The 63,259-nt window shown below is 37.1% G+C and overlaps 2 protein-coding genes across 2 annotated transcripts; one reads left to right on the forward strand and one right to left on the reverse strand.

Annotated features, from left to right (window-relative positions):
* Positions 1-1,063: 1,063 nt before the first annotated feature.
* Positions 1,064-58,840, reverse strand: FBXL13 (F-box and leucine rich repeat protein 13; the record flags this gene model as incomplete). The annotated part of the gene is given in 15 exon segments (XM_084206489.1): positions 1,064-1,217; positions 8,917-9,010; positions 9,013-9,100; positions 12,796-12,898; positions 12,900-12,925; positions 25,257-25,410; positions 26,476-26,549; positions 26,553-26,638; positions 26,793-26,840; positions 26,843-26,909; positions 27,531-27,619; positions 35,215-35,326; positions 35,330-35,345; positions 57,061-57,117; positions 58,770-58,840. Coding segments are annotated over 15 exon segments (1,239 nt in total).
* LRRC17 (leucine rich repeat containing 17) lies at positions 42,618-48,628 on the forward strand (the record flags this gene model as incomplete). The annotated part of the gene is made up of 3 exons (XM_084205408.1): positions 42,618-43,374; positions 46,839-46,994; positions 48,225-48,628. 3 exons carry the CDS (start codon positions 42,618-42,620, stop codon positions 48,626-48,628), a joined length of 1,317 nt encoding a protein of 438 aa, XP_084061534.1.
* Positions 58,841-63,259: the final 4,419 nt, after the last annotated feature.

The raw sequence follows: 63,259 nt of genomic DNA on the forward strand, positions 1-63,259 counted from the left end.
AGACTTTGAATTCATTCATTTTCTAAATCTAGCAGGAATTAAACATCAGACTTAGTTACTTGCTTAAAAAAGTTTAAATCAGCCAGCAGAAAAATTGTGCTACTACTAAAGCTACTGATTATATTCATTCCAAGCTAAAACATGTTGAGACCAGCTAGAATGTTAATATAAAGGTCAAGAATGAGTTGAAGGAGGGCAAGCCCTGCCTTATGAGTTTCCCCAAAGGCATTGAACAATGTCTTGTTCTGCTCTAATGAGGTGAAACTGTATTTATCTCTAGACAAGGGAAGATTAGTAGGTTATCAGCAATTAGAATTTGAATGGCAAATCCCTCGTGTGCCCATATATCTTTTTTTGTCTATTTGATAAGGAGACTTTCTTGTAACTGGAGCAAATTTATACTTTAACACTTTTTTCATTTGGGCTCCCTTTAATTTGGTTCTCCTGCTCTCTCAGCTGCCAGCCAGCCCACAGTTCAGACCTGCAGACATGAACATCATCTTGTTCAGAGAGCTGGCTCAGCCCACGAGGCTTTGATGAGAATGAGGGCTCAGGGTGCTCAAGTGACTCTTGAGAAGGGGAGAGCTGTGCTTAAATGCATGGCTGTAGTTGGGTATTGAAGAATCTGCAGTCACTGCCTGCTCACTGCTCTCCACTCCTCAAGAAGGCTGGACTTGATGAGTACCAGCCACACCAAGTGTGAAGTTCTCTGGGGAGTCAGAGTGTTTATGTCCTGGAGAGGACCCTCATGGCAAACAAATCCTCCAGCACATGCAGATTTATTCATTGCTTACTCTGCACGGGACTACAAAAACTTTCATTATTGAAAGATGAAGACAGCTTGAATCAACATCTGAGAGTTTGCAGTGCTGGCTGAGTGCAGCTGTCTTGCTTGAAGGCATTCATACTCCTGTGAGAAAGATTTGCTATGCTTCCTTACTAATGCAACAAATGGCCTTTTATTAAAGTGTGATTAGTTTTAAGAAAAAATAACACAGTGGTCTTTTCATGCTCTAGAGAAAAACCCTTGAAGTGTAGAGATGCTGCACAATTTCTTCATTTTTCATTTTGAAGAATTTGTTTTTTCAGGCTCTGATCTGTGTTTTTGGGTGAAGGTGGTTATGTGACCATCCCAGTCATATCCAAGCCAGGAAGGAGGCTCAGCATCATTATGTTCCTGTTTCTCCAGTTCAGCTGTGCATTTCAAGACAGCCTGTCTGCAACAAGAGTTTAAAAATAATAATGATCAAACTTTTCAGAGGTTTTTACAAAGAACACTAAAAACAGTTTAATGAGGAAAAGTTCCTTGCTTTAACCAAAGCTATCAATATTATAAGGGTGTTGTGGAAAGTAAACCAGAAGATAATTGGTTAGGTCATACAGTCATGGAATGAATTAGGTTGGAAGAGGCCTCTGGAGAGTGTTTCAACCTGATATTGCTTTAAATGTATCCAGCTATTCCAGGTAAGTCATGGCTTTGCCAGATGAGTTCTGAATATCTTTAGGGATGAAGGTTGCAGAGTCTCTGGGATCCTCTTCAAGAGTTTGGCCAGCTTTCTGGTTAAAAAATTAAAGTTTCCTTGTAATCAGAATGTGATCAGAATTTTCCTTATGCCATTTGTCCTATCACTGCACATTTGGCACTGGTCTGGCTCCTCTGTATGCTCTGATGAGAGTTAGAGGCAGCAATGAGGTCTCCTCCATCTCAAATCTTCTCCTGGGACTTAGCAAAGCAATTCTCTGAAGGTTTTTCACACATCACATGCTCCAGCACTTTAATGGTCTTGGTGAGCTTCATCCACACTTGCTCTAGTGTGCCAGCATCTGCCTGAACACATCTGAGAGGGTGATGCCACTGAAATAATAACATTGTCTTTGGAAGAAAATATAAAACCAAACAATAAATAAGCCAGCTACATCTGAAGGTATTACAGCATCTCCAGGGTGTTTTCTCATGGCTCTGTAGGAAGGCTGTGGTAACTGTGCCAGTCCCTCTGTTTTTCTATTTGAACCAGTGTCTGTGGCACCTCCAAGTATTTTTACCCTTTCCTGATTCACCTTCTGCTTTATTTTCAGCAGTCTCTCTACTGTAGGTATCTTCTGTCACCCACCTCTTTTAACAGGTGTTGTTTCAGAGCTGGAACTGAGTACACAATGGGCAGTGCTACAGGAGCCTGGTGGTCACCTGCATTTACTGCCCCAAGGTTGTGTTTTGTTTTACAGCCTCTGTGAGAGCTGTAAAACCAGAAGAGAGTTGTCTGTGATGCCCAAACCTACCCATAACCCCTCAGATCCCCCTCAGCACTTTGTGGCCACTGCCCTTTTGCAGAATTAGAGCACAAAACTAATAAACTAGATCAAAATTTGAGAAAATCAGGCCTCCTGAGCGAGACACTCTAAAAAGAAGAAGAGCAACTCTCCTTTCTTTCTCGGCAGTGTCAATCCAGCAATTTCCAGTACCTTCCCGGGCTGAAGAAACAGAACCCACCACTTGCAGTCCTGTGAATGTCTCTTTCTTTCCATGCCTTGTGTGAGCTGGCTGCCAGCCTGGTCCTGCTGAGCTGAGCACCCTCCTGCCCAGCCTCCCCCTGTGCTGAGGTACTCCAGGGCTCCTGGGGAAGGGCCAACTCTGCAGCTCCCATCCTCTCCAGGAGATTCAACCTGATCTGGTGTGTCACAGCCACAGCAAGGCAGTCTGTCTTTCTGCTGGCCAACTCCTAAGCTCTGGAAAAATATAATATACAGCATCCAGACAATACTGGAAAAAAAATCCAAATTGAAGGGCTCTGTTATCTGTCAGTAATGCTGCTACAGTGGTTTTTGTGTTTGTTTCCCAAAGTGGAAATGCTGGAGATGGTTACAAGGGGCAGATGTGCCCAGCTGTAATGCTTGCACCGCTACAGCAGGAAAGGGGAAGTGGGCAGGAGTGGAAAAGGGACAGAATTAGTGAAGCAAGAAGGGCTTGTTTTCAAGCACTGCAGGATATTTTTTTTATAAAATGTCCAACACTGACACACTCTATGAACCACAGGAACACAAGGCTGCATCTGTTTTTATATTAGGGAGGTCTGTGCCATTGAGGAATGTGTGCACAATTTATATGAGCTATAAGCTCTGACCTATAAAAACTCAACTCATCCAAGTCCAAATTCCTGTTTTTCATGGAAACTGCAATGTATAGTGGCTGTCTGAAGCATGTATAAGGGGAGCTGTTACTACTTTTTTGGAAACTTATGATGTCCCATGCCTGGAGCTACAGTTGAGTGGTTTGCCAGAAACAGCCATTCATTCATTAATCATCAACACATGGTAAAAAGATTGTTTATTTAAGATATTCTGTACTGTGACAGAGCTTGATTATTTTATTTATTTATTTATTTATTTACTGTCTTAAATGAGCCAATTGATGAACAAAAGTATTTCAGCCAACAATTGCAGTTATCTTTGGCAAAATAACTATCTCTTGGTATAAGTCAGACAAAGCACTGGCCCAAACACAGGGCTTGAGCAGCACTGGAATACCTAATTGAATCCTTACCCAAAGTTTGAATCCATTTCACTGAGAGGGGGTAACTGGGAATTACAGTTCTGCAACATGGTCTGAATCCTGAGCCATTCCAAAATTCAACAATTTCTTCAGGATCACAGATTGTGCTGGGTGGGAAGGAACCCACCAGGATCATAAAGCCCAACTCCCAGCCCTGCACAGCACCATTCCCAAGAGTCACTCCATGTGCCTGAGAACATTGTCCAGACACTTGAACTCTGTCAGGCTGGTGCTGAGACCACTGCCCTGGGGACCTTGTTCCTGTTTGACTTGGTCCATCATAATAAAAAGCAGAGATTTTGAAAAAAGAAAACTTATTGAGCTGAGGTTACAGAAACCAATCAACAGTAAAAAGTAATGGAAAATAAAAACTCAAACATGGGAGAAATGTTTATAGTGCAAGTACAGGAGAAATTCAGCAAGTGGAGGCAGGGAGCTAATGGGAAAAGCAGGAAGCATTCTGCAGGCGTGCTCCAGGTTACAAAACGTGGTAAGAGTACGCAGGATCTGAAGCATTCTGGGGTCCATGTCAGCTGCAGTTGTTTTATCATTTTAGGGTATCCAGTTCATGTGCACTCAGTGGCTGAAACATGGCACTCCAGGAGCCTCTGTGTCACTTCCAAAAAGAGAATTACAGTCAGTGAGAAGACAGTACTGTTTTTTTGTTGCTTGTTAAACAGAAGACTTAGGAGTAATTGTTGTTGGTCTTTTACCAAATTGTGTGTAGGAGGTCTTAATTTTCAGTTCCATGTTTGTCTGAATATTTGGATAACACCTAAGAAATTCTGTGAGTTCTTGCAAATCTCCTTTCTAACCAACAGCAGCCATTTAAAAACGCAACAACAAAACCAAACAAAAATTAAAGTCTTCTCCAAATGTCAAATGTATAGTAACTATTAAGACCTATTGTAATTTTTGTTTAAAGGCAAAAATTGTAAGAGGAATTGTTGATGAGTTTCTTGTTAATAGCATAGGAAAATTGTAACCAGTTTTATTTTAGTGCAGACAAGAAAGAAGGAAGCACCTAATTTTGAATAATTTAAGAAGATCTTTTCGGGGAACCAAACTGTTACAGATGAGATGGAGTTTGGGGAAATGACAAGACTAGTTGGCTTCTCTGTCAATGACATGTTTCCTTTCTCATTTTGCATCTAGAAATGTTAACACAGAATGTTTTACAAGGAACAGAAGTGTTTCTCTAAAGATGCCAGTATGTGATTTCCTGTAGTCCTAAGGAGTAGTCTTAAGCAAATCAAACTGACACCACCTTTTCCTACATTTTAGAAAGCAGTGAGTTAGGTTGTTTTTCCTCCAGCAGAAGAAATCAGTTGTACCAGCACTGTGTCCTTCCAGTTTAGATTATCCATGATTCTTTCTGCCATTTAGAAACGGGATTTACTGAAAGGTCATTAACCTCTGGATACAGAAATATGCAGCAGGATACCAGGCCACAGACCTTTTTTTCCTTCTAACATTTATTAAACCTGGAAGCAGGGCAGTTTTTTGGCGAATGTAATCTCAAAATCTACCTGATACTGGAAAGAATGAATAATTGAAAATCAATAACTCTTTCCTATGAAGCTGCATTGGACTGAAACTTGAAGAACTTTGTGGCTCCACATGTTTTCTATTTTAATCTATCAAAACAGAAAAAAATTGAAAAATAATGTGCACAAAACAAGAGGTATGACTCAATCCTTGCAAGGTTTAGTCTATTAAGAAATGTCTGCTAGGACTGGTTAGTGTTTAACAATAAATAATGGGGAATTCCTTTGGAACAATGAAGTAATATATTATGCCACAGATATTTTAGGACAGCTTTAAACTAAAAACATATTTCTTCTATTGCTTATTTAGAACCTAAGCCACAAGCATGTTTAATTCTCCAGATGAATATGATTTTTACCTAGATGACCTCTTCCACTTCCTTAAACAGGGAATGAAATTTCTCTACAATGTAGGTTTCACACCATCAAAACATAAATTACACCTGAAACCAGCCCTTACCTTCTGAAAATCTAAGAACCTGAATATGGTTTTAAGAGTTAGTCTGAAAACAGAATTAGGGCCTGATTTAGTTTTTCTGACAATCTTTGGCTTGTCATTCTTTACTAAAAACATACAGGTTGTGAAAGAAGCCCATCGTTTTATAGAAATATGTGACAGTGACAATACAGTCATTGCTGTTGATGTTGTTGAAAAGCTACTGCAAGATAACTGGCTCTAGAATCATGCCATATTTTACTATGCTTTTGATGTAGGTATTGGCAGAAGAGAAAGTTTTTATCGTTGCCATATTGACCTTGAACTGCAATTAAAAAAAAAAACAAACAACAGTTTTCCTAAAGTGGGAAACATGCAGGATGTGGAACATATCAGAGTCTAGCTGTGAGCTCACTTTTATCTTCTGAATATCATTCCCAGTATATTCTGTGGCCTGGCAAAGTTAGAGTGGGATTTCTTTGGACTTGTTGGAAAGAACAAGGAAAGTATGTTTGGGACTGCATTATTCTGCATATCAATCCATGCAATCTGGTGTTGTCCCAGACTCAGATGGTGCAGGATAGGAGTTTCCTGTCATTCCTGAATATGTGGTGTGAAGGGTTAGAGACTTAGGCTGGCAAGGAAAAAAACCATCCACTGTCTAGAAAATGAGACTCAAGAAAATGAAATTGGCAAAGTTTACCTAGTTCTAAGCATCACAAAAAGGGCAAAGATAACACAGGGTGGAGATGTCTCATGGTTGCCTTTTTGTTTTGCAAAGATATGTAACTCTCCAGGGTTATCTTTAGAGTAAAAATAGCTGGTTGGGAAATTCCTTGGCTGGGTTAGAAGAGTTTAATCAAGATCTTTGGAGAACCCATTGCACATGGGACTCTTAGGCAGAGGCAAAATCCTGGGTCATCCCAGGTCAGAATAATGCAAATGGGTTTCTGAGAAGTCGTGTCAGCTCCTTGGTGATGGCTCACCCAACACAAATTGGAATTTGCACAAGTTTCTGTTCCCATTACATCTCACTTCTACAGGAAGATGGATCAGCAAGCAGAATCAGAAAGGGCTGGCACACTGTTGCTGCTCTAAACAGAGATATGAAGTCACAGAATAAACAAGTCAACAATAGTAATCTGGGCATAAAAGATAAACCCTTGAGGCTAAGATGAGAAAAACTGTAAATCTGAAAACTATGAAGAGATTAAATGAATTTGAATTAATTTCTTTTTTTTTTCAATTACTACTGCTGCCTACCAATCCTTCAAAGTACTTTCTGTATCTAACAAGTGTTTAATTAGAAGTAGAGATTTTAGGGAGAAAGTTCTGAGATGACGTTGAGAAAACTACATCTGAGAGAAGTGAAGAAAATAAGACCAATGACAGTAGAATTGTTTGTGGTAAGACAGAGGAATAGTAGAGGAGGATTTGGAAAGTGTGAAGCACACTGGAAATACCTTTTGAGTTATTAAGTATGTGTATTGGTCTTGTGGTCCCCAAAGCAGCTATTAAAGCCTGGAATGGCTTAGCAGGAAGTGCAGTACTTACAGAGGACCTGTTAGAGCACAGTTAGAGCTCTCCTAGTACAGGCTGTCTATATAGGATGGTATTTTATATTTCTTACTCTCATAAAGTTTTATTAAGTTACATCCCCAGACCTATCACCCATGTCTAAACTTCAGTTCCTTTCCAGTTTCAGGCCCTGTGGCATGTCTGGCCACTGTGCTGTTCTGGATGTACAGGGCCTGGTCTGTAATACTCTTAACCCCCATGGAAGGGTGGTAGACATTGAATTCACATCTTAACCCCCATGGAAGGGTGGTAGACATTGAATTCACATCTTTTGAGACTCACAGGACTCAACTCAGTTCTCCCAGTTTTTAAGCAGGGTAAAGAAGGAAGGCTTCAGCAATTATGGAAAATGTTATTCTGAGAGTAACTGAGAAATATTTGAGAGACAATGCAGTCACTGGGCACAGCCAGCATAGGTTCACAGGGGGGAAGTCCTGTTAAACCAACTTTATTTCCTTTTATGACAAGGCCATCTACCTAGCTGACCAAAGGAGGCCAGTAGATATGGTGGGTTTGGATTTTAGCAGAGCTCTTGATACTGTCTCCAAAAGTATCCTGGCTAAACTCCAGCACTCAGCTGGCCAGTCCATCATACACTGGGTGAGCAACTGGCTCAAGGTTGGGCTCAAAGGGTTACAGTAAATGAGGTTATATCAGGTTAGTGGCCAGACACCAGTGCTCAATTTGGAATGTTTTTATAAATTATTTGGATGCAGGAATTAAATGTAAAGTGTGCCAATGATACTAAACAAGACTCCCTGCAGGGTAGAAAGGAACTACAGAGATCAGGACAGACTGAAGAGCTGGGCAATTGCCAGCTGCATGAAACTGAACAAGAGCAAATACTCAATTCCTCACCTGGGATGGGGTAAACTTGGTTATACATACACACTGGGGGAGGAAAGGCTGGAGAAAAAGCCCTGCAGAAAGGGATCTGGGAGTCTGGGTCTGTGGAAAGTTGAACATGAGCCAGCAGTGCCCTGGCTGCCAGGAGGGCCACCTGTGTCCTGGTGACATCAGGCACAGCATCACCAGCTGGGCAAGGGAGGGGATGGTCCTGCTGTGCTCTGTACTGGGGCAGCCTCACCTCCAGTGCTGGGGGCAGTTCTGGGCACCACAATGTAAGAGAGACATTGAAATATTAGAGAGCATCCAGAGAAAGGTGACCAAGATGGTGAAATATCTTGAGGACAAGAATTACAAGGAGCAGTTTATGTCACTTGGCTTGCTCAGCTTGGAGAAGGGAAGGCTGTGGGGGAAGTGCTGACCAATGACAAGGCAGAAGCAATGTCAGGGGAAGTTCAGATTGAGCTTTAAGAGAAGGCTCTTAGAGGTTGGTCAGTAAAAACCAGCCTGGGAAGGTGGTCACAGCCCCATAGCTTGACTCCCTTTCTGTAACCGTGCTGTGTTTTGAGTCCAGGCACAAATCTACTGCCATATATTGACATTCAGTCATTGGGAAACAGCCCCCAGAGACCCTTGGAGTGAGCTCAAGGACAGTGAGATGGCTGAGAGCATTAATCCCAGATTGGTTTTCTCATTCATGTTCCCATGTGTCCTTGAGGTAGTGTCCTTTGCCAGCAGAAACGTCCCTGAGAGGGCTTTGTCTGCCATAAAGAGATGGAATCTGTATCTCTGCTCACTTCTGGGTGACACTGGGACATGCTGATAACCCTGCCAGACCACAGAGTCCTAGGGCATCAACAGGGACACCCCTAAATAAAGAAACTAGATGGGTTAAGCCAGATACCTAGCATGGCACTATGATGCCAGTGAAGAAAAGAACCTCATGTTTTGGGGTTTACAACCTCCTCTGAAGTAAGATTTTCTTGGTAATTTTTGTATAGTTCAGTGTCATGAGAATCTCGAGTTGCTCACAGCCTTTCCAAAGGTATTTCAGGTGTTGTCAGTAAGATGAATGCAACCTGAGATATCCAAGAAGGGGAGATAATGGCAGGCTGCAGCCAAGTGTTGGATACTTGTGTCAATCATCTGTAAATGAAGCAACAAGACATGCAGAATTTAGAAGATTATTGAATAGATGAAAAAAAAATGCCCAGAGCACAACTTTAGTGGCTGATTGGTAGGAAAACTAGGCTTTCAAATTGAAGTAAGGTTTCTGGCACTACAGAATTTTGACTCTCTGCAAGAGGCTCCACAGAAACTGTCACTTTCTAATATTAGATATTGGTTAACTGTGATTGCAGGCTAGTTTTAAAGATTGTGAGTTTTTTTCACCTACTGAGAATGGGCTAACTTTCCCACCCATATATGTGCATGCAGCACATAGAAGCCTTTAGTATTTGTGCTATTGCATTGCTCTCTCTAAATTATGACAATGCACTTGTATGACTTTTTAAACTCAGTTCTCTGTTACAAATGAGTGTGTCACACCAAGATTTTTGATTTTAGCTCTGAAGCACAGGTCCTTAGTTTCACCTCACAAGTCCATTTTTTCAGGAACTGATACTCATTGCCATTAATGATGGAAGTTGCATTTGAGAAAAACATGACACAGTCTTCAAGGTACATAAACAGCTGTGCAAGCTAATAATTGCTCCACTGACCTCAATGGGAACAGTCAAGAATACATTATGCACATACTTTAATTACCTTGTTCATTCAGGACCAAAAATCAAGAGGGACCATAGTAAAAACCTGTTAAAGGCATTTGATTAAAATCACTGGAGTGGGGTGGTAGAGAGATGAGGATTTTACTTGTACCAAACAGCCAATCTCATGAGAATCTATAAGGGACAAGGCAGCAAGATAAAGCTGGGGCCTGAGGTTGTGGAATAAAAAGTGAGCACACTAGGACAGTCCTCCTGGTATATGGAGCAATGTACATTGCTTTGCTTGGCCTATTCCAGATCTGTTTATATGCTCAATATTAAGATCTGCAATAGATTAATAAATAGATAAAAATATTTTTAAGTAGATTCATATTCTTATTTTAAAAAAGTTGCTGACTCTGAAGTCAGTAACTGGTATTAGATGCATTTAGAAAAATCTACATTTGTCATACACTGGATCCTATTCCCTTTAGAGGACTGAATGACAGAATTCACTGTTCATTCTATTGTATCTTCAGAACTTAGCTATTTAAAGGCCAATTCATTTAACCAGAGATTTATTTTCAGTTCTTGCTGTATATTTTCATGTGTAGAATATTTCCCACAGCAACTTCATTTTTTCCCTATGAAATAAGAATTACCCTTGAATCAGGCTCATTCCCTGAATAAGGCTCAGAACAGAACTGCTGAATATTTTATACAATCAGCATTTGCAAAATGACTTGTACCTGCCCCAGGCATACAGAACATGTCATAGAGACTCACAGCACCTCCACTGAAGTCACTGGAGCTTGTTGAAAGACAATAGATTTGCCTCAGAATATAGAATTAAAGTGATTAAACTATTCTAATTTTAGATTAACATGCATAGCACATTCAAAATATCCTTAATGTACATCTATTTCTATATTAATATAATATTTTAATATTGTGTATTAACATTACTGTATTAATTTAAAAATTATTTTTCTTAAAAATAAGATCCCTGATGTTGCAGGACACATTAACATGTATCCTTTGGAACAGGTTCATTCCGACTTTCATCTCCTGACCATTTTTAAACAGTTTCTGAGGGGGAAATATTTTTTTACTTAGCAGCTGGATACCCTCAATTTACACTACAGATTGCCAAAGGATTTGTGAGACCCATTAGCTTTAACATGCACAGGTGTACCTGTCTCATTTTACGGGGCTGCGAGCTGGATTCCAGTCAAAGTCTTGTAAACTTATGGGTAGGTTTATGTGGAAGAGTCTGAATGTTCTTTTCTGAAAATAGTAGGGTATTAGCATTTAACAGATTGGCTTTAAAAGTGTTTAAAGAAAAGATACCAAGTAGGAACAAAGTGTTGGAAGGGGATTACTGGGTCACTGAGTTGACTCATTTTTCCCATTTGCAGGAACTGCAAAATGTGACCAGTCCATTCCCTTACCTAGAGCCATACCAACATCCCTTAACATTTGCCCCCTTCCCAGAAAACTCTTTCATAATTCACTTCTGTGATAACCAAAAACTCTCCCAGCTGCCAGCCTAAATGTATTTACTGACATTTTATGGTGTTTGCTTTGTTGTGTTTTCCTGTGTTGGTATGTCATGTGCTGGGGAGACAGGACTGATGGCAGCAGTACATACTGCAACTGCTTTGGGAAGACCTCTGCACACAACTTCTATTATCACTGTCATTCTGGAAAAATAGCTGAATATCTATCTAAACCCAAAGGACACAGGAGATTAGGACCCATGTAAATAATAATTAATGGTGTACAGTAATATCTGTAAGATATAAACCAAGGGCTAGTGTAAGATAGGGAGTGGCCTCCCAGATCTGAAACACAGCCAGTGAGCTTTGGCCTGGAGGCTGAGAAATTTATGTACATTTGGAAGGCAAACAACTTGATCAGAGAATGTCTAAATTTAGGGCTGGCTAATTAGTTGGCCAAATAATCTCAAATTAGTTGAGCAGGGGCTGTGTCAGCCACTGCAGGGAATGAGGGGATGTGTGAAGGACTGAAAGAATAGTCAGGGGTCATGGAGATGGGTGTTTGTGAGGAGGAAGGCAGGGACAAGTGATGGCTGCAGACTTAATGTGGGAGGAAATAGGACATGGGCATTTCAATGGGGAAAAAAATGAGGAGAACTGGTTCATTGAGTGGCAACATTTTAAAGGATAGTTCAAGATAAACACTTCTAAAAGTAGTAATAAACTTGTTCATTGCCTTGTGATAGTGACAGAAGCAACATTATAACTTTTCCTGTAAAATTTAAACAAAAAATGAAATCAGCATTTTCAAAATTTTGTTTGTATGCTTATTTTCAAAATGAAGCCAGTATTTTGTTTTGCTGTTAAAAAAAGTTAAAACTGCATAAGTAATTAAACACACAAAAGCCAGAGCTATTAAGTCAGAAAGTACAGGGAAGGGATGTAGGCTTTCATAATTTCAAAAGGGAACACACATTCAGATACAGCAAAAAGATCATTGGGATGCCAGGCTTTAGTCCAAAAGAAATTATACAGAAAATACAAGAAGCAAAAATCCTGTAATAGAAGTTCATGGTAAAGAGGAGCTAAGTTTCACTGCAGATGTATCTTAATCTAAATAATTTCATTTCAACCCTGAGTGCTTGCTCTGCCTTTTAGGCACCTCTTTTATTTCAAAGTAGCCACTGCCTTGCCATGTTAAGACACAGGGATTAAGTTCTAATGCCCCAGTTTATGCTTTACCTGGGTTCAGAAAAATCACTGGGTAAAAAAAAAAGCATGACAATATAAAAACTAATTAAAACAGAGCCATGATCCTTTCAAAGCACCCAAAACAGCAGAACCTGGGAGAGTATTCAGAGGAAGTTATATATAATGTGAAAGCTCTTCTCTCTTCACCCTTGTTTAGACATCAACCCCTGGAGAGAAAAACTTTTACCTGGTACAGTGTGGACACCTTTATACTCTAACTGCAACCATCAGAAGAATGCCAAATACCCCCAAGAGCCCAGTCTCAAATCTTAAAACTCCCAGAAAAGCGGCTGAATGATGCCAGCAGGTCAAATTTCTGGATGAAATAGCAAGCAATTCTTTGCAATAGCAATCCCAGAAGTGTCACCCTATTTCTTGTCCGTGCCTTTGGGCAATCTCCCCTGCTGACAGATGTCAGTCTGTGGCAGTGAAATGTCATTGTTTTCACAGCTTCATCTGTCAGCTGAGGGCAGGAAGAGACATGGCAGTTCCAGGTATTCTGTGCCCTTGCAGAACTCAATCACAATGCTTGTACATCAATCCTTTGATCCACTTCAGTTCTCTAGGTACCCTCCATTAGTAGTGAAGTCATTCTGCCATTGACTGGGAATGTCACTAGAAAAAGAAGAAATGCATTTAAGGGGCTATTTTCAATTGTTTATGTATTATGCTGTGGGTTCATTAGACTAACATTTATGTAAGTTCCACTGTGTGTATTAAACCATGTTGAGTTTGGGCTCTTTAAATTGAGCACAACCCAGAAAGTAAAATGTTGAGCTTAAAGAACCTGGCCCAAATAAATTCATTCTACTGCTCTCTGCAAATGCCCAGTTTTGTGCATAACAGCTTCCTCTTTTTTAAATTAACAGAAAACTGTATCTGAATAAATCACTTTTTTTGGTTTTATTTTTTGGAAGGGAATGGGTAAGAACCTCAGGACTGTCACTCAAGAGTTCTGGGCTCTGATTTGCTCTGTGAAGCTCAGGCCAGTTACCTGTGATACTGGCTGACTACTACTATCCTAGTTTTTAGAGTGAATAAACATTTGCAGATACTACTGACTCCAATTCCAGCACCTTTATAACTCAAATACTAGGTTTTTCATGTATTTTGTAAAGCAGATAGTCTTGGAAAATAACAATGCAACTCCTGTGAAAGGTCACTTAGATTCTTAAAATACACTTTTCTCCTTTGTACTCTGAAACTTTTTTTACCTTTCAGCCTGAATCTTTTCCAAGCCTGAAAACCATCACTTCTAGGCTTACAAAGAGAAGTGAGACCTTCTACTGAAACATCATCTGGAAAGCTCTTGGAAAGAGATGCCTAAAATCACATTTCTTCACTTCCATGACATGAAGATCACAGGACAGCCTGCAGCTCTACCAGAGCTTTAGCTTCAGTCAGAATCTCTCCTCTCCTCTTCTGTCATGTCCAGCCTCAAACCCTGGTGACATGCCTTAAATGTGTCACTGAGCTGGGTTCCAGCCTGCTAATCTTGGCCTAAGGCCAGAGTAATTTGTCATTTACTGGAATAGCAATTTCACCTCTACAGGGAAAACAAGGAAGCACATTAAGTAAATTGAATAAAAACCACTGGTTACATGAAGCTTTTCAAAGCTTTCAAGAATTAGTCCTGAGGTAAAAAGACTAAGCACCACATGGAAAAATAAAATGTGTGCACACTCAGAGAAATGCAGGTATTTATTATACACAAATGTTATATATGTATAATTCTGAGAAAATTACCTCTGCAGTAATCAGCCACTAGTACACAGCTAATTTTTCCTTGTGTTACATAGGAACTCACACAATAACATAGGGTTGATCACTAGAAAATATTATTTTTATTATGACAAAAGATTATGTATTTCTGTGTGATTTTCATAAGTCTTACCTAAATACATGCAAAGAAACTTATCAGATCTGAAATTTGTTTCATAGACTGTACTTTTAAGATTTTTGTCTATATTTCACTCTGATTTAATTTTCTTTTTGTCTATAGGTACAGCTCCATCAAGGCAGTTTTTGTCGGCTTTGGGTCCTTGTTTTATTTTACAAAATATTAGAAATGTCAATGTTTGAATCTAGGATTGGTTAAAGTGGAAAATTCAGAATTTCTATTAAGTGGCTTCTCTACCCTTCCTATTTCAATTTTGGATTTATGGGCTGTTTTTCACCTGTAATACAGAAACATCCTACACCCAGCAACTAAATGTTTTTCATCCATGTGCAAGAGAAACTGCACTTCTTTCAGAATTAGGCCTCAGATGTGATGACTTAATCACTACATTCTCAGCTAGGGTATGTAACACAAGCTGAAGCCAAGATTTCAATGCCTGTTAGATATGTTTATCTTGTTTTTACTAGCTTAGCTTGTCTACAGCCTTATTTAAAATATCCTCCAAAGTTAGGTTCTGAATTTACTCTTAACTTTAAGTCTACCCCAACATGCTTTTGCAAATAGCATTCAAATTATATTTGCAATCAAAAGAGATGGAGCTTTGTTTGCTCACTTCATCTCTGTATCCCTGATTCTGTATCTATAGAGAAAATAACAGATGAGGTTGTGAGGATAAATTATGTTTGCAAGACATTTAGTTGCTATAAAAAGTCAAATGTCATATGAAGAAAATATAATTTTCTAACTTAATTGCACAGGTTTAGTTCTGCATAAATAAGGCCTGAGGACACACACAAACATCAACGAAAAGGTCAAATGCTGAATTGCTGTTCATTAAGTGAGCATCATATGACTTATGAATGAACAAGGATCCTGTTTTCAAAATATGGGATCTCATAAGGGTTTACATTCTGTTATAGTACCTAGGAACAGCAGTGGGATTACAATGGGATTACCCTCTGCAAATTTTCCATAAAATCATATCCTTTGATTCAATTTCCAAAAATGACTTATCATTTTGTTTTGAGTTACTCTGTGTCTCCTCTTCTTTCTCCTGCTTTCCCTAGATTCATGAAAACAGGGGTTCTGCAACTCCTACATGTGCTCCCTGCTGCTGCTTTTTTCCTCAAAAAGTTTAAATTCATTTGGCACAAGGGAAAGCAGAAACACTTCTTTTTAAGAGGCTTTTTTTTTTGGACTTCCTCTGTGTAATGAGACACCTGAAATAGCTTCTTGGCCATGAGCATGGCACAACACAGAAATGAATATTCTCCTCTGAAAGCAGCAGCACTGGCAGCACATGACTTTCCATGAGGGACACAAGATGTACATACTTGGTCATGAGTAAAAACATGGAACTTTACACAGAACATTCATGAAAGAAGAGTCAGAATTATTCCTAGAGAAGCACATGGCCTGGCGTGCATCTTGAGCAACAAGATTCAATCCAGATGTAGCTCTCGTGGTACAACAACTGACTCATTTTTACAATATATGGCTATAAAATGGTGGATGTTGAAGATTTGTAATGGAAAAAATGTAGGAGCTGAGGACTGGGATTATGTGACGGCATTGGCTGTACCTGCAGCCTTATGATCTGCAACTGTTTATGGGCATGAAGTTGATACCATTAAAAATATAATATTTAAGCATTTCTGTTATATAAAGTTAGGAACAATTCTCAGTTACAAAAAAAGTGGTCTTGTTTGGATGTCAATTCCTAGCAAGGTAGATGGTTCTTTCTACGACTGTAAAGGTACCTGCTAGTGTTTATTTCTCATATTGTTTGGAAATACACACTAAAATACAAAACCAAAGTAAATCTATGCAATCATATGGAGTTTGTCAAATCTCCAAAAGGATTTTGGTAAACTTCAAGCAACCTGTGATAAGGATGAGGAATTTCACAGTTTAACCATACATTGTGGAAACAGTAATTTCCTCTTCATTCTGAATTTTCAAACCAAGTTGATTTTATTCCCACTAGGTTCTGAATGGAAGTAAACAGCAAAAATTTGCCCCCTCTTCACCCTTTTCAAGGCAAAATTGAACAGATCTCAGGCATATGGAGCTGTAGGAATGAAAGGGGGGAATTTTCGATGTAGAATGGTGTTATGAAGAATTAAGGATGACATGCAGAATAAAAGAAGATCAGTTTTGGATATGGTTAATTTAATGAACTAGGGAGGCTTCCAGGGAACACCAAGAAAAAGGCAAAGTTTTACCTGAATCCCATTGTTGCTGAAGTTTTTGCATTATGATATAGAAAGTTCTAATATTTTTTCATGGTAGCCAAGGGCTTCTAAACCATAAAAATCTGGAAAAAATAGTAGAGAAAGGGAAAAAAATCTGTTTTCCTACCTCTTGAGAAACAAAGAAACTGAAGAAAGGTAATGTGTTGTGAAATACTTCCACCAGTAAAACACATTTACAGATCCCCAAAATTTGGGGCGGAAGAACTTTTCACAATTTTTTTTTTTGGGGGGGTGGGGGGGGGGTGTTTTTTGTTTGGTTTGGTTTATTTGGGTTTTTTTGTTGGAAGAACAAAATACTACATGCTAAGACCAAATGTCTTAAAATTACTGCCTTGCCATTAAGGGCTTTAAGGCTACAAGACAACATTTGAAATGGTGCTGTCACACTCAAAAGTGTATGAACTGCCCCCTTATTCAAGGCAATAAGGACTTTCATTAGGGCTGCAAAAGGATCTAGAGATGCTTTGTGATTTTTACTGTTTCTACACCAGGAAACTGGGCAATGTCCTGATCCTAAATGCTCTAATTTGAAGGAAAATTAAACGTTGATTTTGTACAACGAATTTTGATAATCACAGCAGAATATCTCTGCACTTCATATCAATAAAGTAAACTTTACTGGAAAAAAAAAGTTATCCCTTTATTCCATATGGTAATAAGTTATCTACAATTAGACTGTGAACAGCACTGCCTGATTGTAGGCAGAGAGGAAGTATCATCCTGAAAAAACAAGCACATGCAGATAGTGTCTGGAGCCCAGATGTGGACACTGTAATGATAATGCTGGAAGAGTGCGGCTGGAGTTCAAATTTTGCAGATTCCTGAAATCTCACAAGCTGAATAGATACAAAAAATGGAACAATGAAAGAAGTTTCCAATCCTGGCTACTTATGAAAACACAAAACTTTGCATTTTTCTCAGCAGACGCAGTTGTCTGGTGAAAACTACTTTCAACAGCTTTGTGAAAATCCACAGATTTCAAATTTTTATTGACCAGAGTACTCCTATTCAAGACAATAAAATAGTTATGTGCTTAAACCTAAAATGGCTTTATGCCAGAACTTGAATTTCTTACAGCAAAGACTCATGGTCTGATAGGTGTGATCTCAAGGACATAATTTGTTCTTGCATTTTTCTTTACTTAAAACTGGCACCCCTTTAATGCACTTGGTAATGAATTACTAAAGAATATAATAAATTCTTTTTTCTACGTGACAATGCTATCATTTCAAAGTTAATTTATAATCATTTTATCTTACTAAAGTGACATGACATCACAGAAAAATAATTTTATAAATAAAAATCAATACACTGAGGCTTTTTGTTAACAATTACAGATTTAAGAAAAAGAGTGAAGACTTGAAAGACAAGGAATGTCATTGGGACATTACATAAAAACTATGAAACTTTCATGTTTCCAAAAAGAAGCCTCTTCAAACAATCTCTATGCAGAAAGCTTAATCTAGATGAAATTTTTAAGTATTATTTTTGTATCTAACATACATACAAAGGCATCAATTAGCACTACTTCTATTAGACTTCCTGATTTATTCCCTGATAAATGTCAGGGATCGCCATTCAGGATATTGACCTATTTCTGGAAAATTTCATCTTCTATACTAAATCTCCTCACATTTATGGAACATATGTTTGGAGCCATCATATTGGAACTCCTGGAAAGAGATTCTGGCAAAACAAATACTGTGCAACACACAGACTAGGATCACCCACTCTAGGATCACCTGCTCTCCAAAAACCTATTTCTCCTTTAGTGGCAATAAATTACTCCTGTATCTTGGATGCATATTCCATTGCTATGGAGAAAGGGAAGACTTTTTCCAGCTCCTCTTCTGTAGCATATTGTCATTTCCATTTTGAAAACAATTTAAAAATAAACTTCTTAATCCTTTGTAACAGCTATTTTTTAAAGTAATTTTTACATTTTTGTTGTTTTCAGTTACTTTATATCATAAGGCCTGCAGATTTTTGCAGAACATCATTTATTATAATTTCACCATGGTTTCTGTGGGTAAGAAAATGTCTATTGACTGTACCAGTTGGTGAGGGTCTTCACTTGCTAGAGACAAAAGCCACCTGAGGCTATGACATACCAAAGAATAACTCTTCATTATTTATTCTCATTATTTATTCTTCATTGTTTATATTCTCATGCTGAAAGTCTCTGCCTTTCTACTGCAGACTGCAATGAATGTATTGTCTCTCACTAATAATAACTGTGTGCAACTTCTGAGGTTTCTGTCCACATATCTCTTTGCAGCCTTCAAGGTCAGCATCTGTAATGTATCTTTGTGTTCCAGAGATATACAGATGTTATTTCCTGTTCATACTCCAAACCAAACAGATTTACTCCAAAGTTACTCCAGTCCTTGGACAGCTCTTAAGAGGTGTCTCCCACCATCTCTGCCTGAGCCATTTAGTATTAAATTACTCAATTTATCCTCTAAAATGCTCAGATTTCTGCACAGATTAGCCACAGTCAGGCACAAGTGTCATGGATTGAACACTAGAAGAGAAAAAAGCAATTCCTACCATGCAGATTCATTTTGCTATTAAAAATACATTTGTGTCAGGACAAAGTTCAGATTCACGTAGTAAAAAGCTCCTGGGAAATGGGTAAGCAAATGTAGCTGTACTGTTTGTAATACCTGAGTGAATATGATGGTGGGCCAGAACTGTTTTCAGGAACTGTAGGGACATTTTTCTCTGGCAGTGCAGAAAGCCCCTGTATAATGCATGCCATAAAATTCAATTTCCATACCTAACACCATTTGTGGTTAGACCAGGTCACAATTTACAAACCACTATTGCCAATGTTTGAGACAGTCCAAATGACAGGGACTCCATTGTAACAAGATATCCTGTAAAAACATCAAGCCTGATTTTCAACATTGCTGAGTACTTTTAATTGCAGCTGATTTGCATTGGGGCTCCAGGTGCTGGCACACCTGGCATTGATCAAAATTACTCTGTTTTAGTATTTCCTATTTTTTATAGCATTAAGTTTCTAAGTCTCCAGATTAAATGCTCTCTTTCTCCAGTCTCCTAAACAAGTTGGAATTTAGAGCACATTTTAATTTACTTTAACTTTTTCTTTTCCCTGCCTTGGAAATGTGTGGGAGTTGTCACATCCTTTCCTTTGGAACTCAAATGCAACTAATTCATTTGCAGTCTGTAGCTGGTTATATCTATTAGACACAATGATATCTTTTTCTAAACTGTTACAAGGCTACTCCTCAGTCCTAATTATCTAACAGACCAAAAAGCAAAGCCAGACTATGGGTTAAGTCACTGCAGATTTAGAATCCCACTAAAAGTGCTAAAAAGTTCCTCTAGATTATTGTGGAAAGTCAAAATGCCATTTTTGTTTGGGCAGGGTTTTCTTCCCCCATTTAGAATCTTATCAGTAAATATTTACATTGCAGTCTGGACCAGTCAGGATCTGAAGATCATTAACACATAACAAATGAAAACATAGCCAAGTGTTTATTCATTCATATAACCTCTACTCTGGAGTACCCAGTGATTACAAAGTATTCTTAACTTCAAAGAGCAACTACACACACACCAGCAACTCATCCAGAAGAGAGAATGGGGCCTTAAATAATTACACAGAAAATTTAATGCACGACAGTGCCACAGCACACACTGCAGCTGAGGCAACCACAACACACAGAGCATCACCTTACAATATCAAAAAAGCTTCAAGCACCAGCCCACACAGAGCAACACTGCACCAAAAGGCTGCAAGCACCTGCTCTTTGTGTTCTGTATCCCAACCTTTTATCCCCCCATGCTGATGCCCTGCCCTGTGTGCCCTCTGCTCCCTGTGGTGGCTGCTCAGTGCCCCTGGGCACTGCAGGGCTCATTGCTGTCAGTGCTGCTCCCCTGCTGCTCACAGCTGTGCCCATGGGGATGGGCTCAGCCACAGCCCCATCCCAATCACCACACACTGTGTGCCTGCATGACAGTCACTGCAGAAGAAAGTGGAGAAACAGAGAATATTTCTCTTTGTACATCCTTTTATCCTTGATATCAGAAGCGATTCAGAATTGTACCTATTTTTAAAGTATTGTACCTATTTTTAAAGTATTGTACCTATTTTTAAAGTATTGTACCTATTTTTTATGTTTCAGGCTATTTTTTTTTTCTTTCTCATTATTACACTGCATATAACTCACCCCTGATATTAAGCTTTTGCCTGAGCCTATGTCAGGGTTGTTTTCGTTCCTGGATGCTTTATGTAACTCAGGAGTCAACTAAGCTTATTTTATTATACTTTGCTATGTTTTTCTGTCTAAATCCTGCTTGATTAAAGACATTTTCTTCAAATGTCCTAATACTTTTATACCAAATTACTTTCCTAATGTCCCAGGAATATGGGTGGTCCAGGCCATACACATCAGCAGCTTGTGCTGGAGTGAGGGAAGTGGGGCAGCTGCAGCCTCTCAGACTCACCCTTGGAGCAAAGCTGCCAGAACCTTGTCATGCAGACATTGGGGAGAAATCAAGACATTTTAACAAACATATGGAGAGTGTAAGAATAAAATTTGTGACTAGAACTGCTTCTCTAACTCATGCAAGCAGTTCCAGTGAGTCTTCTTCCCTAAGACAGACAGATTTTGGTCCTAAGTGCTAATGTACCACCACTGTAATAGAAGATCAGATCCCTTGCATATGTTGTAATAATTTTAGGGTGTTATCTAATTTTTTTTTACTGTTATCTCTGCATTCATGGATGCATTCACCATACTCACAATTTAAAATGCCATAGTCCCTATTGCAATGAGCTTAGAGTAGGAAAACAATGAGGGATGGAAGGATAGCTAGAATAAAGAGAATCTTCACAAGGATTTTAAAAGAACTCAAAACCTTTGCTCCATCATTGCATTGTTGCTTTATTTTTGTAAAGAAATGTCTCAAATATTTTCATTTCTAAGGTTCTTTACATTCTCTATAATTTTAAGAAACAAGTCTTGAGCACTTCAAGAATGACAAAACCAAATGTCCATCTACTATAAAAAAATATTATTGAGACTTAAAAAGTGTGTGTTGTTCAAAAAAAAAATTTGAATAAAGGAAATATTTTCTAAAATGTAAAAGGATGAATGCTAAAAGTAGAGTGAAAAAAATTAGTGTTGAAAATGTAATTGTGTGGGGTTTTAATTTAATGTTATGCATTTTCTGAGAGTAAGAGCAATATATTCAAAGCCCTAATAAAAAAAGTACAGAAACTTCATTATGCCACCAGTTCCTCATATGCTTGAAGTTCACTTCCTTTTCATTGAATATTTGGTTTTATTAATGAATGGTCTTATTTAGCAAGACACTTAAGCAACATGCAACTTAAACATGACATGAATTAATTCTCTTTTTCTAGCTCGTGTTCACAAGTTTCCCTAGGCATATTTTTTCATGCAAAATATACAGCTTTCTATGCAATATCAAAATCTGAACATATGCAGTGATCACTTTTATTCAGTTTCCAATTTTCAGTTGAGAAGTAGGCTCAGGAAAAGTATAATAAACTTCTCCAAACATTAGACTTTTAATGTCTATGTTTGAAGAAGCAACAGAAGAGAAAGGCACCAACACTGAGGGAAAAACTTCTATTTTGATTAAGTCAGTGATACCTGAGACACAAATATATCAGAAACTATGGCTCCATTGTATCTTCTCTCCATTATGTTTCCCTTAAGTATATGTCAATCCTTATTGCAAGAAATTCTGCTCTGCTTTGAAGGGCAGGATTCTGCTGTCATTTGAATAAACAAAAAGGAAAATTCTCTTTTGTAGTGCAAATCTAAGTTGCATCTTCTAAGTTTTAAACACTAAACAGCAAGACAGGAAAAGCAAGAGAGATCCACAGCACAGGCTGCTGGAAAGCTTTACAATTTTTTACAAGAGCTTTACAATTTTTCTTTATTTAACACAGCATATGGGTGTTGATTACTGTGCATGAAACACTGTGCTCTCTGTTGCATTTTCAAACCAATACTTATCCTGGAGTTGATAGAGATCATGGTGTGACTTCCTCTATATGCTAATAAAATGTATAATATAAAGCCAAAGCATACAAACAGTAGCTTGTTACAGAGCAGACTGATAGTTTCCTTTTATCAAGTAAATTTTTAAGACTAGGAAATGTATTTAATATTTAATGTATTCATTTTATATGGGCATGAATTTTACATGCTTAAATACAGCAAACAGCTAAAACCACACTTTTTTTCCTACTATAGCTCTCAGAAATTACAAAAATTAAAATGTCCAATTTATCTGTCTTGTGGGAGAGAGAAAACTGCAAGCCTTAGCAACACAGTGTAAGCAAAAAGGCTTGGTTTGTTGCCAAGGTCATGGGTTGTGCTATGTGAAAACTAGAGTAAGAAGAAACACAGCATTTTAAAAGGCTAGCTGTGGCAAGCAAAGAGGGAGAAAACATTTTTGGTTGTAACATTGTGGGACTAAATTCAAGGCAGCATAAATTTCATTCAGATATAATTTTGTGATATTTGAAATGAGCACATTAAGTGAAATCTTCTTGGATTCCCCAACCCACTTTATTTGGCTTAAGATTTTTATTAATTTCTGGCCTCCATAAAAGATACAAGCATTATAATTTTTTTTTTACATTCTAATTTTTTTTTCACAAACTTGGTGTTACATCCAAATAATGAAGTTCTTAGTCAGAATTGTGTCTGGACAGTGACTGAGTGAACAGTCTCTATGGAAAGTTTTCTTGACGAGGACTCTCTTAGTTTTTCCTGTGTTCAGTGCAAAGATTTGGTCCCAAAAGTAAAAGTAACAGTTTTACAAGGCAGGATCTGCCAATATTTAACCTGATTCCCCTCACTGCTTTTTTTTTTTTGCTTTCCAGTTTTAGCAGCTTGACATATTGAAGATGCCTTGTTAGTAATTCTTTCATTGGCAATTGTTTTCCAGACCACAATGGAGAGCAGTGCCTCTGTTGGAGCTACCCCTCAGCTCTCTGAGCTTAGCTCCTGAAGAACCTTGTACAAATGGCCTTACACTTACACTCCATCACTGACCCTAAAAGAGAAATGTTGGCAATATTTATAATCACTACTTTTCCTTCTGTACAAGTCAATACACAATTTGCATTCTGCAGCCAACATTGAAAGTAAGCAAAAATTAATGATGGTATTTTTAAACTAGACCTTTAAACCCACAAAAGAGTCAGAATAACTAATTGCTTCATTAGAAAGATGCTGCTCTTTGGAATGGCTGAAAAACTGAGCTTTCTGAAAAAAAGTCTGCCAGAGATAATGAGAATTTCCATTAATTCCAGCACACAGAAATCATCACCACTCCAAATGACAGAGCTTGGGAAACAAATCTAGAAAGAATCAGAACCTGTTTAAACATTTCATTTGCACTAATATATTTTTTTAACTTAAGGAATTGAAGTTACTTTAAAGGAAAAATGATCTTCTGGCGCAGCAGCAGCAAAAGCACCAGCAGCATTTGTGTGCAGTAGCAGTTCTGTACCCTGCATGAAGAGCTAACCTGAGTCCTTCCTCAGAGTGTTTCACTTAATCAGTTGCATATCTTGCACATAGCTAACTTATAACATACACAGAGGTTATAAAAATGAAGTAGATAGAAAAGCTTTCAGCCAAATTGAGAGATCTGTAGACCTAACTACAGGTCTTTCAAAACTACAGATGTTTCAATACAGTTCAGGTCCCTGGTATGTTCAACATTACTGTACTTTTAGCTTTTCAATGCATTCCTAGAATTTCTTTTGTGCTCCCTGATGGATAAAAAATTAATCCCAGAATTCTGTGGGATAGAATCATATTTTGGCTTGTACAGTTTGTTGCAGCACAAAGAATCACTGCAAATCCCGAAGTCCCAGTGCTACTAATGAACTGATAACCTGGACAGGGCCTCATTGTGTGACCACAAGCTACAGTAGAAGCTGGAATTCATAAAGTCACCCTGCAATAATTCAACCACTGGGACAGTTTGGGTGTTACTTCACAGTGCAGTTGGCTTTCATTCAAGAGGACAGACAAATTTAGGAAATGCAACTTCAGAATAAACAATTTTCATTAAGTCCATAAGGAATGCTGAGCCTGGCAACAAAGTCTTTAAAAGGTTAATATTCTGTAACCACAGCGAGCTTGAGAGCTGAAATGGCCACATTATAACTTTTGGAATAATCAAGGCATGAATACACAGCTGATCAGCTATGGGACAACACAGGCCATACACTGCTTTATCATGCATGAGGGTGAGAATGCCATCATTCCTAAACTGGAATGATGTGCCAGGGAGATGAGCCACTACATTGCCTGTGTCCATTTTTAGACATGTTTTTACTCACACCTCTTAATTCTAAAAATCATTATTAATTTTCTTTCTTCAGTTTTCACATGTAATCATTTTCCTATAATTTAGGAATTCTGATTTGGTAGATTTGAAATCCCCATTCCCCATCCCTCTGTGCCACTGAGGGGAGGGGACAGAGAATTCAAGGGTGAAGCTCAGCCCAGGAAGTAGGAAGGGGTGGGGTGAAGGTGTTTTAAGATTGGTTTTATTTCTCATTACCCTACTCTGGTTTGATTTGCAATAAATTCCTTTTTTTCTCTGGGTCAAGTCTGGTTTGCCTGTGACAGTAACAGGTGATGGATCTCTCCCTGTCCTTACCTTGACCCACAAACACTTTGCTGTATTTTCTTTGTCCTGTCCACTGAAGTGGTAGAGCAGCTTTGGTGGGTACCTAGAGCCCAGGGTCAACCCACCAATGAGTTTAAACGTGTTAAAATCTGTAACTTTGCTAATGCTGAACATTTGAAAGTGTCTGGAAAAGCAATAAAAGAAGAGTGGATTTCTACAATACCCTTAACAGTGCTTAAAAATTTTTGTTAGGATAATCCAGCCATTCTTTAGCAGGAGAAGCAGCAGACACGTGCAAACACACTCACAGCCCGTGATTTGGCTGACAGACTGGAAAACCCAGCCTGCTAAATGTTAAACCAGAAAATGAAGGCAGCTGTCCCACCTGCCCAGCTAAGCTACCCACAGGATAATGTGGTACAGCTCCAGCACTTTTCAGTGCTCCTACAGGCAATATTATCAGATTTTCATACACCAACAGGCACAAAAAAAGCTTTCGTTGCACTTTAAAGCAGAATCCCTAAAAGATCTCATGGCATCAGAAACTTTACTTACAACAGCAATTCCAACTTATTTGAATTGTTTTGTAGGTCTTTTCATTTTGAAATGTTTGTGAGCTTTGTCTTCCCTGTTCTCTCTCACCCTTGACTCTATCACTGTACCACAAGACAGGGATCAGATGTGCAGCTTTGGAACTCCTTGCATTTGTCTTTGTTTCTACATGTTGCACCCTAAGAGGAAAACAAATCTTTACAGAAAATATATTCTTCCTCTGTATACATTACCATGTTTTCTTGATAATTGCAAAAAAATGTCAATTTTATTTATTTATTAGTATTAGACAGTAATAAAGTATTACTTCAATACTCACAAAATTAAATAATATCCAAGTTTCAAGAGAATTGGGACAATGAAATTGTGAAAATTGTCTTTGGTTATCATATTCTTCCTCATAGCCACATTCCAAAATTATAATATGCCATGGCTATTAATAACATCAACAGTTAATTTTTTTTTTTTTTTTTTTTTTTGCTTGAACTGGAGTAACAATGAATGGATTTTTGAAAACATGATACAGGAACAAAACTACATGTATGAAATATTTTTCAATATATTAAGATATCTATACTTAGATTCTAAGAATTTATTTTTAAAACAGAAAGATGTGTTAACAGGACTTGTTAAAAGTAAAATTAACTTGGGTACAATCCCTTTACAAGGGTTACAGAAATCTGATGTGATCTAATACCTTCTGCAGTCTGCCATATTCAGTACAAGAATATGCTTCAATGGTGAAATCATCTTAACACCAGCCTCTGTAATCTACTGGCAATCAGCCACATGAATGTGCTTCATGTATGGGCAGCATTTACTCATCAGCTTGAAACTTAAATCAGCATTTTGGTTGTTCCCTGTTGAAATATTAAAGATGCAAGTTACACATGTGACATACATTAAGAGCATGATCCAAATACCCACTGAAATCAGCTGAAAGATTTATTTCAAGTTATCTGAATGAATTGTAAAAATACATACTCCTAATAATTTTTTAATCATTATACTAACCTACAATTCTGACCTTCAAAAGTTTCCATTCTGCAAGGGCTTTAAAGTTGTGTCAGAAAGATTTGGAGAGTCAAGAAAGACAACAGACATTACCTGTCGACATTTTTCAACCAGAGCCTTTGAAGAAAAAAGGTGAAATTAAACAATAATGTGCTCATGCTGTCATGTAGAAAAAAAAAGACCAGCAAATATTCTCCATATAATACCAAAAAGTTACAATTTCAAACAAATAGTTATAGTCCATGTAATGGTGAGTGGCACATAAACCACTGAAATTCTCCATGTGGTTATCACGTTTGGGAACACAAGGAAAAGAAGCAAGTGTCTGGAGACATGAAGTATGGCAGGCACCAGAGACAGTGATATAGTTAACAATCACTTTTGCAGAAACATGGAGGTTCTTTTTTCATGGGCAAAATCAGTAGCAGATTTCTGTTCCCATATATTATAGTTGCTTTACCACTGAAAGAAATGAAATGTTCTCATTTATAAACAAGAAGACCATAATTCAAACATACCAATGAAAAAAGAAGACAAGACAACTGAAGTTTTCTGACAGTGAATTCAAGTGAGCAAGATTTAGAAGCATAATTAGACAGTAGTTGTAAAAAATTTTTCTGCTTAGAACTTCTCCTCTTGAATTGATTCTTACTTGTTTGAAGTCATTTGAGAAGATAGCTCAGTTCCAACATCATAAAGTTTCTCAAAAAGTACAGTTTATTTTCAGTTTCTAACTTAAATACATCTGTGTGTAAGAGTTAACATTTTGCTGATTAGCAAATCTTGAATCCAATTGCAGCCATTGGCAGGATTTTTGAAGACATCATCTCAAATTTACACAAGAAATTAAATGTTTATGTCTTAGCAAGCCTAACAAAAATGGTACAGGAAAAGCTTGAGATCTTCTCAATTCTTAACATCTTACCTAGGCACATAGATGCTCACTAAAACAAGAAATGCATTATTCTCACTAAAAGAAAAACAGATACATATTGCTTTGAAATTTGAACATAATCTAAGGGATCAGTTTAAAAAGTGTGTCCTCTAACCAAGCAAGAGTCAGGTTCAACATTTTCTACAGCTGACACCATCTATGGAAGTGGCAATGAATGTTACTGTCTCATTATTCTACCTTTGTTTTCCCAACCTTATGATTTATGCACCTATGAGATGTTGAAATTCAGTTTGAAGCAAGTTCTGAATGTAATAAAATATCTTCATTATTTCTTTCCAGATCCACAGTAAAATGTGTGTTAGATTCAGAAGGAGTACAAGGAAAGGTCCTCTGCAGTCACAACAATATTGAGCTCTTCTAAGGAACCCTTCATGCAGGACTACCACAACAGCTCTGCCCACTCTAACAGTGCAATATTCAATGAACTTACAAATGCTCTGATGCTTCTGTCAATTCAGTTTATTCCTTTTATCGCTCCAGGGAGACAATTCTTTAACTGCTTAAATTCAGTAGATGTCCTTTCACTTTTGGGCATACAGATGTCCTTTCACTTTTGGGCATTACATTTCACATATAAATGCTGTTCAAATGACAGTTTCTTTTTAGCTTCTACAGAAAGCAGAGATGTGAACAATTCCTCCCCATGAAGTAGACCCCCTGATATTTGCATGTAGAGATCTCACTGTTTTCCTGGCTTTTGAAGTTGTGTACTATAACAGTTGATGGCTGAACTTGGGGAATCTTAGAGATCTTTTCCAACCTTAATGATGATATGATTCTACAGTAACCCTGTGCAGCTCAGACTGCAGCCCCAGGAACTCATTTGCAAAACATCCACAGAAAAAAAAAAAAGGAGTTTGGCATGTCCTCCTGGGTACCAAATAAGGCCTGTGAAGAGAAGAATCCAAAGAAGGAATCTTGTAATATAAATAGACAGAGAAAGATTTTTGCTGTGCCCCACCTCTCCAGCTGCTGCAGAAGCCTGAGGTGCTTGGCTGCCTTACCTGAGAGCAGCAGTGTAAGGCACAGGCTTTGCTCAGAGTGGCAGCAGCAGTGTAAGGCACAGGCTTTGCTCAGAGTAGGAGCAGCAGTGTAAGGCACAGGCTTTGCTCAGAGTGGGAGCAGCAGTGTAAGGCACAGGCTTTGCCCAGGCTGGGAGCAGCAGTGTAAGGCACAGGCTTTGCCCAGGCTGGGAGCAGCAGTGTAAGGCACAGGCTTTGCCCAGGCTGGGAGCAGCAGTGTAAGGCACAGGCTTTGCTCAGAGTGGCAGCAGCAGTGTAAGGCACAGGCTTTGCTCAGAGTGGCAGCAGCAGTGTAAGGCACAGGCTTTGCTCAGAGTAGGAGCAGCAGTGTAAGGCACAGGCTTTGCTCAGAGTGGGAGCAGCAGTGTAAGGCACAGGCTTTGTTCAGAGTGGCAGCAGCAGTGTAAGGCACAGGCTTTGTTCAGAGTGGCAGCAGCAGTGTAAGGCACAGGCTTTGCCCAGGATGGGAGCAGCAGTGTAAGGCTCAGGCTTTGCTCAGAGTAGGAGCAGCAGTGTAAGGCTCAGGCTTTGCTCAGAATGGGAGCAGCAGTGTAAGGCTCAGGCTTTGCTCAGGGTATGAATGTTGTCTGACAGTGGATCCCACTAGCAGACAGGAGATGGTCACAGAAAAGCAAGCTGGAAAGTAAGCAGCAGCTGATCACCCATCACACCTCAGTATGGTTACAATCCACAGGACCTGCTCCCAGTTCTTACACTTCTAGTCTCCAGCATTTATAGCACACGACTGGTCCCCACTACTGCTTATCAGTGGAAAGTAGAATCAAGCCTGCTTTACTTCTACCTTACATTGAGTGAGGAGATTCACACCTTGGGTTTCTGGCTCCTCTTTCTGAAAATCTATCATTTGGGTTCCTTTTGCATGTGAGATGTTTTTTAATAGAGTAATGACTTTAAATTATAATCAAGGTAGACTGTCTTTTTTTTCTGGCATAATGCCTCACCTTTTAACTTATGCTCAGGTTGGCTTGCTCTTTATTTTCAGGCTGAAGTGGCCTTTAAAACAGATTCTTTGTCAATTGTTTTAAATGCTTTGATGTTTAATATCTTAGAGGACTGTGGCACTCTTTGCACATTTTCCCTTGTGCAAAGGGATGCCAACCCAGAGGGAAACTGGCTTCATGTCTGTCAAATGTATTCTTAGACTTAAAGTGTTTGTGCAGATCTCACAGACAGACAGACAGACAGACAGTATGGTGTGCCTCATAACACACACTGTCACTTTTAGCACCCTGGATGCAAATAATCTGTTGTGTTTTGAGTTCAGGACAAGTGCAGCATATTTGTTTTTCTACAGTGGGTCTGTAACAGCCTGCAAAATGACAGAATGAAAACCCTACCATCAAAATAAAAGGAGGAAACATTTTACTGGTAATGCACGGTGATAGAAATCCCATCAAGTCCCATCCCTCTGACAGCTGGCTGTGTTCAAGCTGGGGTCTGATGTGGTGCAGCTATGTTATCCTGGATCAGGCTTCTCCAGGAACAGCTGTACTCCAAGGAGCAGATGAAGAGGGAAAAAGAGCAGAATCTTGTGAGGCTGCAGGGGAGGTGGCAGAGAGGGATTATAAAGAAAGAACCATCTCATAACCACAAGCTGGTCAGAGCATGTACAGCCTGTTGGCGCACTCCAGGCTCTCATACCACGTCCAGCTGAGATGTATCTGTTGGACAAAAGGACACTGTGGCTTTGGGAACATGATTGATGTGGGCAACACATCAGTGAGGATCTGCAGATAGTACTGCAGACCTGACCATCAGCATGGATAGATTGGATGTGCCCACCCCAAATGATTGCAAAACAACCAGGTGCAGTGTAGGGCTACTATGGCAAAGGTAATCAGTCCTCTTTTCTACTGATAGTGATCATCAGAAGATAAATGTCAGAAGAGAAAGATGTGTGCTGACTCTCAGGACAGAATATGAAACTCACTTGTCCAGATTCTAGTTTTGTACTCACTATTGGTATATGCAATGAGACATAATCCTATCTCTTCACCCCAAAATATTCAGTATGTATGAAAGGGAGTAGCTTAATGGTGAGTATCTGAGGGATGAATTGGGAAATCTGTACTTTCTGCTGGCCAAGAAGAACCAATTGCTTTAACCAATGGCACGACCAAGTCATTAAAGCAAGAGTTTATCTAACTCAATTGCTTTAACCAATGGCACGACCAAGTCATTAAAGCAAGAGTTTATCTAACTCTGCAACAGATTTCTTGGTCATTGGCTCTCAAGCAGCACAACAGAAAAGGGTAAATCCTGGGATCTCTGTATAGCAAAGAGCAACAAAGATCCCAGGACAGGTCTGAATCACCTCTGGAGACCTCTCCCACTCTCTAATTTCTATATAAATATATGACGTTAATTTTCTAGTCACTACCTTATCTTAGATGCCTAAAATAAAGTGAAATTCCCATTCTCAAAAGGAGAGATGGTAGCAGGTAATCAGATCAAACTCAGCAATCCTGACAGAAATAGCATGCCTTTTTCTGGAATTCACTAAGGACTGCATAATGTTAAATGCACTTTAACAGTTTGAAAGTTAAAGGACTTTTAATGTCTATCTGGAAAACCACTGTTTGCTTATCACAGACATTTGACACCACAAATAGCAGAAATCAAGTGCTTTCCTTCATGCAAGCCAAACCAAATTATAGGGAAGCAGTTAATAATAATACCACTGCACAGATTGTTTCTAATTTCTTTTTCATTTGAACTGGTTTTTTACTTAAAACTGGATAATGGATCTCAGGCATCAGGTTGAGAAAGCTCCAGTGTGAAATATACTTTCAGATAAGATTAAATGAAATTAATTAATATTTAAGTCTTACTGCAATCATATGTATGTCTCTTTCCTTTATTTCTAGAACAATAAAATCTTAAATTTCTTCTCTATGTCCCCTGTGGATTCTCTATGAAACTTCAGGCACTCTTGAAGATAAGGTATAGAAATGTGAAATTTCTTGCACATTTTAGTAAAACAATTGCTTTCTCAGCTCACTTGGAATTTCTGTGTTTAATAGATTGCCTCAAGAGTGAACAGCTTGGCCTGAGAATCAATGTTAGGATACATAAGGAGTTTAATACTGTATTCTTTGCCCCACATGAGTTAAATCCCACTTAAACCTCATCTATCAAATTAATTGGGAAGAAGAATATTAAGGTTATTGAATCTTAGATCCTACAAAATTCTGCAAAACAGACTTTTTCTGCATGACTCAGTAAAATCATTCTATAAATGCCTTATTGTTCTTGCATATACAGATCAGAAGTGAATGCAAAAATAAATTATAAATGTAAATAAAATTAGGTAAACAAGTAAAATACAATTCTTTGTCTGTAGGAGTTTTCAGTTTAATATGTAAATTACTGTCTTGGGTTTTTTTTCTTGATTGCATAATAGTATACTGTGATCTGAAATGAAAGTACAACAAAACAGACATGGAGCAAACCACAGCTAAAGATCTGTCCCCATGGATTTAGAAAATAATTGCAGTGAAATGATGAAATGCTTATAAGAATATCAAAGTTCATTTAATTTAAACTTTCTTTAGTTTCTTATTCTGAAGAATAGGCATACACAGGTTTTTTATTCAGGTTTGGCTTTTTTGCTACATGTACACTACTTTACAATTCTGTCTTTCTCCCAGAACTGATTTGATTTGTGGAATCCAGCCAGCAAGGCAAAGCTCTGTCTGCAGCACAGAAGGGATTTTGAAGAAACACTCTTGTGATTCCAGTATTGGCAATACACTGAGGATAGAAATTTGAAAATCAACATTCAGAATTGAGGAAGTACTCTCTGGGGCACATGGGACTATCTTTTTTGTATCCTGTGTTTGTCAAGAATCATTAAATGAATTGTGACATCCTTTCAGATGTTTGGCACATTACATTGATGGCTCAATTCCACGTGTTATTTTTCTCTTCGTTTTCCACTGTCCAAAAAAAAAGTGCTTATATTAACATATTCCTGAATTAGCATTTTCCTAAAATAAAGAACAGAGCATTTGTAACTTATACTATTCTTCAGTTACACAAGTTTGCATTCAGGAAATGTAAACAATCATTCTCTTCTTCAATAAATAAAGAGCATAGCTCAGATGTGCTCCCCAAGTGATGGCCCCTTTTTTGTTGCTTGATACATCTGAAGAAGCCAGAATTTGCCAAAATGTGAATTCTCCCAAAGAAGCTGGAGCAGGGGGAACACAGATGTTGAAAACAGGTGAAGTCTGCATGTAGGCTTCCCCAACACCCCTGCAAAGCAGATGTCAAGAAATGAAAAGGACAAATTAATTTTTCCCAGTGGCTTGTGTTCTCTTATCCAGCTGTGGTGACCTACAGCAAGTGACAGACTGCTGTAACCCGTTTTGGGCATGACATGCAATTGTTTTATACCCTCAGGTCTTTCCAGTTTTGTGTGTAAAAGCAGAAAATTTTCCACCAACACTGTTCAGCTTCAGAAGGAGAACAAACAGATCTTAGGCTTTCTAGGAGGGGCTCTGAGAATGTCAATGGTATTATAGGGTACCTTCTGAACAAGACACAAGAGAATCTCTAAATTTTTAGGAAAATATGTTGAAGCTCATTAACAAAAATATTTACTGCCTGTGCCATACAGATAAAATCTTAATTACCATGACTTTATGTAAAACCCCCCATGCCTACAATTTATCCAGTATTATTGCCATGACTATTATGTATGAACATAATAGTCAAAGAAAAGATTGCTTTGTTTTGTAGCAATGGACTAGAAATTGTCTGCTTAATTCTCATTTTTCTGCCCCTCTTTTAGTGAGCTAATTAAATGCCTTGGTCCTTAAGTAGCTACTCACACAATCTTTAACAAAATCACACATTTTACAGATGGGCTTTCTAATTAACCATTCAAATCCTACAGAAGTAGTGGCAATAGAACAATTCATATAAAAAGAACTGTTATGTTAAAATGAAAAATAAACCAAGAAAAATTAAAAAAAATAAAATACACATTCTATAGAATGTTTCAAGCATAATTTCAGTGTTAGTATAACTCCTCTGCAGTTTTCCAACTAATTCTGAAATGTTAACCTTACAATATTTCCCTTTGGTTTTGTTCATCCAGTGAGGTGGAAAAAAATATTTTTAAAATCCTTTATCCAACTGTGATGCAATGTGATGGTTTTTTTTGGTTTTAACTGCTCACTTAAGTACTTGGTCATAACCATTAAGCACTGTTCCAGAATCCAAAAATGGAGAAAGCTGTGGAATTCCTTTCAGGGCTCTGAAATACACTGGCAAGCAAACCCACTGTCCTCTGGTAGGGAGGATTGTGGTTTTCCCTGCTTGATGATCACTTCTCCCTGAGCACTATTAGATCATGCTTTCTAGAGGCAGACCCTACAGCTCATGATGACACTTCTAAACAAGCAGGAATGGTGCTTTCAGAAAACAGAGCAAATTACTGGCACTTTGAAAAAGTTACTCAGAGGTAGGTAGTTCTTAACTTTCCTCTAACCTCAGCCCTCATTTCAAATTTCTCCCTGTCCCTGCACAACAATCTCAGCGTCATTCTCATGAACAAGAAACAGACGCTTGGTAAAGGGTGATCAGAACAAGACTGTTGCCCCATCTGCCTCATCCTTTGTTCTGAAAAGGTTTTGTTAGATGGAAAGTTAAACTGCCATATTCCTCCCACTCCATCTCTACCATTTCCCATGTATTTTGTTATATGGAGAATCTTCTCAATTTATTAAGAAATTAATGTGTGAGTCTTTACTTAAACATTAGGAGACTTTCATTGTCTTACAATTTGACATTTCACATTGCTTTTGGAATGTATTTCAAAATACAGTATATATTTGAAAGTTTCTAAAATAGTACTTCATTGTAAAACCTTTGTTTTCTTTACAAGTTTAGCAGGATACTAAAGTAATCCAAAACATAACTATTTTTAGATTGCACTTACAAATATGACTTCAATTTATATATTAAACCAATGTAAAGCTGCAACAAAAGTTCACTTTTTAATTAACTTCCTTCTCAGGAAATCAACTGTAAATTTGTATTTTTTTCTAGCACAGGGCGGCTTTTATTTTTTTTTTTTTTTTGATATCTTAGTAAAAACTGCATTTTTAAAGCTCCAGATACAAACCCCCAACTAATCATGACATAAAATTAGTCTATTTATGGCTACAAAAAGCAAGCCTTGTTCTCATTATGCAGTAAGTACTAGCTGTTTATAGATGTGACAGTTTGCTGGAAGTGATCCAAACCTATAGTGCTATTATTCCTGAGTAAAACTTAAACAGCTGTAGCCGTGTAATTCAAAACCCTGGAAGGCTGCTGCAGTGCTTGCTCAACCTCAGTATACCATGAATGCAGGATGCTGCCAGTCATATAAAGGATCCTCTGCTTCACATTATGAAAGAAAGACGTGAGCTACAAATCTGAATGCAACCTGGAATTTCCAAACAGATGATCTTGTGACAGCCTTTGCAGGAGTCCAGGTATGGTAAACCTCTGTCTGTGAATTTTCTGCAGTGAGCCAAACTTATTTACTGTAAACTGGGGAAGCTTTGCAAAAAAATCCACAAAAACCAACAGAGTAGCTTGTTACAAGGGCATGATACAGAATCAAAAGAACATAAAATGTCATAGTTAAAGTTTTCTGAAAATTACTGTAAAGAAAAGATGTTCAATATGAAATAGAATTATCTACTTGCTGAAGTTTGAAAGCCCATTTCTTCTGCTGCAGTTTTTTCTCTGCTCTTGTATTGCAAATTGGTGGGGAATAGCACTATCATGCAAGATATTTCACCATAGGAATCCAGTAACATTGTAAAATTATCTGAAGCAACTGCAAAAGCTGTTGAAACTTTGTGCATACTTTGCAAGTATGACTTTTCAGTGTAAGTTTGTTGGACTGCTTTTGCAATTGATTTTACAAGCAGTGCCTGCTGGAAATGAAAACCAGATCTCTATCAAAAGATACTAAAAGCAGAAATGTGTAGTTAAAACTTCTCAAGTAGTTTGATTATTTAGAAGAGTACTATTAAAAGAATCTGAAAAATTGAAAGAGTTGCAAAAATTGAAAGAGTTACAAAAGTGAGTCATGTAGTTTTAGGTTTTGATCAGCTCTTTTGGAAAATATTTCTTTATACAAAACATTAGTTAAGAGAAAGCAAATTGTCTAAGTGGAAAATGTTAATCAACAACACTGTAAAATCAAGAATCTATAGTCTGAAATTACTTTAATTTCCAGCTGCAGGTTTATATCATACTGAAAACTATTCATTTGACTGAATGACATTCCTAACTGGAAAAAATAACAATTACCACAAGCACCACAAATGAAAGCGTACAGAAAATCAAAACCTAGAATTAGGACCTTCTGCTCTGGTAGACATTTAGTCGTAGTCATGCAGTTCTGCAAGTCAGCAAAATGAGGCATTTTGAAGAAGATGGGAACTCCCACTGAGGAGCTGACTGCCTAAGGAGTGGCACACTGACTTTTGGAATCAACTTTATGCTTTCAATATAGAGTGGGAATTGACTTTACTTTTGGAATTGACTTTATGCTTTCAATACATGCTGAGCACAAATGCAAAGAGGAAGTGTAAAAAGAATCCTTTTGTAAAAAAAAAAAAAACAAAAATATTAAGAAAGTAAATACAAGATTACATTTCATGAAAAAACACCCAACAATGTGCATTAGAACCAGATATTAGAATATAAAGACCTGTTATTTGTGGTGCCTTTTTTTTGAAATGGAAATGTTTACTTCATATTAAGTACAAAAATAAAAGTATCCTTCTTTGTAGAAGGTGGAGCTATTTTGCATTTTAGTGTGATATCCCACAGAAATGAGTGGAGAAAAAGAAAACTTGGAGAAGTATACTTCCAAATATATCTGATAAAATAGTTAATAAACTGAGAGACTGAGGTGAATACTCTGGTAGCTTTGAGTCTTTTTATTGTATATGTGTCTGCAAGGCTGCCCAGTTTAAGATACAGGTAAGCCTTTCTTACTGCATTTTGAAGACTGTGATCAAAACCTCACAATAACTTTGAAGAGATACTGACTTCCTTTATTAGTCATATGACCAATTTTTAATGATCTGAGAATTTTAACACATGCCTTCTTTTCCCACTTTTAAAGTGACATCTTCCTTAAACTTGAGGAGCACACAGACTACCTAAAATTCTTGTTTTGTGTTACAGCTAAATTCTGCAGGAATTCTGTTATACAGGGTTTTCAATTAATTTTGACATTTGCAGTCTCAGGATCATTGTTTTAAGCAATCTGACAAAGTCACCTTCTGACATTTATTCCTGATGGACAGTGTTCATGTCTACCATATGTAACAGAAGTTTTCAGAGGGAAATTTTAACTGACTATTTCTGTTGTGCAATGTGGAGGCTAAAATGCTTGTATGGAATAGTATGGGAGAATAAAAAATTCCCTTCACTAGCTCATTGTTCCAATAAAGGATGTCTGATACACCACAGCAAACTTCACATGCAGCCTGATGAAATGCAATACTGCCACCTCTAAGCACTTTGTGTTAGTTACCACAGAACACAGAATCTGTGCTGAGCTAATGCTTTTAGGATTGCCATGTGAAATGTTCATAAAATCTGTCTGCTATCAAATTCCTCACAGGACAGCAGCTTTTGTACATCCCCATAATCTCAGAAACAATGAGCTTTGCTTTTTGTCTAAAAATTATCATGGTTTTAAATCAGAAACATAATGTGTGACTGGAAAATTTCATATTAACAAGGTACAAGATAACTGCAAAAGGTCTTTTGTCAGTGGAGAATTTTTCTTTGCTATTTACACTTCAAAAAAAATATGTTCCAAACTCTAGCATATATGGAAATCTAAAAGGACAAAATATCAGCCAACATGGAAAAAACACAGATTATAATAAAAGTAATACTGATGAGATGAGTGGTGGAATTGGAGACACTAATGCAAAACTTTGCCAAAACAAATGTTTGTTATGTGAGTATATGGCATTTCAGACAAAGAAAAACAAAAATCTAAATGTATTATGCAAATGCCAAAGAAAAACATGTTTCTAAACATCATGGGGATGTTGTTGAAAGACCTCCATTTGTTTTCCTCACAGGGAAGAGAAACAACGTACATCTATTCTTAAATCCATATACATCTTTGTGCTGGCTGCTCTTGGGAACAGCTCACTTCATTTCTTCCATGGCAGCTTTTAATCCAGCAATTCCACCTGCCAGGCAGACCTTGAGTCTCTGGGGATACCTCTGAAACAGCAGTGGCAGACTTTTTAAAGACTGTTAAGTTCTCTGCCTTCAGCTCACTGAGCTTCCAAATATCAGTTTGAAATAACTCTTTCTTTTGCAGCTGTCACACAAGGCCTTGGCTCACACAATGCACCTATCCATAATCTTCTCTTTCAAAAATAATTTTTTATCAATATATTTAACTTCCAAACTTCTTGCATCATCATGAGGAACGGGGCATGCACATGAAATTTTTGGATAGCGTTTTCTTCTAAAGGTTTTGTGAAACTGTGCAATACATAAGAGAATCTAGCATATATTTTTAGATATACTAAACAGATAAAAAACCTGCTTTATAAACAAAGTCTGTGGGGCATTTATTTCATTTTGTATAGCAGACAGAATCCTACAAGTAACTCAAAATAGAGTATTTCTATTACACACGCCATTAAATTTCCTGCACGCTTAAAACAAACACAGTTTCATATTTCTTTGTAATTTACCTTGTCAATAGCTGTAGAGCTCCTTTAGTACTATCTCTATACAACAGATTCAGCCAGACTTAAACTGGCTGAATAATAAAAAAATACCCAGAAGTATATTAAAATTATATTTGCATGTATATGTATAAGGGAAAAAACCTGAGTAAGTATCTTTAAATCATCATAACAATTTCTGTACATCTCAGCCATTTTCTTTGGAAACCTCAAAGAAGAATACTGAGAGATGTGATGCTACTGTTATTACCTTGAAGTATGGTCATTGTATCATTTTAAAGGATACCTACACTATAGAGTCCTACAGAGCACAAGGAACTTATCACTTGACTGAAGGTTAGCATATGATAACACATTTTGCTAAACCAAGATTACTGTTAGCCAGTCCTGGTATCTAAAACCATTGGTGAATTTTCTCCATGAATTCTGGTATATTTCTCTAACCAGTAATAACATTTAATAGAATATAATTTACACAATGCTTCCTGTTTAGTTCTACCTTCTGGAACTTGAGTAATTATAAGGCTTCCATATTTTATTGACCTGCAGAACAGGTGTTACTCATATTGTTCCATTCTTATATAATGGGAACAAATCTCCTAGTATGATAAATGTTTCACAATAAGTGTCAATATAATGCAAAGGCAAAACTTGTACATGAAAATGTAATAGTTGAGCCTGTGTCTTTTTCCATGTGGTGATCACCTTTTCCCTATTTCAGTTATCAGGCAAAAGGACCATCCAGACAAAAGGAAATTCAATACCAGCCAATCCTAAAGGGGAAAGTTTTTGCTTTTGAAATATATTCCTGCAACAAAGGATTTGAGAGAGGAGATACATCAGTAAAAATAGGTATGTAGATAGAAGATAACCACAACCTGGAAAAGAGTGAAGGCACAGGGAGTGGTGAGAAAGCTCGGGGGAATAGTGATGAGGAAAATCTCTGAAACCTTCCATGCAAAAGCAGCATAAAGGGGTCTATAAGTGTCTGAACACAAACACTTGTAGCTTGGGAATAACCTGCAGGGACCGAAGTCCATGCACAGGCACAGAGCTGTGATTTCACTGGGCCTCCAGAGATGCACAGAGATAGCACATCTCACTGAAGGGGTGCAGTGAAAGGCTCCAGAAGATTTAGGAATGACAGCTCAGAAAGCTGAGGATGGGCTGCACTCTATGCAAAATCATGCCTGAGCTTTGCTTTGAAATGGGTGACAAGTCAACTAAAACCTTCTTTGTAAGGATTAGAAGCCAGAACTACGAGCATTGCATTGTGGTAGGGACCTGCTGCAGACTGCTCCATCTGCTTGATCAAGATGGGATGGTGGGGGAAACCTTTGGGCAGCTGAAGGAAGCTTGACTCTTGCCTATCCTGGTTACTCATGAGAGACTTTAGCCTCCCCTATATGATGCCAGAAAATATGGCTGGGCATGAACAATCCAGAAGACTTCCAGAGTATGTTGAGGACAGTTTCTTGATCCAGCTGGCTGACAAGTGTTCTAGGAAATGTGTTCTTCAAGAGGTGAAGGAATGTGAGCTTGAGTGAATGTCAGCTTGAATGAACTTGAATGGCTCTGGTTACTGCAGCCACGGAAAGGAGAAAATGAGAAGTTCAAAATCCAGACAGAAGAAAATTGGACAAACTGTAGAAGAAAAAACCCTGAACTTGTTAGTAGATTTTGGCTAGTTTAGGGATCTGTTTAACAGCATCTCACAATAGACAGCCCTGGAGGGCAAAGGGGCTCAGGAGAAGGGTTAATCTTCAAGGACAAGCTACTCCATTACTTTTTAGCCTTGGTTTTTACAGCCAAGGCCTGTCTGAAGGCTTCCCAGGTGCCTGGCTGGAGCCTGTGAGCAGAGTCTGTGAGAGTGAAGCAATAGCCATTGCAGAAGAAGTTAATGTCAGGGAGCACCTGAGGAAATGGGATGAGACAGGGTGCATCCAAGAGGAAGAAAGCTGTCTCTTGTCCTTGAGAGGCCTCACTCATTTTTGAAAGGTCATGACAGTCAGAGGAGATTCCTAATGACTGGAAGATAGGAAATGTCACTTCCATTTTCAGGAAAAGGAAGAAGGTCCAAGAAACTACAGACCAGTCAGCTCCACTTGAGTCTCTGGGAAGGTTATGTAGCAAATCCTCCGTGAAGCCCTGTCCAAGCACACGAAGGATGGAAAAGTGACAGCAAACAGCCAGCATGAGTCTATCAAGGGCAAAGCATTTCTCACTAATTTGTTGGTTTTCTATTATGAAATTACTATTTGTAATCTATTGATAAGGGGAGAAAAGCAGCCCTTGCATCACTAACTTGACTATCCTAAACCATTTTTGTTTGAAGTTCCTAAGCTGTATTTTACCTATGGTAATTTTCAAAAGCTTGTGTGTAAATATTGGTGTTTCTGGGCAGGAACACTGAATATGCACTTCACTAAAAAGTGACTACAAATGATACAAAATTTTTTTTTTATATACTTAACACTAGAAATAGCCTATAAATGCATGAATATATTAGGAAACATAATTTCTGGACAAAATAATAATGTTGTTCTTAGATTAATTTATTATAAGAAAAATTTGACTATAACATTGCCTTTTAAAGAAATTATTAATTAAAGCAAAGTCAAACGTTTTTCCATCAAGGAAGAGCAATGAAAAAACATTAAAGAAAATTAATGGAAGCAAAATAAAATTTAAAATGTTAAACTGAGAACAAAATGGACAAATACACACTGGTGATTGCATTCTTAGACACATTTCAAATTAAAACCCTTTAAAATATCAAGAAATTTAGTGAGACATTTTTAGAGCCCAAGTAGCTACTGAAGGAATAAAGGAAGTTGTAAACAATACAGGATTAAAATGTAGTGTTGACAACTCCAAGCTGATAATAGCAACAAAACCCTCCTCCCAGACTGGCAAAGTTTTGAAGCTTGTTTATCAAAATTAATTGAGATTGAATTTATAATTTTGCCCTGGTAGTGTAGAAAACCAGTGAGAACTTAATGGATTATTTCTGAATCCTACTAAACTCCATTTTCAAAGGACTTAACACAAGTCTCTACTTTTTATCAGGAAGATTTGTAACTTAAATAGCCACAGCAATTGAAAAAAATCTTTCTTCTTGGTACAAATTAGAGTTTGTAGAAAGAGTTTGTAGTTCTTATATTTAATCCCTGGCATTTACAGATATTGAAGTCTTGCAAATTTTTCAATTCACCTAAAAGATCCAAAATGAAGCAACAAACTCCAAGCTCAAAACAAAATTAAAAACAAAACAAAAAACCAAAGAAACCCAACAACCAAAAAAAAAACCCCAAAACCAAACCCAACCAAGCCAAAAAACTCTCATATTAAAGGTGAACAGTTCAAATTCTCAGTGTATGACATAAATGTAAGAATTCCTCATACAGGTTCAATCTATCTGGGCCAATATCCTGAGCCACGGTCACAGCAAATTACTGAGATGAAAGCACAAAACCCCAAAAACTGGGGTAAACAATCCTGAGAAAATGACTGGAAAACAAGCCCACCCTTGAGCATAAACTAAAACTGGGAGTCTGGTGGGCACTGGATGGCTTTCTCTGGTCTGGCCCTGTACATATTCCAGTTGTTCAGCACTCAGGAATTTGGAAATGACCAGCTTCAAACTCCTTGTTTGAGCTCATCTTCCAAGATTAACTTGAATACAAAAAGGTCCACCCTGATGCTGTTTCCTGAACACATGAGAATCTCCTGACAAAGATCAGTGAGAAATTGGTCCATATATTTCCTGATTTTTAACCATAATGAAAAACAATAGACCAGAGTCAGTAAAAGCAAACAAACAAAAAGAGATGGGACACTAAATCTTTAAACAATTTGTGAAGTTCCAAGTAATGTGATGATCGAGTACTTGACTGCATATTGTATACAATCCTCCTTGGAAATGCCCATTTCATCTGTTCTAATGTTTTGCTTTTCTTCCAACACAGGGATCCCACACAACCCCAGCTGTGCCTCCTCAGATCTGTACAACACTGATTCGGACTATCCAAAAATTTCAAGTGTTCCAGCTGTCACAGAAAAGAACTGGGGCCAGCTGAATGTCAGGATGCAAGTAGTTATTATTATATTACTAGTTCTTCTTTGTAATGCATCTGACTGTAGGAGGACAAGGAGTAGGAGTTTGAGAAACAATGAAAGGGAAAACATCTTAAGGAGAGCATCCAGCACTGTTAAGCGCAATGCCCAAGGCCTAACATGTGATATTTACACTTATCTTCATGAGAAATACTTAGACTGTCAGGAAAGAAAATTGGTTTTTGTGGCACCTGATTGGCCAGAGGATATAAAACACATGTTGCTAGCAAGAAACAGAATTCGTAAATTAAAGAATAATATGTTTTCTAAGTATAAAGTACTGAAAAGTCTGGATTTACAGCAGAATGACATATCAAAAATTGAGAGCGAGGCATTTTATGGTTTGGATAAACTTACCACACTCTTACTTCAGCATAACCAAATTAAGATTTTATCTGAGGAGATTTTTATTTATACACCCAGTCTAAACTACCTTCGTCTCTATGACAATCCCTGGCATTGCAGCTGTGAGCTAGAAACTCTTGTTACAATGCTACAGGTTCCAACAAACAGGAATTTGGGAAATTATGCCAAATGTGTGCACCCAGTAGAACTGAAAAATCAGAAGTTAAAGCAGATAAAAGTTGATCAGCTTTGTAGTGAAGAGGACAGGCAGGATCCCAAAAACATAAAACGGGAGAAGCCTGAACCTGCCAAACCAGAATTTGATTCCTCTTTGTGCCACATGTATGTGTTTCCTGTGACAACTCTGAACTGCAGAAGAAAAGGTTTGTATCTGTCATTATAACTGAATGAATGATTTTAATATTCCATTTAGTTAATCCTTTCCACATTTATTTGCACATTATTTACTGGAAATGAGCTTAGTATAGTACTAGCTTTACTTACACTGAAATTGGTAATTGCTTTTCTCTTGTATCTATCAGCAATAAGTAGGAATTCTTCCTGCATTTTCCCTCTGCTCTGCAGCCCAAATTCCACAGATATTCCTTAGTGCTGTAATGTATCTAACAGAAATCAACTAGAATGAAACTAAGCACATTACTTAAGTTACTAGTCTGATTGTACAACTATAAACATCAGTCAGATTACAGCAATTCTGAAACTGTTGAACTGATACAGAAAAGCACAGAGTGTCTTTTCTTCCTTCCATTGTACAAACACAAAGACAGCAATAACTTTGACAGAAGTGAGCTCTGAAGCACAACTGGAGCAGCCAGCTGTGTTTTCAATGCCCAGAGGAACCTGACTGCAAAGGAAAGGCTTTGCATCCTCACATTTGCTGCACAAGATTTCTTCTACTAAGGGAAGAAATTGTATGGTTTTGCTCATAAAGAAATACCTCTTCTGTGCTCTTCTTCCCAGCACCCAGCAAACAATTCAAAGTTGAAGGGACTTCAAGAAATGTTTTTCAGACACTTGGATCTATTCCATCTCTAAATCTTTCTCAGGCCCCTAAGAGCCACAGTTAAGCCCTAAGGGTAAACCAGATGGGGTATATATCAACACGAAAATGCACATTTATTTGTCCTTTATATTTCCCATATTTTATCCCACGACAAAACAAAGCAAACAAACAAAAAAAAATTAAAGGAGAATAATTCTTAAACATAACAATTCTGAAAGAAGAAGCATTGCTTGAAGCAGCCAACATTGTGAGACCTTTTCCCCAATTTTAGCAGAGCTTAGCCTGCAGGTTTCATTCAGCTGAACTCTGCTTTAACAGCAACTTGATTTTATGTAAAAACCTCAGTGCGCCCTTACTCTTGCACCTTCATGCCAAAGAAAAGCTCAGAATTCAGTATAAGTAGATAATATCTAAATATCAAGGATTAACCATTTCAGTATTTGATTACCTGGCTTATCTACTATGTATGTCATAAAAATGGTCTGTGTTCTTTACTTTTTTTTCACCCTGTAAATTCTTTTCTTGTCTGTCTGGCTCAATTTTCTCTTTCTTTTACCATGAAGTTACTACATCTTTTAATTAATGCTTTATGCTGCTTTTATCATTTTTAATATTCACCTACCTTAGCTTTCCTTGTAGATAAGATCTTAGTTATTAGATTATAGATTATGATCTTAATTTTCCTTCATAGAATCTTAATTATATCACTCTTACTATCCAGTAAAATGCTATTGAACAAAGCCCAGGCATAAATTGTAATCCTAATATAAGCAAAGACTGACTTTACAGCTCTCCCCTCTTAGTGGTATCAAAGAGATGAGCTGAATACACAAATATACCCAAAAACTTCTGAGGAAAAAAATTGTACTTTTTTCTCTAAGGTCATAGAAACATTCAACATGATTTGATCTTCATGGGAGTTTCAAAGAGGTTTATGGTATTTGAAAGCATGGTTTATTGTCTTTAATATTAATTATGGAGGAATAAAGTTATTTCAACCTCTACATGAGAGTACTAAAGGAAACAGGGTCTCCCTCCTTCAGGTCAAGAACTGAGTATATCAATCCAGAACTTCCTGCATGCCTAGCACACTGTATGTTTCAATACACACACTGAGTATGTTTCAATAATTTTTGGAAGTACTAGATCTACTGTGCATATGCTTGACAGCTGGATGCAGATATCCCATGGATATTCGGTATTTCTAAACATATGGCAATCTTTTGATGAAAGCATTGTATTTAATGTCTTTGCATATGAATATTGCACAGCAGATGCACAATTTCACTGGAATTTTCATCAGAAATAGGAGTGTAATGCACACAAAATCCAGGAAAAACACAAACATTTCTCCAAATCTGTGTGGACAAGAATTCAGAATAGAAAAAAGTGCATCAGTTAACAAACCAGGAAGATGACATGACAATCTGCAATCCATTATTCCTTTACAATGGAGGGAATGGAATGACAAGCACTTGCTCTACCACTACTAAGTATGTCTAAAGAGGCAGGACAACAAGACAGGAGCTTTCAGTTACCGTCAGAAAGCTCACGAATCTTAAAAACACATTTATCCATGTGTATATTCTCTTTTTAAAAAAAAATAGTTGACTTATACCTCATCAGACCAGGGATAAGACAGACCCTGTGGTACTCCAGAATGAAATACTCTATGCCCTTGATTCTGTTTTATCAAAAAAAAAAAAAAAAAGGAATCTTAAGCAATTTGTTTGCATTTCTACAAAAAACTTGTATTTTCAAGGACAGCTGAAAAAAAAAAATCTCCTTTCTAGTACTGCCAAACTCTCCAAGTCTCTAAATTCAAGCATTATTTGCATTCATTTGGTGATAAATAGGCCCTGGAACTTTGACATCTGCAGAAGCAGGAAGCAATCCAACCACAGCAGGCTGGAATAGTTATAATATTTCAGTATTTATAATATCAAAGCTCTGCTCATAATCAGATATAAGGCAGGAAGACTCTGGTATGTTGCTTTAGTCTCAAAAATACCTGAGTCATCAGATATCTTCAGAACTTCAGAAGTACATTGACCACACAGATTCCAGCACAGATCCAGAAACTACTTGCTTTCATTCAAAGATGGTCAAGCAAGAGACACTGCTGCTTTTCTGGTTATGACAGTGCAGGATTAGAACACTCACTGAGCAAATATAATAATCCTGGAGATTAGGTTTGTTAACATTACCCTGAGAGGGTTCAAACCACAGACTGCACTTCTCAAGCATGGGCTCTTACTACTGGAGTGGGAGCTGCTCTTTCTGGAGTTCTTTTGCATGGAACACAGTAAGGATACAGACACCAATGACTACTTTGGCTACTTTGGAACTGCCAATGATAGAAGTAGGAGAGAGAAGCAGACAAAATGCCACTTTGCTGCCTGGCTGGTGTTTCATATAGTTACTCTGGTTTCTTTTCTTTAAGCAATCAAGTCCTTCACACACATTTTTTTATATTAGTATAAAATATAAATATATAGTAATATATTACTATAAAATAGGGTACAACTTACCCTATTCCTATGTGAATAGTCTAGTTCTACTAAATTAAAAATATAAACTACAGAGGTTTTACTATAAGTACTAATGAAGAGAACAATTTTCACATGAAATGTAAAGGTACAAGTAAAGAAAGAATGAAATTCAAATCTTTAAAAAACATGGTGGTGCTAGAAGAGGGAATGAAAGGGAAAGAAAACAAGAAAAATGTAGACTGACAACACTCTGTCTGGCATGCAACTGTGATACCTAAGCATTAAGAATAATCTAAAGCTGATACAAATAATGTCTTTTTCATTTTTTAAGATTTAAAGAAAGTTCCGGGTAACATACCTCCAGATATAGCTAAACTTGATTTGTCCAACAACAAAATTAGACAGCTACGAGCCAAGGAGTTTGAAGATGTCAGTGAACTGAAGATATTAAATCTAAACAGTAATGGAATAGCATACATTGATCCTGGTAAGAATAATTTTAAATACTCATTAAAAATTATTTTTCTTTTATTAAATACTGTCTCTATCAGATATAAACTGGAGGGGGGGGAGGATTTAAAAATCTAGAAGTTGGTGCAAATTTTATCTTTTGTATGTTTCAATTCATAGAGTAAAGGTTTGCACTGAAATATACTCATCATGAAAATCAATAGAGAAGGACACATTTCAGTTGCCCTTTCTTACCAAGTGCAAAAGGTAATTCTGGAACCTGAAGGTTAACAGTTTTCCAAAATTCTGAGTAGTTGAATGATTTTTAAATATCTTTGCCACATCTAAGAAAACACTACATATAAGGAGGCTACTTTTCAATTTTATTGTATGATAAAATAACAGACAAACCTAAAGGATGTAAACACTTTTTGGTTAAAAATCACTACATAGAATTGCTTTTAAGTAATACTTTATTAGAACTCAAGTGCCCTTATTGGCAATTTGCTTATAGCCTATGTTCATTTGGATTCAATTACAAAAGCAGAGATAAACTGGGTGAGAGAAAGAGAGAGAAAATGCATCAAGAAAAAGAGCCTTATCTAGTACCATCTTAGCAATTAAACAGCCTCAGAAAGTGTTACTGTCAGTAAAATGGTACCTGTGAGGTTTAACATTACACAGTTGATTTATTTAAATTAAGACTTCTGTTACTAAATGAAACAGTGTCCTTGCAAAAAGTAAGAACTTCTCTCTGAAATGTAACTCACAAGCATTATTATGAAGCTCCATGTTTACTGCATTCCAAATCTTAAAACATTAATTTGATTTGTTTGTGAGGCACACAAACACCCATACACACACACAAACCTGTGGCCCTGCACATTGTCTGATAATAAGTTTCCATATTCCTACTTCTGTATCATGACAATAACAGTAGGATACCATGAGCAAGTCAGGCATTCATTCACCTCCACTGTCTCTATTCTACACTCAGGCAGACTCATGAAGTGTTTTATAGCTTTGCCAGCACTGCAAATTTCCCCTAATATTTCACTTCTGAAGGCATGTGCCATATTTTAAAATTCAGTGTTTGAGAAATCCTTTTATAGCCTCTAGCCAAAATAAAACCAAAAAACACAGTAGCTGAAAAATTATAAAAATGTTTTTTCCCTTCTAGATATGAATGTTTTTCCTGTCACATATATGAATGGTTTTTTCTAAGTTAACTTTATAAGGTACCAATAACTATTTTTCTATTGATTAGCTGCTTTCTCAGGCCTCAATAACTTAGAGGAGCTGGATCTTTCAAACAACAGCTTGCAGAATTTTGAATATGGAGTACTGGAAGATCTTTACTTTCTGAAAATACTGTGGCTGAGAGAGAATCCTTGGAGATGTGATTACAACATACATTATCTTTTCTACTGGCTGAAGCACCACTACAACGTTCACTACAATGGCCTAGAATGCAAGATGCCTGAGGAATACAAAGGATGGTCTGTTGGAAAATATGTTCGAAGTTATTATGAGGAATGCCCAAAAGACAAGCTTCCTGTTTATCCAGAAACTTTTGATCTGGACAAAGACGATGAGGAATGGGAACGACACAAAGAGCAAACAGTTCAGACAGTAAAGAAGCATGGTGTAATTGTCACTGTGATAGGTTAATAAGGGAACCCTTTCCCTCAGTAGGTTTAAATATCTGATACTTTGAGAAAGAAAAACTTGCTGTTTACATTTGTTCTAATCATTCTGTTGGTTTGTAGGACTATCTGCCTACAAAGATGTCTGTATTTTGCTAATAATAACTACAGAATGACATTAGTTCAACAGCATCCTTCATCTAGTAATTGTTTTTGACAATTTGTTCTGGACACTCTTGTGAAATACTTTGGCAAATATTTGAAACTATACAGAAAAAATCGATAGACATAAATGTTCATAATATGGTGGAAAGAAGCTGTATGTATGAACACAGTTTATGTTCACGCAGAAATAACTGCAGGATTGTGACCAAGACCCATTTTCCTTGAATGTATTGACAGTTCTTTGTATCTATCAGTTTCCTGAAATATTCCCAGAAAACGTTTCTAAGATTTTTATATCGACTTCCTGTTTTTTTATTGTAGACCAAAAAAACCAAACTTAAGACCAACCTTAAATACAATTCTAGAAAAAGAGGAACAGCAGTTGTTATACTAATTAGGATTCAAACACAGAAGGTGGGTTTCACTTGCTGATTTCCCAGTGTTCCTTCTCAGTCTTGAATGAATAACTGAGCCTCTGCCTCTTCCATACCTGCGGTGCCTTGAAACAATAATTAGCCAAGACATGGTTGCTTCCCAAGATCCAGGTCCACATACTCATAATTGCCTTGTTTGGTTTTTGAGGCAAGCAGAGCTGAAATCTTTCTAGGAAGAATTTTAGGTTGTTGTTGTATCAGTTTGACCCAGATTACGTGCCATCACTTCCAGATGACGAAGACCACGTGAAGGATGCTGTGGTCTGCATCCAGCATATCAGTGCCCACCCAAACTGAAGGTAAGGATGCTTTTGAAAGCTCAGAAGTGTGGGACATTCTCTAAGTTGACTCTTTCAGCTCACTTGTAAAATGCATGTTACAGCACCTCCTTGTCAAACAACTATCTATGTGAATACACATTGATTAAAACCTATGATCATTCTAACACTACAGTAACAGGGCAGTACAAATGCCTCAGCTAAATAGATGAGATCTCTAAAGATAAAATTCCTAGCTGTACAATATACTTAGATCACTAAGAAATGTGTACGCGCAGAGTAGAAATTCAGGGCCAAAACTTAAAATTTCTCTTGACTATCATGGAAGAAGTTCTGGGAGACTCCATGGAGAAACTTTCCTCCTTTAAAGATTTTGAGACAATTATGGTGTTTTTGCATTCGTCTGGTGCTTTAACCATGAATCCCAAAGTTGGCTCATTTTGTTCTACAAGACAAAGCACTCAGTGCTTTAGTGCTAACATGAAATAAAAGAACAACATAAAGGAAAAAATCAGGAGATGTTAAGGGTGGTAGGAATGCCAAAGAATCTCAAAGCAAACACATCTCATTATTATTTGCATTCTATTAGGTCCTCCATTATTCAGATATGAATTTATTTAATGGTGTTTGCTGACAAACTGGGTGTTTAACCATTTCTTCCACAATATCCTTCAAAAACTTTATAGCAAAAATACAACAGTATCTGACTCATCCCTGTTCCTGGAAATATCTTATGAATTATCTTCACTGTTAAAGGTTAATCCTGATAAGACAGAACAGAGAAGAAAATCCCATTTGCCAGTAACATTCACTAAATAGGGCATATTCTGGAAACTTGAAAGTGCTGAAAGTAAAAAAAAAAATCTGCCACAAATAGTAGCAAGTAAGTAATGTTGTCCTCCTCCTCTCAAATTCTGGAGAATTATCTCAATACAGAACCACTGGGTATGATTGAAAAGGACAGGCAATAAAACCGCAGCAGAACATCTGTTATTGGCAGCACAGCCAATGGTGAAAATCTGAGTAGGAAAATATGCATTTATAGACCAAGTGATGTTAATTTCTGCAAAGAGTCAGTGCTGGGAAAAAACACTAGCTTGAGGCAGGCTAAGTCTGGGTAGAAAAGGCAATCGTGGAGAAGAATTTAAGAAAAAAGAAAAATATAAGACAAGATATGTGTGAGAGATCCCTGATCTCTCAGGTCAGTAAAAAGTACCAGTTGAAAAAGCAGTGGGATAAGACTGAAGACCACATGGAGTGGCCTAATTGCTCTTGTTCTAAGGCCCTGGGGATTCCCAAAGAGACACCCCCGCTGAGGATGTGGCAGAATAGACAATAATAATTGCAGTAATTGCAACTACAAATAATGTAAGAACACAATAATAGAAATAGGAGGTTGGGGCAAGGATAATATAGGTTAGCATGATCCCCTGACAATGACTTATACTGTTTGAGAAAAGACTCTATGAACAGAAAAAGCATACAGGAGTTATGATGGTAGTGCAGAAGGAGGCAGCACAAGAAAAAAGAAAATAAGATATCTAATAAACATACATATAGGGGAAATGACTAACAACTGATAAAAACTTCAGCATTACAGGGTAAAGTGCCATTTCTCTGAGCTTCTCAAAAATGTACTGTAAAGTACAACCTCCATCAAACCCCATAGCCACAAAACACAATTTAATCCTGACATCTCTATGTTTCTGTATTGTTTAATCAAAAAGGTCCCAGAAGAGCTTCCATATCTAAAAGAAAATCATGAGCCTTCCTCTTCTTTTATATGCTCTTTAGGTCTCTTCTTTCAGTAACTTCTCTCTTGATTTCCCTTCTTTCTCTGTCCATAGGCAGGAATTAATTGCATGATACAATTGCATGAAGACAATTGCCTTGTCTTCCTGACATGCAGTGCAGTGTCCTTAGGAGTGCCTTAAAGGATGAACTACAGTCCTCAACAGAGGCAGTGCCCCTCTCTCTACACAGCCACGTGAAACACAGAGAAGATAATTTTGTGCCATGTTTTCCATGACAGAATAGAGGAAAAATAGATATGTCTGTCAATACTGGAAATAAAACACTTCAAAAGCTTCTGAGGAAATTTTCGCTCCTGCACTATGAATACTAATGGCAGCATTTAAAGGCAGTTCCCATCACACATGGAAGACAAATGATTCTCCAGGATCACTGAGTAGGTGGAGGACTACCACAAACAGCTGAGCCATAACCCATGCATCTCATACACTCATATTCTCTGGCACAGTAACACACTGATTTGCCAAAGACAGTCTGAGCTGGAATCATATTAACATTCACAAGCAGATATTAGACAAAGACTACTATTTCATGAAAGCACCACAGGCCAAAATAAAGAGTACACAAAGCCAATTCTTTAAAATTGCAGATATTTAATTTATTAAGAAAACCCCACAAACATGTTTAGTAAGAAAAACAGACCTAACCCACAGTTAAAATAATTGCTTTTTTAACATTAACAATAAAGGCATGTTGCCAAAATCTGTGTAATCTTGGATTTATTTGGAAAGATGAGGTCAGAGCTGTAGCTTGGATAATTTCGAATGGAAAGGTAGCCTATAACTGAACAGACAGCTCAACTCAGTTTGTTAGCTGAAAAAATGTCAAAGGAAAAGAATCTCAATATGATTTTCAATCTCTAAAAGAAAATAGATAGTTTTGCAGCAACATTAAACCATCCACAAATACGTAAAAAGAATGGCACAAGTAGGCAATATAATCAATATAGCTAGCCAGTGAGTTTCAACATAAAAACATATGTAGTTAATCTAAATATCAATAGCATACTGATTAAAATGCATTTCATGCTTAAAAAAACCTATTGTGTATCTTCAAAGCTGGAAGAAACAGCTTTAAAATCAATGTTTTCTAAAAGCCCCTTTAGACTGTCATGTATGATTCATAACAACTAGTTTAAAATAGCACTCAGTAGATGTAAATAGACAAAATGTTTGATTTTGAGCCTACAGAAAACATTAATTATCTACAAAAATGGAAAATGTAAGATTTGTAGAGACAAGAATTGAATTTAGTAAGATAAATGAAAATGGATGACAATCAACACTCCAACAGATATAATCAACACTAGATATGAATCAGTTAAATAATGTGACAGTGAAGGCCATTTGTACACAAAATGTAATTCTATCACAACCATTTTTTACTTTTTTTTTAGCTCTAGACACAAGAAACCTTATGATGATTTTAGTTTTGTACCCAAATACATTAGGAAAGCAATCATAGAAGGATTTAACATTTTTAAGTACAACACCCATAAAGGAGGTGATGTGGCTGTGTATGGTTTATTTTGCCTTGCTTTCTTTATTAGGTCCCAAAATTCATTATGATGCTGGATTAAATTCTGTCACTAAACAATTTGCATTCTGGTATCATTGAGAATGTTATTTTATCCTGTGATATAAAAGCCAAAACCATGACCAAAATCCTTTTTTTTTCCTTAGCCAGCTTTTCTTTTTCATCACCAATCTAGAGACAAAATTGTTCTCACCTATAACTAGTCATTTTCTAAAGCAAAAGAAATCAGTCAAATTGCTATAAGCTGCATCAACAATTTCAATAACGTATTATCCAATTAAATAATAAATGCATTATAGTCTCAAAATATAAAACCCCCACTTTTTATTTTGAAAATAAAAACATTTTCATTTTCTTTTTATGCATTTGAATTCAGTTAAAGTGTAGGCTAGAAAAGAGTCAATCAGTAACATTCTCCTGCTTCAGAAATACTGTGCCAGGAATCAAAAATGTTTGGGATCTTGCCTAGTTTTTCTTCTCATGAAAACACTTCCAAGATGTTTTCAGACTCTTCATGATAAAATAGATGAGTAACAGTTGGGATGCAGGTGATTCCTTACAAATCAAGTACTCTTTCACACTAGGACTAAACCTCTCACACTGATCACAAAGGTTTTTAGCTTTCCTGCCCACTTCTCTGCTTAGTGGAGCATACAACCATAGTGAGAAAAATATTACTGACCTGAAACTATTGCAAAATGCTGTCACAAAGGGAATTAACCTCCAAACCCTCAGTCACATGTACTTACATGCACAGAATGAGGAAGGACTAAGATGCTTTTTTACATCTAGAAGGACCTTGATTTGGCAATAGAATCAAGTACTGAGTATTTGTGAACACCACATTAATGTAGGACCACGGTTAGTTTTTGGGGTTTTTTTAGCTTGTTTGTTGTTGTTGTTGTTGTTGTTTGGTTTGGGGTTTTATTTTGTCAGTGAGACTCTTGTTGGAGGTCAGTAGCTAACAGTATAGCCCAGGGGTCAGTATTGGGGCGAGTCCTGTTTAACATCTTCATCAATGACCTGGACAATGAGACAGAGAGTACTCTCAGCAGGGCTGCAGAAGACGCTGAACTGGGAGCAGTGTCTGATACACCAGAGGGTCATTCAGGGTCCCTCTGCCATCCAGAGGGACCTTGACAGGCGGGAGAAAGGGGTTGACAGGAACCTTTGAAGTTCAGGAAATGCAAAATCTGGCATCTGGGAAGGGACAACTCAAGGCACCAGAACTTTAGGGGCAGCCCAGCTTGAAAACATGCTGTCAGAACAGGACCTGCAGGTCCTGCTAAACACCGGGTAAAACCTGAGCCTGTGATGTGCCCTTGCCAAAAGAAGATGGGTGGTATCCTGGGCTGCATTAGGAGTGCTGCCAAGAGGTCCAGAGAGATGATTTTTCCCTTCAGCACAAGTGAGGCCATACCTGGAGTACTGTCCAGTTCTGGGCTTCCCAGTACACGAGACATGGACACACTGGAGAAAGTCCAACAACGGGCAAAAAGATGGCTAAGGAATTGGAGCATACTCCCTGTTAGTAAGGCTGAGAACTGATTTGGAGAAGGCCCATGGGGCTCCTAGCAAGGCAGCATTTACTGATAGCTTAAAGCTAGGCTAGTGAAAAGAATAGCAGCCTCAAAGATTCTAACACAACACACATGGATGTCACTTCTGCATAATATTTTCTACATGTTTATATGCTAAAATGTTGCATACCCACAACCATTTGCAGTACTGAATTACGCCATCTGAAACATCTCATATGCAACACTTAAAATCTGCGATTCTAGCATGCAGAAGAAACCAGAAAGGAACACAGTTAATAACATCCTTCATCACTTTTCCTAAAGCAACTTTTATATCAGCAAAACTTCATGCTTGTAATGTAATTACTTTTATAACTGCACAATAATACACTAATGGCAGCAGTTTAAACTTGATATGGTAATTGGCTGATAACAAAAATTAAAAAAACACTTTCTAATTTTATCCCAAATCCTGTCACTGAAGATAATTTTTTCTTAAACATTTCCAAAGAACTTTGCATTTAAGATATGTAAGTTAATAGTAAGATATCAGAATGAAAACACAGCAAAGATGCCACTTTGGTTTATATAAGGGTATTTCCATATTAGCAACACAACTTTCCATAAACTATAAATTTATTAGATAGAAATGGAAAAATCAGTAGGAAAATTACTGATAATGTGTCTTTTCCCACCAGCATTTAATTTCTTTGGTAATACAATTCAGGTAATTTGCCTGCTTCTCAAAGTATGTTCAACAAGCTGTCTTCTTTACTTCTTCCAGATTTTCTGGCTTTGTGTTTTTACCATAGAATTTTTGGAACTTCCTATAGCCACGTTCATTTTAAAGAATTTTAGCTGATTCAGAATGTAGTTGGGGTTTACAAAGGTTTTTCAAGGTATAAAAATGTGTAGGCCTTTTTGATAGCAAATTCTTCTTGTGCATTTTTTCAAAGACCTGCATCCATGATAAATATAGCTGGATCCATCATGGGCTTCTGTAACCAAAAGTCTGTTTAATTTGGACATGTGGATGACTTCCTAAACTTCAAAACTCTACCTAATTTAAAATTCAGTATCAAGACCACAGCAACCACCTTTAAAACACAGCAATCATTTTCTGTCAATAAGTCAACATCAGGGTACTGTGGTACCACTGACCTTTTTCAGGAAACTGTCATTTACCAACCAAATGGTTTACATCTGGCCCTGGTCCAGCCATAAGTAAAAACTCACAATTTTGTTTGGCATAGGAGCAGAACAGAAAGCTTCAATAAATGATAGTGTGCTAATAATTATATTTACTAAATAGCCTGTAATTTTGAAATGATCCATCACCAAACATAATCTACAGTGCCAGAGACAATAAAGGCCACTAATCATAAGTTCCAGAACTTTGAAAAGTCCAGGCATGCTTTATTTTCCACAGTCTGTGAATGCTCAGAGCAAACACATATTTGGCCTGGAGGAGACAACACCCAATAATGATCTCCTGTTGAAGGAGACTGTATCTACATTCTGGATCCACAAAAAAGAGAACATGAGGATTCACAGAGGGACAAAGGAAGAGAGGAAGAGCTCTGCCTTTCTGCAGCAAATGGTCAGGCACTCAGCCAGAGCAAACCTCTGCTCTGTCTTCTAAAGAGAAGAGCTCTTTCTGCATTTCCCATACTGAATAAAATAGTGACAGCTCAAGAAAAAGAAATCACACAGGTGACAACCACACAGATTTGCAATTCCCTCTGGATCAAGGGAGCTGCAACCTTTTAAATAAAAAATTGAAGCTGTTCAGTAGGCTTCCTGCTTTTCTGTAATAATTTTTGTTCCCCCTGCACTTTACACACAAATAAAGCCATTATTTTGCAGCTTGTCCCAAAGTTCCACAGCCCTAGCTCTCAGCACATGTCTCAAGGCATGCTGAATTGTACCAGAAATATGTGTTTAGGTGACTTGGTTGATCCAAAATGTCTATAAAAGTGTACACAATATAAATGTACACAATTAAAAAATGACTCAGTTATATGCATTCTAACCTAATCATGGAAGTCAAACCAACCACTGCAACTGCTATTAAGAATGGACAGAATTTGAGACTATTATTCCCTGAGAATGCCCTGATACATTCCAGAAACAGCACATCTTTAGCCAGCCTAATCTAGGCAGACTAAAATTTTAAGTATTTTAAGATACCAGTTTGTCTTCTGGCTTTCTTAATTTGATTTTCACACCATCCTCACCTCTCATCGTGCATTCCATCTAATCAAAGCTAAGACTGTGATCCCTCCTGTTTTAACCCTATCACTGCACTCTTCACCTCCCAGAAAAGCATCCCAACTCTTCCCACCCTGTACTTCTGACATGCACTCTATTTCCCTAACACCTCCCAACCAGCATCACTGCTCAGTCTTGGGAGAAGAGTACCAGCACCACCAGTCCTAGCACAGAACACTGGCACCTGTCTCTCCAGGCACTCATGACATCAAGTTGTCACAGCCCAACCAGGGGATGGCATCTTGCAAAAAGACAGCTAGATAAATTGTTGGACATTTAATTTACACAGCATAACTTCAGATTTTATATTATGTATTTTTTTGTCTTATGCAGACCAGCTACCTTATATGTCTTTTTTTCCTTGTCGGTCTGCACCCACATGTTCCACTTCTGTATAATAACCTTTAATATTTAGATATTATAATGGATCTATTGTAGAGCCATCTTCCACTGGCCTTTTTCTCATTCCTTTCCAGCAAATTATATTTTATATATCCTCTGAACTGCAAAACAGAATGAGTAATTTATTACAGTTTCTGACCTGAAGTAAAATGCACAACACTCTGCAATTTGTGGTAAAATTCAAAGCAGTTGAGCTCAATAATGTAAACTTGTGAATAGAACTGATGTTTATTATTTATAATTTAAATAAAATACACATTGATGATATTTTTCACTAGCAATTTATCCACTCATTTTAATAAAATTTCTACTTGTTTGTAATTTTCTGAAGTATTGAGCAATAAAAATTTGTTTGCTTCCACTGCCATAAAGTCCTGCTACTGTCATCTGTACTTCACTAGAGTACAGATCTGCATTTATGGGAGGACATTTGAGTGTTAATAGAAAATAATTTAAAAGTGCTAGATACATGCATTTACTTAAATGCTATTTATATTTCCTTGGCAATACAAAAAATGTAACAGAATGCAAATTCAATTTATATCTTACCAATTTTAACCTTTGGTAGAAGTCCCATTTTCCTTCCAGGCTAAGCAATAAGAAATAATTAGATTCAGAACAAAAATGTATTTCAAATGAGTCATATATTACTGATATATTAAAATTCAGTATCCCTCTGTATCTGACTTGCTGAATGAATAAGACTTTCCATGGCTACATTCATTTGCCAAAACCTCCCTCGTATCATATTCAAAAAACCAAAAGACATATTCTTGGGAGATATTATAAATGGAACATGCTCTGTCCCAGTCCAATGTATGTGATAATTAAGAAAACTCTAGGCTGAGACAAGAAAGGCATAGAAAGGCTGCAGTGAAGGAAAAATGAATAATCTTCCATGTCCCTATTGTACAAGACAATAAGATTTTTAAAAAAAGGTGGTGGGTTTGGGGTTTTTGTTTTTTGCAAGAAGAGCTCCTGTATTAGGAAAATATTTGTAGTAGAAAGGATTATGAAGTACTGGAATATACTGCCTGCTGAGATTGGTGTGTCTCCAACACCTGTGATATTTGAAATGACTAAAAACACCCTGGACAAATCTGCACCAAGGTTAACCACAGCACAGCTTGAAAACATTCACCTCCCTGCCAATCCTGTGGTTCTTAGTAAGGATTTACACCAGTGTTCCTAGCAGAGTTGTACCTCCTATATAATAAGCACTGTATGCTTTTCAAAACAAATTAACCCACCTTACCTAATTCTAAATGGAGGATCATCACATTTTGTGCACATAACAAAGAAATCAGTGGATGTGTTTATTTATTATGAGTCTCATATTTTAAAACATATCTAGGTATTATCCCCATTTTTCAAAGGAAAATCTGGATTACATAAAGCATGATCTTTCTGATCCCAAGCACAGAAAACCAAATAAAGAGCATAAGAGAATGCAGGTTGTTTACTTTCAGGCATACATGGAAATTGTCCTTTTATGCCTGGGTATACCACCATATATCTCACAAATAGAGCTGATTTAAGTGCAGAAGTGTCAGTAAAGTCAGAATTGAGGAGTTTTAACACAGAATAACATCAGAGGAAATTAATACCAAATCTAAGTTTGTAATTTCACTTTATATTGTTGTGTTAAAATGAAAACTTTTTCCTCACACAAAGGAGCAACATAAATACTTTGGTAAAAGATTTTTCCTATGATGTTCCTGAAATATGTGAAAAATACATATAATTACCCAAAATGAAGCTTCATTAAGTTTCTGCTATAAAAGTCACACAATTCTTTTGCACACAATTCTTTAGTCATCTAGTGGCAGTAGACAAAGTAGTGAGTAGTACTGTTTTATAAATGTTTTGAGCACACACAAGAAAAACATATTGTCTTTTCCATGTTGATTTTTGCAAATTAAAGGATCTAATTTGAAGTGATGAACATTCAAGTATAATTTTCTGTGTATGGTTAGAAGTACTTCACTACCAAATGACACTATTGTTTTTACACAGAGAAGTTAAAGTTAAATTAACATACAAATCAGAACTAATTTCTGTGCTTGAAGGAAAGCTCAATAACTAAAATTCAGGCTTTCATCCCTCATGTCCACTCTTTTATTAATCAGCTGTATTTAGCTATTTAGCATACTAAATATTTGAGTTACTCTTTGCTAAAATTGTTTCATGACCCATTGTTATGTCAGCCATTTACCACATTCTTCTAACTGGTATTTTAATGAACCTGTCTGAATTTCTACAAAACCAAAACTGTGTAAGACTATGGGTTAAAGATATCACTTTAAAAGAAAATATGATCCTTTGAAAGTACAAAAAGCAATAGGCCTCAGAAAATACTGGGGTTTATCTCATGCATTGCTCTTACTCCTAAGAAAATCTATGAGAGGATTTGACTGCAACAAATTTGTATTTGTATATGTGTACTGTATAAATTAAGCATTCCACTTTAGGACTGATCTGAATACTAACTGAATAGTCAGCAAAAGAGGAAACAGCTGAAATGTAATTGCTGCGAACTCAGGACAAATGTACTTACAGAAGACAAAACTGAGCACAGTTATACAGAGATAATCAGGAGAAAAATCCAGTTACACTGCATGCCAACTTACTGACTCGATTGTTAAGGATTTATTACTCACATCCCATTGAATTCTTCAATCAGAAAATTGCAGAGATTATTAAAGCGAGAACTATCACATTATTTTCTAAGATTCCAGTATAAACAAAACTAAATCCTTTTTTTTTATTCTCATGCTGTGCTGTCTTCATTTCACAGGGTGAAAGAACACACAGAGAACAGAAAAAAGGAGAAATACCTCATTTATTGTTGCAGTGCTTGAAAGACACATTCCTGGTTCATATAGGCAAATGTGCTGCGGACAGCAATGAAGTTAAAACACTTAACATCACCTCAGTTTTGATTACCACAAAAGTAAGGGTTTAATATATCAACTAAACAAAGAGGAGCTTAAAGTGGAGGCTATATTCATTAAATATTTTGCAGACAAAAAACCCACAAACAAACAAAAACCCTAACCACCCCCGAACCCATGGATATAAAAAAAAATATATTCTATGTTTTTAGACATATTGTTTTACTGTTTTTGCAATATCATATGCTATCAATATTTGCAAAAAGCAGTATTATCATTTAAGTTGCAGTCTACATAGAAGATGCTGTACCATTAGCATATTTTAAAAGTCCAAGTGCAATATTATAAACCATGTAGCACACACATACACACACACACAGAATAATTCAGTATGTATTGTAAGAAAGTATCTAATCCCTTTGCCATTATTTCTCTGAGCTTTTCTTCTAAAAATGTACGTGGATCTTCTGGATGAGCAATAAATACACCCCAGAGCAGCACTGCAAAAAGAAGCTGCAAATTAATTCCTTGTATTTACAGCAAAGTACCACGTAGTTATGAAGCTGTTAAAATAAACAAGAGTTTACCAGAATCTTTTAAAGTACTGCAAAATAGAGGCATTTTTTATCAATTCCCTTTCATTCCATTTTTAAAGGTAATATTGCATGTATCAGCATAATTCCACTGGTAGACTTCTAAGAACTGAGTTTAGGATAGTAAAATAAGTGGCATTTCTTTAGCAATTTCTACAAAGAATTTAATTGCTTTTAGTGTGCGTTTTAAAAAATGTATATAAGACTGGATAATTTTATTTATTTAATAAGAAATGGAATCTAAAACAAGTTTAATACTGTGAGGTAAAAAATATATTGAATGGGCAAAAATTGATCCTGTAACCAAATGAAAACAAAATGCCGCTAAAAATATTTGCTTTTCAGGATTGTTTTATTATACAATTTTATATTATCTTTTAGTAACAATGCACAATAACCAATGAACCATTTTTTCTCATTTGTCCTTAAGCTATCTTTAGCTATCAGCTAAAGGACATGGGTCATTTACTTTTGGACTTTCAGCTCACATACAGCAAGAACATTCAAAGTATAATGTATATGGGCAAATTGCAATTGTTTAAGTGAATATTTATTGGAAATTATAAACAAAAAGTTCTTGTGCCTGGTAAAAGTGTCAAAACATGGCATGCAATATTACTTTCATTTCAACATATAGCCTCTTGCTGTTATTAAATTAATGGGGAGCTTGTGGTTGAATTCTTTTCAGGAAGCATGGTGAGAGGACAAAGAAAACGAGGCAGGCTCTAAATCAAACCCATGCTGTGGACAAAGAGGAAAAGCCACGCATGGCACAGAGTCAAAAAAGGCAAATTGCCTGTCAAGTTGCCCCTTGCCCTGCAGAAGCAGAGAGCAGGGCAGGCAGGTAGAGGGAACAGCCCAACAGGCCTTCCATGCTCTAATCAGTACATGTGTGGGGACAGAATCAGACAATAAGGTAAATTGGAAGGGATCTCTGAAGGTAGTTGAACAGAAGTTCAACTTTGGGATGCCCCATTATCGGAATGTTCAGAGTCAGGCTGGACAGTATTTTGAGCAAGCTGATCAAGTGAAAGAAAGGTGTCCCCACTCATGGCAGGGTGGTTGCACTAAATGTTCTTTGAAGGTTCCTTCCAATCCAGCCTGTGTTTCCACGAATCTAAGTCAAGACCAATAAGAAAAGGAAAAGACAAAATTAAAGGCCATTGTCTTCAGTTTAGACATCTGAATATTTACAACACTAGTCAACACACCAATTCCAGCCTTAGCATCTTTTCAATCTTCTTAACAGAACTGTAACTTGCAAGGTGTGGCTGATTGTTGACTATGGTAAAAAAATAGAAATCTATCACTTATCATTGTAACTCATGGCATGCAATATTTTAAATAAACAGCTAAATGGTTTTTTATCACAAATTTTCCTAAGGGCAGATTCCCAAAGCCATTCCCAACATTGGTAAGCTACTCCCTCTGCTGGATAAGGGAGAGGGAATAGCTTGCCATATTTTATTTTAAGTATTGTTTGCCTTTCCCCCCACCCCTTTTTCAAAGAAACTGACAACTTTTTCTCCTTTGGGTGTTTTGAAAGTTTTCCAACACAAGAAATCCAATCCATCCAGTGATAAACTGGAATGCAATGCCTCTGTTTAACATTTGAGAATATTAATTAAATAAGGAATTGTAACATCTCGTTTTGCAATCCTTATTCAAGTACTCCTCAATAATGCTTGGACTAGGTGTAAAACAGGAGACAATTGTAGCAATTATGCCAAGCAATCCCAAGTCCATCACCAATATCTTCACCCTTTCTTCTTAATACTTTTTTAGCCATTTACCCTTCATGGCAAAATTAATTTGGGTCCTATGGCAGAAAAATCTTAGGCCAGCTCTTCATCCATATTTACTTCTAACATTGTACGAATACAGCTACTAACTACAGTGAAGTTGTCACACACAAGAGTGTTTGCAGGATTACAGTTTTTGCCTTTTAATTAATACTGTTTAAAAGTAAACCTGGATGTGAACAGACAGAAATCAGACAAGAAGGAAATTCTCAGATCCAGCAGGGAATCCTAAATTACCTGACCAAGATTACTTGGACTTCAACTTGTTTGGATCATGTCCAAACCACAACCTCATCATAAAAAGTTAATGTCCATTTTAGAACTCTATATCCTTAACTTTGAGACTATGTGTATAAATGTTCAAAGGTCTCAGCTTTGATGTTCCTTAACAAAAGGACCAGTATCATCTCATTTATCTTCACACCAAGCATCCAATAACTTCATAAAGAAATTAAAATATAACAAAATTAAATGAGAAATATGGCTAGATATCAGCAAGCAACAACCTCTAAGAAAAATAAGGATAAAAATATCTCACACAGGGTAATTTTTAACAGGTTCTTTTTAAAAGGGGCTTCCTTTAATCTTATCTTTAATTCTTTCATTTTTAGTCCATTAACTTAATTTCACTGCTGCTATAATTCTGTTATAGCTATAATACTATAATTTTTGCTAGGAAATGTAAATATGAGCTATTTTTAAAGTACTAAATCAAGAAAGACACCTCATGCCGATACATCTTATAGTTTGGGTTTTTGTTCTAAGAAAGCAAAGAATTACCTAGAGACAGATTCCCTGGAAAAGCACTCAGTCTACATGGCAGCACTGCTCTGTAATTATTGTAATGGGCTCAAGATTTCTTTATTAGTATTTCCATGGGAATCCTGGCTGTAGCAGGTGATTGCAAATGGGGTCTATTTTGGCAGCTTAAATATACCAGGCTACCTCT

Source organism: Fringilla coelebs, assembly GCF_963513975.1.
Source record: "Fringilla coelebs genome assembly, chromosome: 5".
Classification (NCBI taxonomy): Eukaryota; Metazoa; Chordata; class Aves; order Passeriformes; family Fringillidae; genus Fringilla; species Fringilla coelebs.